Source organism: Tursiops truncatus, chromosome 15 (genome assembly GCF_011762595.2).
Source record: "Tursiops truncatus isolate mTurTru1 chromosome 15, mTurTru1.mat.Y, whole genome shotgun sequence".
Lineage (NCBI taxonomy): Eukaryota > Metazoa > Chordata > Mammalia > Artiodactyla > Delphinidae > Tursiops > Tursiops truncatus.
The window spans coordinates 60,171,177-60,234,583 of NC_047048.1; the positions used below are offsets into that span (position 1 = coordinate 60,171,177).

At 46.0% G+C, this 63,407-nt stretch overlaps 1 protein-coding gene across 1 annotated transcript; it reads left to right on the forward strand.

Annotated features, from left to right (window-relative positions):
* Positions 1 to 1,271: 1,271 nt before the first annotated feature.
* Positions 1,272 to 57,955, forward strand: TM9SF4 (transmembrane 9 superfamily member 4). Its single transcript, XM_033839053.2, has 18 exons — positions 1,272 to 1,428; positions 24,877 to 24,990; positions 29,639 to 29,738; positions 34,486 to 34,654; positions 34,754 to 34,883; positions 36,124 to 36,247; positions 37,710 to 37,828; positions 37,931 to 38,042; positions 39,370 to 39,440; positions 43,824 to 43,956; positions 45,381 to 45,462; positions 45,559 to 45,634; positions 48,463 to 48,546; positions 50,089 to 50,264; positions 50,760 to 50,823; positions 51,997 to 52,116; positions 52,928 to 53,017; positions 56,015 to 57,955. Exons 1-18 carry the CDS (start codon positions 1,414 to 1,416, stop codon positions 56,162 to 56,164), a joined length of 1,929 nt encoding a protein of 642 aa, XP_033694944.1. The 5' UTR covers positions 1,272 to 1,413; the 3' UTR covers positions 56,165 to 57,955.
* Positions 57,956 to 63,407: the final 5,452 nt, after the last annotated feature.

Below are 63,407 nucleotides of genomic sequence, written 5' to 3' on the forward strand. Positions count from 1 at the left end.
GCTTGTAGGTGGGCAACAGAGTTCAACTGCCCCCTGCCAAGAGGTAGGATTAGATAAGAGAGTCTTATGAATAGTTTTAGCATAATGCTAAATGCTGCAGCACACAACAAATGTTCAGTAAGTGATTATTATTATTAACCATTATTATTCTTTTGTCTTTTTAAAATTAATTAATTAATTAATTTTTGGCTGTGTTGGGTCTTTGCTGCTGAGCATGGGCTTTCTCTAGTTGCAGCGAGCAGGGGCTGCTCTTCGTTGCCGTGCGCAGGCTTCTCATGTTGCAGAGCACGGGCTCTAGGCGCGCGGGCTTCAGTAGTTGCCACACGCGGGCTCAGTAGTTGTGACACACGGGTTAAGCTGCTCCGCGGCATGTGGGATCTTCCCGGCCCAGTGCTCGAACCCGTGTTCCCTGCATTGGCAGGTGGATTCTTAACCACTGCGCCACCAGGGAAGTCCCACCATTATTATTTTTTTACAACTTTTCCTAACAGTTGCAGATAGCACTGGTACTGTATCCACCTTACAGTGATACATGGACCAAGAGAACTTTCAGGTCTCTCCCAATTTTAACTCCACAACTCTTTGGGTCTCCTTTTCCAGCTACTGGAAACTGAGGCTTAGGAACGATGAGTGACTTGCCTCGAGTCCCACACTTAGGTAAGTAGCACATGGTTAAGTCCACATTCAAAGATGTTTCCCTCCATTAAAGATGCTGCTTTTCCTTCATTCATTTAATTAGTGTATTGTGTTGGGCACCTAACATATGCCAGAAGGAGTATACATAAGAGTCTAATGACAATTATTTATTGAATAATAGTATGTAACATTATGTCATTGGATCCTCATCATAAACGTATGATGAAGGTATTATAATCATCCCCTCTGCATTTCACAGATAAGAATGAGGCAGAGCGAGGTTAAATAAAAGGCAGGATCCTACCCACATAGGAATTATATTTTATTGGAGAGGATATAGGATATTCAAGCAAGTAATTAAATATATAATTACAAATTATTCTGCTAATAGAGCCCTGGTACCCATCCCACTCACCCATATCAGGGGCCTCAGGTAACCCTGGCAACGGGTCTTCCTGCCAATAGTAAAAATGGAGTCCACAAAACAAGTGCGTTTACTCACACCTCTATTACCCACAATGCAGTGTCAAGAGTGGGAGGAGCAGGCTCTGCCAGGAGTTAACATGGCTCCCGTAGTTACACCATTCTCTCTTTTCACCTAATCAGCGACCTGACTCCCCAGACCAAGCTACCGATCAGCAGCTAAGTCTTCTTTGCCCCTCCACTCACCGCCACGAAAGGAGCAACTGAAGGCAGGCAGCACCTTGCGGAGTTTAACTCCGTAACCAGGGAAACACTACTTCCGCTGACGTCACTACGACGACACGTGGATCCAAGATGGCGGCTGCGATGGTGAGTGAAGGAGGCTCCGGGAGCCGGAGATGGAGCGGGGCCCTCCGGGAGATCCCAGGACTTTCCGGCGTCCCATGCCTGGCCCGAGCCACCTCAGGGACTCCTAGTGCAGGCCTGAGGGACATCCCTGACAGGACTTGACTCCCCCAAACTCCCCCTCTCCGGCCTTTGCCCCGCACTCAGTCTTGTCAAGGCCCGAAGTTTTGGGGGAGGCACTGGGTCGGAGGAAAGGTCTCAAACACCGCCTCCGTCGGTTCCTATTCTGGCTTTGGTCTCCGCATCCTGTGACTCCCATTTCCCAGTTTTCACTTTCCAGCCCTGATCTCTCTGAAGAGCCCCCAGTTATTCCCACCTTCGCTCCTCCCTCTCACGTCCAGACCCTGCTCTCTCCGCCTCCCCACTGTCTTGACCAGTCCGCGGATGCGTCCTCACCTCTGACCAACCTTCCAGCCCAAATACTGTGTCAGATCTTTTCCAGAGCCCTGTCTTCACCTGTACCCTCAGCTGTTTCCACCGCGCACTTGTCTTGACTGCCGATACCCGGAAGCATGCCTTTGGCCCCCCCCATCCTCCATCCCCAGATTCTTCCCTAATCATTTCTCCTGTCTTCTCTCAACTCCCTGCCTCTCTCATAGGGAGCTTTTATCCCACTGGTTTTCAAACTTAACTGTGCATAAGACTCGGGGTGTGTGCTTGGAGGTTGTTAAAAATGCAGTTTCCAAAGATTATAATTCCTTAGGGCTAGATGATGCCCAGGAATCTGCACTTTTATTAGCACTGTAGCGATTATGATCGAGATGGTCTGTAACTACGTTTCGAAAAACACTGTACCAGCCCCGCCTGCCCCCCTCCCCTTCCCGTGCCCCTACAGGATGAAGCCTGTGTGTGAATAAGGGTATGTGGATAAGCTGTGCCTGGAAAGTGGGTCAGAACTTGCTGGCTTCTGGTACAGAACGCTGGAAGTAGATCTATGAAGGACTGGCCCTTTCTTCTTCCAGAAGCTCGGCTCACATTCTGCTTGTCAAGAGACCAGAACCAAAACTAAGTCACTTAGTCCAGAGTGATTGTCTGGGTGTTCCTGTATGTTGCTTCCTCAGCAGATAATTGCATCCTGGGAGTGCACACAAAGGGCATTTGACTTTAGTAAAGAAGATTGTTGTTTAAATTCTTTGGTGTTGATTTTCTCCAAACAAGGGTAGGATATTGGCTGATAACAAATTTCCCTCCTTCCGTTAACCAACTGATAAATTATCCTTTTTGTTTAATAAAGGGATTCCTTGTTTAGAACCTCAGAGGTCAGGTAAAAGTCTTCACAGTCTTGCCTGATAAAAATCCCCAAAGTGGTATGTTGAAACGCATTTTTTTTCTGGGCCACATTCAGAACAAGAATGGCATAAGAACTTAACAGGAAAAGTCACACCCGCTTTCACAAAAGTTCAATAAAATGGCATTTATTGCATTGCACTGGGAAATTCCTGCCCTGTTCTGAGGTTTTTAAGAGGTAATAAGTTAACATATTTCTGGTACACATTTATTTGATCAACAAATATTTGAGGGCCTGCTCTGTGCCAAGACCTAGAGATGTTCTGGTGAATTAGAGGGTCAAGGTCCCTACCTTCGTGGAGCCTTTCTAGTCTGAGGAGACAGGCAGTGAGTAAGTAAACAAATACATGAACAAGGTAGTGTCAGGTAGTAGTAAGTGCTGTGAAGATGGCAAGGTGAAATGGTAGTGATTGGGGGTGACAGGGTGATGCACCTGCTTTGCATTAAGTGGTCAGAGAAGTCTTCTCAGAGAAAGTGACATGAGTTGAGACCTGATTGACAGGAAGGAACTAGCAATGCAAAGAGTGTTCCAGGTAAAGGAAATGGCAAGCGTAAAGGGCCAAGGTGGGAAAGAGTATGTTTGAGGAACATAGAAGGCTGGAGGGACTGAAACATGGTGAGGAGTCAGGGTGTGGTGCAGAGAATGATACAAGAGGAAATGGCAGAGAGGCAGGAAGAGCTGTGTTTCTAGAAGCATGCCTATAATTGTGGTGGGTTGTAGTCTACAGTTTACAGTCTGTGGACTGCATTTTGAAAGACTGTTCTGTTAGGTGCTTCGCCTTCCCATCCTCTCCAGAACGTTACATTAAGGGAGCCGGCTTGTTCTCAGCCTGCAGAGAAACAATGGAAAGGAGTTTGGATTTTATTCTAAGGACAGTGGAAAGCACAGTGATTTCGTGTTTGTTGTGTCACCTGGGAGTGTCGTCCTGTGCTTTCATGAATACTGTAACTGATTTCAAGAAACTGAGGATGTAATGTATACAGTGACCCACAGAGGCCATTTTAAAGAGTGCACGTGAGAAACTTCACGTTTGATGCAATGGTGAAAAGGCATGGAAGCAAGTTTATTACAGGGGGATATGTGTGACAGGCAGAGTGGGCAGATGGACTTGAGCTTGGTCTGTATTAAGCACTTTATTACACGCAAGTCAGAACAGTCCCCACACCCTCGTACACATAGGTTGTTGCACAGCTGTTGGGAATGGAAGTGTGTGGATCTGCTTTGGGGTATCTGGGTTTTGAGGCAAGTCATACAAGGAAAGAGGAAGTGAGCTAATAGATTCAGTGACCGTGGGAACATGCTGGGTTTTGGTTTATTCTTTTGTTTTGCAAGTTAGGGTTGTGGACGCAAGTTTCAAGTGGTATTTATGTGTTTCTCCCCCTTCCCCTCCTTAGTGATTTGTTCTTCTTCCCCAGGGGTTGGCTGCCACCTCCCAGGTCTGTGTTAGCACAATGGGGTTTCCTGAACTTCCTGCAGCATAGGAGTAGGTGGCTGGTGTAAACTGAAGCTCTCTAGTTTTCCTGCCTTCCTCCTGCCCTGGATTTAGACGACTCTATAAAGTTACAGGATACTGAGTTGATCTAGCTGGGTCTGAGGTGAGAAGCAGGCTCATGTCTCACTCCTTATGGAACTCTTGATCATATGGAATATGCTTTGGGGAATATTATTTTCATGGAACTTGGGAAATGTCCATTGAATGCATTTGTAGGCATCTCAGGAGTCTAGAAACCTCCATTTGGAGAATAAAACTCTGTGTATTTCTCTCACATAATCATTGTTTATACTGTTTGGGGTTTTATCTTTTTCCCTTTTTATTGGAATATAATTCATATACCATAAAATTCACCCTTTTAAAGTTTACAGTTCAGTGGTTTTTAGTATATTCACAAAGTTGTGTAACCTTCACTGTTATCTACTTCCAGAACATTTTCATCACCCTATAAAGAAACCCATTAGCAGCCACTTCCCACTCCCCCTTTCCCACCAGTCCCTGGCAACCACTAATATACTTTCTGTCTGTATAGATTTTTCTTTTCTGGACATTTCATATAAATGGAATCAAACAATATGTGGTGTTTTGTATCTGACTTTTTTTTTTTACATGGCATAATGTTTTCAAACGTCATCCATGTTGTAGCATGTATCAATATTTCATTCCTTTTTATGGTCAAATAATATTCCATCGTATGGATAGACCTCGTTTTGTTTATCCTTTCATCCGTTGATGGACTTTGGGATCGTTTCCACTTTTTGGCTGTTACGAATAACACTGGTATGAACATTTTGTGTACAAGTTTTTGCGTGAACATAGGTTCTCAGTTTTCTTGGGTATATACCTAGGAGTGGAACTGCTGGCTCAGTTCTCACTGTTTTGAGGTTACTTGGGTTTGATCCAGTCCAGAGGCAGGGGAATGGCCAGAATGACCTCAAGGTTCCTTTGAGCAGATGGAAGCAGTGCTAGCCAGTTCCCCCCCGCCCCCCGTCCCATCCCGCACTGGCCCCCCCAACCCAGTCAGAAGCACAGGAGCCGTTTTTAGTGGTGGAATCTGGATGATAGAGGCCTGGAACAAGAGGCAGGAGGCCTGGACTCTGCTACCAGTCCTGTGTGTGACAAGTTGCTGTCTCCCCTGGGCCTCACATGTGGATGGGCATCAGCCCATTGAGGAAAGAGCACTGGAGCAGGAGTCAGCAGCCGGAGCTTAGTCCCAGCACTGCCACTGATCCACCGTGTAGCCTGGGGCAGATTATTTTGGCTTTTTTGGTTTGTTTCAACACATGTCATATGTGAAATTAAGATTTAGACTTGAGGATTTCTAAAGTCTTGGTTGAAAATTTTGTGGTTTACAGTACTTGTATTTAAGGTGATTTTTGCTAATATGCCTATAAAATCAGATTGATTTTTATTTTTCATGACCATAATCCCTGTGGTCTTCCCAAGCGGCTGTCTGTTGGTTGTGTTGTCTGCTCTCTCGAGTTGCTCCACCTGGCACATGTTCTGCAGGAGTCACTGCGTCTTTGGAGCTGAGGCGCCGACACCAGGCCTTGGTACAAATGTGTTTCTCTGAGGAATCCCTTTAAAGGAGTGCCCTTAATCCCCTCAGGAAGTCCAGAGAAGGCAGAGATGGCATTAAGTTGCCTCTTGGTTTCTCTTTTACAACTTGGACAAAAGTTCCCCTTTGATCTCAGCATTAAAGAAGCAGGTCACAGAATGTTGGAGAAGGTTGAGTTTTGATCTCTGGGCACTGGCAGGAAGGTGGGAAGGACCCAGGATGAACAGGGCCATCTGGCCGTAGACGAATGGTAGGAGCCACCTACCACCCCAAACCTGCTTTGATCCCTGAACCATTTGCTGACACTGGTAGTTCCCAAGTGGGGCACGGCTGGGGACACCGCGACTTCTTGGTTCCGTCTCATTCCTCTTCATTGCTTCCTTCTCTGCCCCCTACCATGATTTCTCACCTATGCCCGAACATTAAACTGACAGACCTCCCAGGGTTGAAGTCTGAAGGTTTTGTATTCAGAGGCTATGCTAAATGCTACTAGCAGTTCTTAAAAAACAAAATCAAATCACAAATTGGAGCTGAATTCGTAAGCCAGTTTGGAAGGGAGTCTGGGTGTCCTGGCAAGTCACTTAACGTCTTTGGGCCTCAGTTTCTAATGAAGTAGATCAGATGCTATAAATAGACAGTTTATGGACCGCATCTTCATATGGATTTGATTGGGGTGGTGGGGGTGGAGGATGGAGATTGGCAGGCACAGGACTTTAAATGTTTTCTAATTAGTTGCCAATATTTAATAATTGGGAGATTTCACATTACAAAAACTCTAAAGTTTCATTTTTTCTTGAAAATTTGGGCCCAAGTCCCTCGTCAGGAGCATTCCCCATGCAGGACCCAGTTTGTCATTTTCTCTTCCACTCCCTCGTGTCCTGTTCCTTCCTTCACCATTTAGGTAACTTGCCTGGCCCCTCTAGGTGGTTGAACTTGCAACCCCTGAATGAGGTGGTTTCTATAACATTTTTCCTATTTTGACATTCTGATTCAAAAGCAATATGAAAAGGTGTGGTAATCCCCTATGTTACCTAACTTTGAAGGGGAGATTTCTGCTCACAAGATACATTTCAGTTGATAAACCATAGGCTGATCCATTATTCCGTCTAATCCTTACAAAAGCCCATTTTACAAATGAAGAAACTAAGGCTTGGTCTAAGGACCTGGGCTAGAATCTGACACTCTGATTGGTTTTATGACTTTGGTAAAACTATTTGCTTCTTTAAACCTGTTACTTTAAAAACATTTTTTTATTGTGGTAAAATAGACATAACATAAAATTCATCATTTTAGCTATTTTAAGTGTGCAGTGGCATTAAGTACCTTCACATTATTGTGCAACTGTCACCACCATACATCTTTAAAGCTTTTTCATCCGGGCTTCCCTGGTGGCGCAGTGGTTGAGAGTCCGCCTGCCGATGCAGGGGACACGGGTTCATGCCCCGGTCCGGGAAGATCCCACATGCTGCGGAGCGGCTAGGCCCGTGAGCCATGGCCGCTGAGCCTGCGCATCCGGGGCCTGTGCTCCGCAACGGGAGAGGCCACAACAGTGAGAGGCCCGTGTACCGCAAAAAAAAAAAACAAAAAAACAAAAAACTTTTTCATCCGAATCGGTTTCCTTATTTTTACCTTTTTTTTTTGGCTACGTTGGGTCTTCGTTACTGCGCGCGGGCTTTCTCTAGTTGCGGCGAGCGGGGGCTGCTCTTCGTTGCAGTGCGCAGGCTTCTCATTGCAGTGACTTCTCTTGTTGTGGAGCACGGCCTCTAGGTGCGTGGGCTTCAGTAGTTGTGGCACGTGGGCTCAGAAGTTGTGGCTCACAGGCTCTAGGGCACAGGCTCAGTAGTTGGGGCACACGGGCTTAGTTGCTTTGCGGCATGTGGGATCCTCCCGGACCAGGGTTCGAACCCACCTCCCCTGCATTGGCAGGCGGATTCTTAACCACTGAGCCACCAGGGAAGCCCGGTTTCCTTATTTTTAAAATGAGGATGATACTTTCCTCAAAGGATTGTTGTGATGATTAAATGAAATATGAGATGAACATGCCTAGCGCAAAGAGAGCTCTCTGTAACTTTCCTACTCCATGGTTTGAAGTCTTTAGGAGACGAACCATCTAAGCCTATTGCTTGGGCTAACTGAGAGTCCTTTTACAAATACCCAGGGGGAGAGGGAAGGTCAGTGCATTTTTTATGTTTTATTTCTGCACTTGCTAGCCTCAAGGTTTGGGTCTGGTTGTCTTTTGCTTGGTGAGGGTAGTTACTAGTTTCACCTGGACTTCCACAGCCTGCTGTGGGTTGTTCCCTACCCCCAAAGAACAGTTTTGAGTCTTTTTGTGTGTCTCTGCTCAATAGCTATTCTGTGTCTTTGGGCTCTGAAATAAAGGCTACATTTTCAGTCTCCTGTGGCTAATTTGGTTCTGGTTTGGTTTTTTTTGCTTGTGTGATTGTTTTGGTTCATTTGTTTGTTTGTTTTTCTTCCTGAGGTCTTTAGCTGTCCTTCATGTGTGGTTGAATTCTTAGGGAGCTTTAACTGATTAGGTAACTGATTTCAGTTAACTGTTTGCAAACTGTGCCCCAAAGCCTTTTTCTTTGTTCTTCGCAGCCCTGGGGAGCAGTTACTGAGCAATCTTAAAATGGTGACTGTATCTTTGAAGAGGAAAAAGAAGAATCTAGCTTACTCTTAAGGGAAGGTGCTGCTTTTGCAGCGGGAAAGGCATGGAATAGAAACCAGGAAGGCTGTTCAGATTGGCCAGACTCTATCTCTAGGTGATGCTGTTTATGGGAAAGACGACTGTAAGGCAGAGGGCTCCAGAAAACAAAAGGTTAACTTCTGCCCACAGAGAAATATGAGTGAATGAAATAATTTTCAGTTCTCAGGGGAAACTTCCTATTTTCTTTGGAAGAAGTTAATTGTTCATACCTTTCAAACTGGGTGGTGCAAATTTGGGCGGGGGGTGAGGGGTGATTTTTGGTCCTAGTAGTCCTTCATTGGGCTGTTGTTTCGGAGAAAATTTTCTGCGTGCCCAGCCCCCAAGAATAAAGTAGATAGGGAGGGCAAGACCTTGATTCTTAGGCCTCTCGAGCTTTATAACTTTTCAGGTCACCCATATCTTTGCCAGTGATAGGGTGTTAGATTACAGCACAAGGGCTTCTAGATTGCCATCACCTTGTTCCTTGACATGCTGCCTTTGCAGTCTTGTGACTTGGAAACCAAGTCAAGCAAAATAACGTTGAATGGACTGGTTCACCTCTCCTAGGACTCTGCTCCTTTCATGGCTCTGAACTTGCAGCAGATGTTTCCTAAATACTTAATTGGCTTTTCAAACTGAACCTCATGTGAGAGTTCCTGTGGTGATCAATTAAAAATTAAAGGAAGATATAAAGGAATTTCCCAAGAAGCAGGTACTTTGCTTCTCCCTAATTTCCTTACAGAAATGAAATATGGGTCAAACATCCTCTATGAGGCTATCAGGGCTACAGAGGTAATTAAGTCAGATAATCACAAAAGTTGGAATGGGATCCAGTACAGGGGTCTTTATCAAGGGCCCATGAACTTCTAGGTCCTTTGATCCTCTTGGAATCATACATCAGATTCTGCATTTCGGAGTGTTTTTTTCTGGGAGCAGCGTCTGTAGCTTTTTAAGATTCTTAGGGGGATTTGCAACACTTTCCCAAGATTAAGAATTACTGATCTGGTCTGGTTACCCACACACCTGGCTTCAGAATCTCCTCTGCATCATTCTTACCTTGTAGCTCCCATTATCTGCACATCTTTGGGGGAACTTGCCCATGTATTTTCAGAGGCAGCCTTCCCCTTCTTAAAGTGTCAATGTATTTATTTTGAATATAGGTGATCCATATACTTGGGAAAAAGTATGAAAGCTATAAATGAAAAGAAAGTCACTCAGCTACCCCACCATCCATTCATCAGGTGTAGTCTTTGATTTTTAAAAAAATGTTTCTCCAGAACATCTTTATGCACATAAAACGTCTATTTTTAAAAACCTTTTGTTATAAAAATTTTCCAACATACACAAAAGTAGAAGAAATAGTATAAAGAACCTCTGTAACCCATTACCCAACTTCAGCAATTGCTATTATATTGCCAAACTTGTTTTGTCTATACCTCCCCCTAGTTGATTTTTTTTTCTTCAGGTTTTTGAAGGTATCATTTAACACCATAAAATTACCCATTTTAAGTGTACAGTTCAATAATTTTTCATATAGACTTATACAACCATCTTCATAATGACACAAAGTTTTAGACATTTCTGTCACCCCAACAAATTCCCTTACAGTCAAGGGATTGACACTTGCAGCCAATAACACTGTTCCCACAGCCAGCCAACCACTGATCTGCTTTCTGTCTCTATAGATTTGCCTTTTCTGGGCATTTCATGTAAGTGAAATCATGTAGTACATAGACTTTCACATCTGGCTTCTACCTAGCATAATATTTTTGAGGTTCATCCATGTTGTAACATGAATTGGTAGTTTTTATTGCTGAATAGTATTCCATTGTACAGCTATACTACATTTTGTTTATCCATTCACCAATTGATGGGTGTTTGGGTTGTTTCCAATTTTGGACTGTTGTGATCAAAGCTGTTAGGAACGTTCATGTGCAAGTCATTGTATGGACATGTATTTCCTTTTCTTTTGGGTAAATGCCTAGGATTGGAATTACTGGATAGTATGGTAAGTTTATGTTTAACTCTTTAAAGATACTGCCAAACTTTATATATTCTGGATGCAAGTCCCCTATCAGATATGTGATTTACAAAGGTTTTTCTACTAGTCTGTGGCCTGTTTTTCATTTTCATTTCTTTTTTTTTGTTTGTTTTGCGGTACGCGGGCCTCTCACTGTTGTGGCCTCTCCTGTTGCGGAGCACAGGCTCCGGACACGCAGGCTCAGCGGCCATGGCTCACGGGCCCAGCCGCTCTGCGGCATGTGGGATCTTCCCGGACCAGGGCACGAACCCGTGTCCCCTGCATCGGCAGGTGGACTCTCAACCACTGCACCATCAGGGAAGCCTTTTTTTTTTTTTAATAAATTTATTTTTTATTTATTTATTTTTGGCTGCATTGGGTCTTTGTTGCTGCACGCAGGCTTTCTCTAGTTGTGGCGGGCAGGGGCTACTCTTCGTTGTGGTGCGCGGGTTTCTCATTGCGGTGGCTTCTCTTGTTGCAGAGCACAGGCTCTAGGCGCACAGGCTTCAGTAGTTGTGGCACGTGGGCTCAGTAGTTGTGGCTTGTGGGCTCTAGAGCGCAGGCTCAGTAGCTGTGACGCATGGGCTTAGTTGCTCCACGGCATGTGGGATCTTCCTGGACCAGGGCTCGAACCCGTGTCCCCTGCATTGGCAGGTGGTTTCTTAACCACTGCACCACCAGGGAAGTCCTCATTTTCTTAATGATATCTTTGAAGTATAAAAGTTTTAAATTTTGATGAAATTCAATTTATCAGTTTTTTAAAATATAGGTTGTGCTTTTGTATCTAAGACATCTTTGCCTAACCCAGGGGCACAGACTTTCTCCTAGAAGTTTTATCATTTTAGCTTTTATATTTAGGTCTATGATCTATTTTTAGTTAATTTTTATATGAGATGTGAGGTTCCTTTTGCACGTGGTTACCCAATTGTCCAAGTACCATTTGTTGAAAAGGCTATCCTTTCCCTATTGAATTGCTTTGGCAACTTTGTTGAGAGTCAATTTACTGTAAATGCAAAGATTTATCTCTAGACTTTTAATTTTGTTCCATTGGGGTTTTTTTTGTTTCGTTTTTTAAAATTATTTATTTAGGGCTTCCCTGGTAGTGCAGTGGTTGAGAGTCCGCCTGCCGATGCAGGGGACACGGGTTCGTGCCCTGGTTCGGGAAGATCCCACATGCCGCGGAGCGGCTGCACCTGTGAGCCATGGCCGCTGAGCCTGCGCGTCCCGAGCCTGTGCTCCGCAACGGGAGAGGCCACAACAGTGAGAGGCCCGCGTACCGCAAAACAAAAACAAAAACAAAACAAAACAAAAAAAATTACTTAATTAATTTATTTTATTTTTGGCTGTGTTGGGTATTCGTCGCTGCGCACAGGCTTTCTCTAGTTGCGGGGAGCAGGGGCTACTCTTTGTTGCGGTGCACGGGCTTCTCATTGCGGTAGCTTCTCGTTGTGGAGCACAGGCTCCAGGCGCGTGGGCTTCAGTAGTTGTGGCACTCAGGCTTAGTAGTTGTGGCTCGCGGGCTCTAGAGCACAGGCTCAGTAGTTGTGGCACACGGGCTTAGTGTATTACACGCCATGTGGGATCTTCCCAGACCAGGGCTCAAACCCATGTCCCCTGCATTGGCAGGCGGATTCTTAACCACTGCACCACCAAGGAAGTCCACGTTCCAGTGGGTTTTATGCTTATCCTTACCACACTGTCTTGATTACTGTAGCTTTATAATTGCTTAGAAATTGGTAGTGTAAATCCTCTAGTTTTGTTCTTTTTTGAAGTTGTTTTGGATATTCTAGGTCCTTTGTGCTTCCAGGTAAATTTCAGGGTCAACTTGTCAGTTTCAACAAAAAAGCCTACTGGGATTTTGATAGGGATTGCACTGAATCTATAGATTAGTCCGGGGAAAATTGCCATCCTAACAATATTGTCTTCCAATCCAGTGTGGAATGTCTCTCCAATTGTTTAGATCTTCTTTTGTTTTTCTTAGCAATGTTTTGTAATTTTCAGTGTACAAGTCCTTTTTGAAAACTTATTTCTAAATATTTTATTCTTTTTGAAGTACTGTGGATGGAGCTATTTTCTTTTCTTTTTTTTTCTTTTTTTGGTCACACTGTGCAGCAAGTGGGATCTTAGACTCCTAACCAGGGATCAAACCTGGTCCAGTAGTTAAGACTGCCAGGGAAGTCCCTGCAATATTTTCTTAATTTTATTTTTGGATTGTTTGTTGTTAGTGTGTAAAAATACAATTAATTTTTATATATTGATCTTGTAGTCTGTGACCTGGCTCAACTTGTTTATTAGTTCTAGTTGTTGTTTTGTGGATTTCTTAGGATTTTCTAGATACAAGATATGTGATCTGCAGATAAAAGCACTTTTACTTTTTCCTTTTAATCTGGATGACTTTAATTATTAGCTTTAGTGCACATTATTTGCATTTATAGAACCGTGTTGAATAGGAATGGGAAAAGTGGACATCCTTGCCTTGTTCCTCTTCTTAGGGGGAAGCATTCAGTCTTTCATCAAGTATGATGTTGGCCATGGGTTTTTCAAAGCTACCATTTATCTGATTGAGGAAGTTCTTTTTTATTCCTAGTTTGTTGAGAGTTTTTATCATGAATGTGTGTTGGATTTTGTCAAGTGCATTTTCTGCATCAGTTGTGATGATTGTATAGTTTTTGTCCTTTATTCTATTTATATGGTGTATTACATTATTTGATTTTCAGATATTAAGCCAACCTTGCATTCCTGGGCTAAACCCCACTTGGCCATGATGTGTAAACCTTTTTATATGTTGCTGGATTCAATTTGCTAATATTTTGTGAAGGATTTTTCTGTCTGTGTTCCTGAGGAATATTTGTAGTTTCCTTTTCTTGTGATGTCTTTGGCTTTGGTACATTCTTTTAACAAATTTATTTAGACAAATGATATTATGCTATACATACACTGCTGTGCATCTTTTTTTTTCAACTTAATATCTTATGTTGGCAGTATTTCAATAATAATTCTACCTTCCATTTAAGTATATATTGTGCTAAATTGCCCTCCCCAAATTTACCTATATCTAGTGTATTCAGATTTTCTTTAAACTTTGACTCTGAAAGGTGAAAAGATGTCATTATTTTCATTTACAGTTTTTAGATTATGAATGATGTTGAGCATCTTTTTGTGTCTGACCATTTGAACTTTTAAACTGCCCATTCTTTTTTTTTTTTTTAATACTTCTTATTTATTTATTTATTTTTGGCTGTGTTGGGTCTTCATTGCTGCGTGTGGGCTTTCTCTAGTTGTGACGAACGGGGGCTACTCTTCTCTGTGGTGTGTGGGCCTCTCACCGTGGTGGCCTCTCTTGTTTCGGAGCATGGGCTCTAGGCGCGCGGGCTTCAGTAGTTGTGGCTCACGAGCTCTAGAGCACAGGCTCAGTAGTTGTGGTGCACAGGCCTAGTTGCTCCGCGGCATGTGGGATCTTCCCAGACCAGGGCTCGAGCCCATGTCCGCTGCACTGGCAGGCGGATTCCTAACCATTGCGCCACCAGGGAAGCCCTTAACTGCCCATTCTTATCCTTATGGGTTATTTGTCCTTTATTGGTTTGTAAGAGCTCTTGGTGTATTGAAGAAATTAGCCCTTTGTCAGGTGTGTGGGAAATATTTTTATTCAAATTGTCTTTTTCTTTTTCTATGGTGATTTTTTTTTCATTTTCTTCCTTCTTCCTTTATATTCTTTTTCTTAATAGCTTCTGGATTTTGTTTTCTTCTTAGAAAACTTTCCATGTCAAGATTGTTTAAAAGTATAGCTATATTTTCTTCTGATACTGCTCTTATTTCAGTTTCTACGTTGAAGTCTTTTCTGTCTTCTCCAATACCAGTTTGGATAGCTCTGTATTTTAATATTTAGTAGAACTAGTATGCCTTCATTATTTTTCTTTTCAAAATAATCCTGAAGTAAAGGATAAGTGTGAAACTGACTAGAGTGATTTGTTTGTTGGCAGTAAAGCATTGAATTGGGGGAGGGGCAAGGAAGACAAAGTATTGGAGAGGAAAAGAATTAGAGAGGGAGGGTAAAGGGAGACAAAAAGCAATTAATCTGTGCCATCAGGTTCTTCTTTGGATACCTCTAATCATGAGGTATCCAAATTATCTCCCAGCTTGGCTCCCACAGTGGGGACAAACTTCTGATCACTCAGCTCTGCCAGGTTTGGTACAGCTGGACTTCCTTTACTCTGCAGATAATTTGCTGTGTGAACACGTCACTTCCCCTCTCTGGCCTCCTGGATTACTTGACTCTGAGGTTCTTCAAAAGGTGTCTTTTTTTTTTTTTTGGCTGCGTTGGGTCTTCATTGCTGTACGGGCTTTCTCTAGTTGTGGTGAGCGGGGGCAACTCTTCGTGGTGGTGCATGGACTTCTCATTGCGGTGGTTTCTCTTGTTGCGGAGCACGGGCTCTAGGCGCGCAGGCTTCAGTGATTGTGGCACGTGGGCTCAGTCGTTGTGGCTCGCGGGCTCTAGAGCGCAGGCTCAGTAGTTGTGGCGCACGGGCTTAGTTGCTCTGCGGCATGTGGGGTCCTCCCGGACCAGGGCTTGAACCCATGTCTCCTCTATTGGCAGGCAGATTCTTAACCACTGCGCCACCAGGGAAGTTCCAAAAGATGTCTTTATGGAACCCAACTCTGGGTGGAACTTTGCCTTGTTTTGTTCAACCTTTAGGTTGCTTGGGTTGATGGAATGTCCCATATTTTCAAGGGAATCATGAATTTCTTGAGTTTTATGGGAGGTAATGAGGCTTCTGGTTCACTCTCCTCACTAGGGTAGGGATATCCCCTTTCACCTCCTTCCTTGGTCACCTCCTTCTCTCTGATTTGCTCATGGTTATGGCCTTTTCCTTAGCTAGATAACTCTCTTGTTGGAAGTTTCCTTAGATTGAGCATATATCTCCCTCCTTGCAGTGCACTCATTGGTCCTGCCTTCCGATGCAACCCAGAGCAAAGCCACTCTGCCTTATCAAGCACACACTCTGTGTACTTTACTTAATCCTTACCAGCATCATCACTCAACCGCCCTGCCATGAGTTTAGTATTACTATTTTCTTATTACAAATAAGAAACCAGAGACTCAAAGAGTTTAAAAAACGTGCCCAAAGTCACACAGCTAGGAAGTGGTGGGTCAGGGCTTTGAATTCATATCTGTATGGCCCCCAAAGCCTGTGCTTTTTCCACTACACCAGTGGTTCTCAGAGTGTTATCCCAAGACAAGACCAGCAGTACCAGCATCTCCTGCGGACTTGTTAGAAGTGCAGATTCCCAGGCCCTGCTCCAGAGCTACTGAAAGAGACATTCTGGGGGTTAGACCCAGGAATCTGTTTTAATAATCCCTCCTGGTGATTTCCTTGCCTGTTCAAGTTTCAGAACCACTGCCTCCCATTCTGCTTCCCCACCTGGCTGCTGCCTCTGTTCACATCTGACCAAGAATTTATAGGTAATTTCTCTAGGGCTGGATATTACTATGTCTCTGGAGCAGAAATGTGCTGCACACACACACCTTTCCCCCGAACACATACACACGTGGACTTGGTAACCAGAGTCATTTTTAAAACTGCAGATATGATGTATCTCTTTCCTACTTAAAGTTCTTCAGTGTCTCCCCAATGCACTAAGGAGAAAGCCCAAACTCCTCAGTGTGACTTTTGTGTGATGTATCCCTTACCCGTTTTCCAGTCTCCTGTCTACACAGACCTATTCATGCTTGCTACTCACGTGAACTAGAAATGTTGTCATCACCTGGGAGCTTGTTAGAAATACAGAATCTCAGGCCCCACCCCAGACCTGCGGAATCAGACTCTGCATTTTAATAAGCCCTCCAGGTGATCTATATGCACAGTAAAGTTTGAGAAGCACCAGCCTACACCTCACCTGCCATAAACCCCTTATGGTTGCCCCAGGCCTTCGTGCCTGTGTTTTGCTCTTTCTGGAACACTTCTCTCTTCCCTCTCCTTTCCCTTCAGGCCCTGGGTAGGCTTGAGTTCTTAGATCTGCACCCCATCCCTCTAAGACTGGGCTTGTTGCTGGTCCTGTGTACTTCTTAGCCTCTTAACTGATAGGACAAGAGACTAGGCCCTCCATAGCATCTGCATCTGGGACCTAGTATTGCCATTGGCTGATGACTTGTCTCTGTCCGCCAGCTGGCTGAAAGCTCTTCGTGGGTGTGCATTCTGTGAGGCTGGCACAGTGCCTGACATATAGTAGGTGTTCAATGTAGTGAGCTGATTTCTGTACTGGTTAGAGCATGGGCCTTGGAGTCAGACTGCTTGGGTATAAATCCTGACCCAACTAGTGTTATACCGCCTCTCTGAGCCTCAATTTCCTCATCTCTGAAATGAGAATAGTAAGAGTCTCTATCTCATAGGATTGTTGTCAAGATTAATTGATTAACTGGGTTATTGCATGAAAAGAACCTAGAAGTGTGCCTGGCACATAATCGGTATCCAGTAAATGTTAGCTGCCATTGTTATCATCTTTTAATGCAACTCACCTGCCTGAAAAGAGCATACCTGTTCCTGCACATTCTGATCTTGGGCAAGTTATATAATCTCAGGGTCTCAGGTTAATTGGCAATCATCTGGGAAATGGTGATAGAAATCCCCAGGTAGTTAGTTATAGTTGCCAGAATCGTGCAAGTCAGTGTTTGTAAAGTGCTTAGCACAAAGCAGGGACTTGGTAAATGGAAGGAAGGGACTGTTTGTGCCACAGTGCCTTGTACCTACTTTTAGGTGCTCAGTGACTCTGTGGCTTCTTGTTACTTTTTAATGTTGTTTTCCGCTAGGGTGAGTATTTTCTTTGTTGTTATGTCTTTTTGTTTGTTTGTTTTTTGTGTCTACTTGCTCCATTGGTTTGAGACTTTGGAACAAAAGGGTATTGAAGTCTTTCAGGATTTGCTTTTCATTCCTCTGCAACCTGAGCTCTCATGGAGCCCTTGAGTTCCCCAGGGCAGTGTCTCTCTGCTAAGATTGGAGGATTCTGTTTCAAAAGAACTGGAGTAACTTCTTAGATTTAATTGGCTTGATAACCATAAGAGATTGTAATCCTCTGCCCTGGCTTCACATCACATATCAGATAAGGCAAAAAGTCTGGACTCTGGCTTCCTAGGAAGGGAAATTTAGAACACATATATATTTAAAAAAATTTTATTGACGTATAGTTGATTTACAATGTTGTGTTAATTTCTGCTGTACAGCAAAGTGATTCAGTTATACATATATATATATTCTTTTTCATATTCTTTTCCATTATGGTTTAACACAGGATATTGAATATAGTTTTCTGTGCTATACAATAGGACCTTGTTGTTTATTCATCATATGTATAATACTTTGCACCTGCTAATCCCAACCTCCCAATCCTTCCCTCCCCCACCCTGCCTCCCCCTTGGCAACCACAAGTCTGTTCTCTATATCTGTGAGGAGTCTGTTTCTGTTTTGTAGATATGTTCATTTGTGTTGTATTTTAGATTCCACATATAAGTGATATCATACAGTATATGTCTTTCTCTTTTTGACTTACTTCGCTTAGTATGATAATCTCTAGATCCATCCATGTTGCTGCAAATGGCATTATTTCATTCTTTTTTATGGCTGGGTAATATTCCATTTTGTGTATATGTGTGTGTGTGTGTGTGTGTGTGTGTGTGTATACACAGATACACACACACACACACACACTTGTATGTATTTGCCACATCTTCTTTATCCATTCATCAGTCGATGGACATTTAGGTTGTTTCCGTGTCTTGGCTGTTGTAAATAGTGCTGCTATGAACATAGGGGTGCATGGATCTTTTCAAATTATAGTTTTGTCTGGATATATGCGCAGGAGTGGGATTGATGGGTCATATGGCAACTCTATTTTTAGTTTCTTGAGGAACCTCCATACTGTTCTCCATAGTGGCTGCACCAGTCTTCATTCCCACCAGCAGCGTAGGAGGTAGAGCACATATATTTTTGATTAACAAGAAATAATGATGTTAACTGTGGGCTTTTCATTCGTGGCCTTTATTGCATTGAGGTAAGTTCCTTTTATACTTTTTTTTTGAGAATTTAAATCATGAATGGATTTTTTTTTTTTTTTTTTTTTGCCTGCATTGGGTCTTCGTTGTGCGCAGGCTTTCTCTAGTTGTGGCGAGCAGGGGATACTCTTCACTGCAGTGTGCGGGCTTCTCATAGCAGCTGCTTCTCTTGTTGTGGAGCACGGGCTCTAGGAGTGCAGGCTTCAGTAGTCGTGGAGCGTGGGCTCAGTAGTTGTGGCTCGTGGGCTATAGAACACAGGCTCAGGAGTTGTGGCACACGGGCTTAGTTGCTCCGTGGCATGTGGGATCTTCCTGGACCAGGGCTCAAACCCGTGTTCCCTGCATTGGCAGGTGGATTCTTAATCACTGCTCCACCAGGGAAGTCCATGAATGGATGTTGAACTTTGTTAAATGTTCTTTCTGTGTCTATTGAAAAGATTATGTGATTTTTTCTTTCGCTTTGTTAATGTAGTTTATCACATTGATTGATTTGCATTTGTTGAACCATCCTTGTATCCCAGGGATAAATCCCACTTGATCTTGGTGTATGCTCCTTTTAGCAAGATGTTAAATTCAATTTGCTGGTATTTTATTGGGGATTTTTGCATCTGTGTTCATCAGGGATATTAGCCTATAGTTTTCTTTTCTTGTGGTATCTTTGTCTGATTTTGGTATCAGGTGATGCTGGCCTCATAAAATGAGTTTGGAAGTGTCCCCTCTTGTATTTCTGGAAGAGTTTAAGGATTGGTATTAACTCTTCTTTGAATGTTTGTTAGAATTTACCTTTAAAGCCATCTAGTCCTAGACTTTTCTTTGTTGGGAGGTTTTTGATTACTGATTCAGTCTCCTTTTTATTCAATTTGTTGACCTATAATTGTTCACAATAGACCCTTATGATCCTTTTTGTTTCTTAGGCATCTGTTGTAATGTCTCCTCTTTTATTTCTCATTTTATTTATTTGAGTCTTTTTCTCCTTAGTGTTGCTAAGGGCTTGTCAGTATTTTCAAAAAACCAACACAGTTCTGGTTTTTTTTTTTCCTATTTTTTCACATTCTCTTTTCAATTTATTTCTGCTCTAATCTTATTATTTCCTTACTTCTCCTAACTTGGGCTTAGTTTGTTCTTTTTCTGGTCCCTTGAGATGTAAAGTTGGGTTGTTTGTTTGAGGGTTTGTTTTTTTTTTTAATGTAGGCATTTATCACTCTAAACTTCCTTCTTAGTACTGCTTTTGTTGCATTTCGTAAATTTTGGCATTTTTTTTTCTTTTGTTTAAGGTACCTTTAAAATTCTTGTTCAACTTCCTCTTTGATCTAAGAGGGTGTTGTTTAGTTTTCACCTATTTGCAGGTTTTCCCATTTTCTGCTGTCATTGAGTTCTAGTTTCATTCCTTTGTGGTCAGAAAATATACAGGGAATGATTTCACTCTTTTCAAATTTGTTAAGACTTGTTTTGTGACCTAACATGTGGTCTGTCCTGGGGAATGTTTCATGTGCACCTGAGTAGATGTGCATTCTTCTGCTGTTGGGTGGAAGGTTCTATATATGTCTATATATATAGGTCCATTTGGTCTGTAGTGTTGTTCAAGTCAGCTGTTTAACAGTTTTCTATCTGGATGTTCTATCCAGTATTGTAATTGGGATATTAAAGTCCCCTACTATTATTGCATTGCTGTCAATTTCTCCCTTCAGATCTGTCAATATTTGCTTTATATATTTAGGTGCTCTGATGTTGGGTGCATATATATTTATAATTATTTTATCTTCCTATTGAATTGACCCTTTTGTCATCATATAATGACCTTCTTTGTCTCTAGGCACAGCTTTTTTTTTTTTTTTGGCGGTACACAGGCCTCTCACTGTTGTGGCCTCTCCCCTTGCGGAGCACAGGCTCCGGACGCGCAGGCTCAGCAGCCATGGCTCACGGGCCCAGCCGCTCCGCGGCATGTGGGATCTTCCCGGACCAGGGCGTGAACCCGTGTCCCCTGCATCGGCAGGCAGACTCTCAACCACTGCGCCACCAGGGAAGCTCTCTAGGCACAGCTTTTGACTGAAAGTCTATTTTGTCTGATATAAGTATAGCTACTCCCGCTTTCTTCTGGTTATTGTTTACATGGAACATCTTTTTCTATCCTTTCAATTTCATTGTGTGTGTCTTTAGATGTGTCTCTCGCAGGTGGCATATCACTGGATTTTGTTTTTTTATCAATTCAGCCACTCTATGTCTTTTGATTGGGAATTTAATCCATTTACTCCCCAAGTTATTCTAATGTGCGTCAGGGTTGAGAACCAGTATCCTAGATGTACAGATAGGGTATAGAGGTAATAGATGTCTCAGGGATTCTCACAGTAGGTCCTTGGACAGCTGGAGAGGTGGGAGGTGTCAAGAACTCCTTAAATTTGAGGATTTGAAGCTGTCCTTGGACAGCTGGAAAGGTGGGAGGTGTCAAGAACTCCTTAAATTTGAGGATCAGTTATCAAGTGGATATAGCAAAGATTAAGAACCATAGTATTCAACCTGTATGCGAATGTATGATTTTACATTTTTATAGATCAGAGGTTAGTTGATGCTTATTGTTAGCCTGTTCGATAAGGATTTGTTGAGTACTCACATCACCAAAGCCAGACAAGTGATTAGTGCAGGTGGAGAGATGGCAGCTACTTAAACCATAATACAACATGAAAAGTGCTATAGTAGGGCCTTAAACAAGCACAGATTTAAATACTTGTCAGATAACTTAAGCAGCAGTCTTTGAACATGTATAGATGTGAAAGTTCATTTGGGTGTTGGGTAGTTTCAAATTTCTTGCCTCTAGTGTCATCATAGAGATATTTGCCAACTGCCTTGAAAAATAAAGAAGAAAGAGGATAATTCCTCCTGTGGGGGTCTGAGGGGTTCTTGAAGGAAGCAACATTTCAACTGGACCTCCAAGTGTAGGTAGGACTTGAATTAGGTAAGGGCAAGTGTCAGAAACAGCCTGAGCAAAGGCCTTGAAGGCAGCCTCACCTGGGCAAGTCTGCTTGCCAAGGGCAGAGACAAACTTGGGGTCTTCCTGAAGGCTTAGAAAGAAAAGGTGGGAGGTGCTGATGGAAAGGCATCTTGGGGCCAGCAGGTAGAGTTCATTCCATACCAAGCTAGAATTGCTCTAACCTAGGCGTTCAGAACAGTGATGTTTTCTTTTGCCTAATTTATTTTATTATTTTTCTTAAGTGGTATAAATATGTATAATCCCCAAAGAAAAACTGGAAAATACAGATATGCAAAAAAGGAAAACATCACCTCATTTTCTCAAACATAACTTTAAAAAAGAGGGGCATACCTTGCTGAGCAGGGTTCTATCCCCTGCTTTTTCTACATAAATCTAAAGCTTGAATACTCCTACTCAAGAAGTATATCATCATGTTTAATGACTACATAAAAGGATAAGTGGTTACACCATAATTTAACCCATTCCACTAATATTGGACATTTTACTATTGTAAGTTGTGAACTATTTCACTATTTTAAATAACCCTGTGGTGAACATCCTTTTATGTACATTTTGGCATATTTGTCATATTTTTCTTAACATGTCTAGAAGTAGAATTGCAGGGTCAAAGAGTATGCACTTCTGGGGGACTTTTTTGGGGGGAGGATTTTGATAGCGTCAAATTGCCCTCCAGAAATGTTTCAGTTTATAATCCCTCCAGCCATATGAAAATATCGAAACAGTGACATTTTAATATCTAAAACTAACAGTATCATCTTGGTATAGTCATTAATTCTAAACTGAACTTCTGAATTGCTTTTGGTTGCCAACTTATATTATTCAAAAATTCTAGCATATTGTGGAAATAATTCTTTGCCATTTTTCATCTGTTGATCCTTCCTGTAAGATAAATGGATTTGTGATTTGTTGATAGTATCTATGTGTGAGGATTGTCTGTTTTCTGTATCATTTTTCAAAAATTTAGAGTTGGGTTATTATTTTTAAATGACTTTTGGCTGACATTTGACGTCAGTAGTACAGGGTTTGTCTTCCTTGCATTTAGTTAACTGGAATTCAGGTTCAAAGAGGAATTTGAGGAAAACAAAGGACAGGATTTATTTCTCTCACACAAAGCACTCAATCTAAGGACTGCCCAGTGAGGCCTAGCGAAGAGAGAGGGCTAGAATCTTCTGATGACTGGTCAAGTGGAGGAAATCCTCCACTTGATGGAGAGGAAATCAGAAGCTGTAACCAGCCCACAGTCAGTAGGCTTTCTCTCACAGAAAGAAAGAATAAAACTCTGTTTGTTGTTGCTGTATCAAGGCAAACCCATGCTACTAAAGGCTTCTCTTTGTATGTGCATGGAACATCTCCAGAGGGATTTTCAAGGAACTGGTGCTAGCAGTTGTCTGTGGGGAGCTGAAGAGGGAGGAAGATTTATTTTTCATGGTTATACCCATTTGTACTGTTTGAGTTACTGGATTGGCCAAAAAGTTTGTTCGGGTTTTCCCATAATCTTTGCAAATATTTACTGTATATGTTTTGCTTTTTCAAAACTTTTTTAACCTAGTTATTTTTTTAAAAGCCTCTCACGCATGGTTATGTAATATGTTAACATTAGAGGAAAGTGGGTGAAGAGTATATGGGAACTCTCATAGTATATTCTGTAAATCTAAATTTATTTAAAAATAAAAAGTTTAAAAAAATGACAGAGGCGGGGAGCATACTGACTTCCTATACAGAATCCTACCCCATGAGACATTTTTCCACCTTTTTGTCTTGTCATTTCTTTCAAAGATCTTGCTTTCACCCCTAATTCTGCTGACTTTGTGATTACCAGATTCAATACAACTGTCTTAGCCATTTTTCACTGTTTTTGTTGGGGTCAGACTATTATTTCATATTTCATAATGCACATCAGCTGACAGATACTTATAAACATCACAGCAGATCAGAGGAAAGCACTCTATGAATATATTGCTTTTAAGAGTTTGACCAGGCTTTGTATCTAAACTAGTGCACAACCTCAGAACCTTAAACTTTGAAAGCCAGTTTTCCTCAACTTGTGCTCCTGGTAAAAACACAGATGAGTCTACATTTTTGGCAAGCCCCCTGAGTGATTCCGATTCCCTGTAACACTGAGTTCCAGAAAGAATCGTCTGAGAGAGAGAGAAAGAGAGAGAGAGAGAGAGTGTGTGTGTGTGTGTGTATGGTGGTGATGGTGACTTGAAGGATGCGGGGACAGGGTAATCAGGGGGCTGTGGCCAGTGTCCGATGGGAGTAAATGAGGGTCTGAAATGCCACAGCGGTAAAAGGGGTGGAGAGAGAAGGCAGATGCAGCCGCGCAATTGAGTTCGTGATCCAGGTGTGTGGACGACAAAGTTCCTTGTTCAAGACAGGCAGAGGGAAAGAAGCTCTTCTAGTACCTTGAGGGGGCGAAGCATATTAATGGAGGGACAGAGATGCTTTGATGGGGTACTTCTTGAGGTGGGTAATTGACCTTTCTTGCCTTTGATTCCCAGGTGCCAAGCACTGGGGACACAGTCCCTGCTCCCACACAGATTACATTCGAATGAAGGGGGACAGATAATACACGAGGAAACAGATACATATGCCCATGCCAATTAGCTGAGTCCATGAAGAGAAGTGGAGTAAGGGGTTGGAGAATGGGTGATAGGAGCCCTGAGGAGGCCATTTAGACGGGCTAGTCGGCGGAGGCTTCTCTGAGGAAGTGACATCTGAGAGAGACCTGAATGAAATAAGGGGGTGAGCCAGGCAGGCACCTGTGGGAAGGGCATTCTGACGGAGGGAGCAGTGAAGGTGATGGCCCTGAGGGGGTGGAGAAGGACTTGCTGTCAGGAGACACGAAGGCCGGCGTGAACGGACCTGAGGAAGCAGAGGATGGGAGGCGGCGGGGTCAGGACAATTTTGGAGGCGGTTTGTAGGAAAATGTATTGGTACCATAGGAGCTTCCTGACAAAGCAAGCCCGTTGCTATGTGGAGAAATGGGAATTAATGGGACACTGTGGAGCTTTGTTTCCTGCTGGCCCTACAGGACAGTGATACATGTGACATGATGAAAGGGACATTGCTCGAAGAGTGGGGAGCCGTGGCTCCTGTATTAGTCCGCCCTTTTGCCCTGCTGTCAGTTACTGCGCTCAGTTTGGGGCCCATTTCTGGAAGTGCAGGATCAGTGCCTCATAGCACCCTTGGGGGCATTTAGAGGGTAGCCTTTGGGGGGCCTCAGGCTTCTCAGAGTGGGGATGAGACTGCGTCAGTTAAAGCAGATGTGACGGTGCCCCAGAGGGCTGTTCACCTCTTTCCCCCATTCCGACTGCCACCTCTCTTCTTCCAAGCAGGATTGGTTGCCGTGGTCCCTGCTGCTTCTCTCTCTCACGTGTGATACCGGGGCCTTCTACGTTCCTGGGGTCGCACCAATCAACTTCCACCAGAACGACCCTGTAGAAATCAAGGTAAGTGCGTTCCTGGTCTGTGGGAGCCAACTGTTGCCCAGTTGCTGGGCAGCCTGGCCAGAGGACTGTTGCGAGCTGGTCACGTCCCTCCTGTGGTTGCAGAGAACCCAGACCAGTGCTGCTCAGCCTGGGAGGAAGAGGATTCACTGCGCATGGCTGGGGCAGAGGTGGTGTGTCCCTCTGGCCCCGCCGCCTCTCCTCTCTCTCCGCCTCTGGCTGTCTCTGCATCTCCCCCTGTATGAGTGCATTCTCTCTCTCTGTCCCTCTCTCTCTTTCTCTTTGGCTCTGTCTCTGTTTCTGGTTCTTCCTGTGTCTTTGTTTCTCTCTCACTTTCGCTCGCTTCTGTGCCCACCTCTTTCTGTGTCTCCATCTCTCTCAACCTGCCTCCTTCTCTGTGACATCTCTGCCTCTCTCCATCCTCCTCTATGTTACCGGCTTTCTCTGCGTAACTCATATCATCTATGTATACGCATGATTATTATGGCCTTTTTTTTCAATTTTAGCTTCTGCCAGGATTCTCCAGTTCAGTATTTCCAAACGGTGCACTGCATATCTGAGTGGTGGTATATGAGATGATTTTAAGTGGCTGACACGTATGTTTTATTTTAATAGCTGTTTTCTTTTAATTATACTAGAAAATATAGCCATTACTTCAACTCATGATTCCATGGCTGTCATTGTTGGGTTTCCATTTTTAATAGTGTTAAAATGTTTGCTTCTTTTTTTTTTTTCTTTTTTTTTTTGCGGTACACGGGCCTCTCACTCTTGTGGCCTCTCCCGTTGCGGAGCACACGCTCCGGACGTGCAGGCTCAGCGGCCATGGCTCACGGGCCCAGCCGCTCCGCGGCATGTGGGATCTTCCCGGACCGGGGCACGAACCCGCGTCCCCTGCATCGGTAGGCGGACTCTCAACCACTGCGCCACCAGGGAAGCCCAAAATGTTTGCTTCTTAAATAAAGGTATTTACCTAAAAATGAATCATATCCAAGAAAATAGCAGAATAAATGGTAAGTAGATAGAGCAAGTTGGTACATGAGCGATTCGGATTTGAAAGCATTGTCCTAAATCAGAGTCCAGAAGAACAGCCAGCTGGGCCACCTCACCTTGTCAGCCTAGATGCCCACCTGTGGGCCAGTCACCTGTGACAGGGTTATGGGAGAGTCCTTTAAAATGTGGTTGATCGGGGCAGTGGGCAGGCTGGCACCTTGGCTAATGTCTCGGACTCTTGGTGGCATTTTCAGAGCCCTAAACACGGCTGAGGGTTGGTGGTGGATCTTCTTGGATCTCATTTCCCAGGAAACAAACTCTAAGGTGGAGATTTGGTGCAAGAGATTTATTGACTAGGCGCCCAGTCCTGCAAGCAGGACTGGGCAGAGGGAGATATTAAGCTGTGATAAACAGAGTCCTATGGAAGGCTCCGGAACTGGAGTGGCCAGCTGCAGAGTTCTCCCACATTGAGGCGAGAGGACTGGCCACCGGACAAGGGGTGTGACCTTGTTCCAGAGCTCCCAGCTATAGGGACTCCTCTCTACCATCACCCAAATATAACCACTCTTAATACTTTGGGTTATTTTTCTTAGTCTTTTTTTTCTGTGCAGTGTTTACAGTGTAGGGTACTCGGCATTCTCACACTTCCGTAAGCCCCCAGCTTCTTGACTACCACATTGGTCCCCCATAGGCAAAATAACGTAGAGTTGAAGTTTTTAAGTAGTCCTTCAAATCCTTAGTGATTCTGTACAAAGGTCTAGCAAAACTTATAAAGCAATGAAAATAAATTCTGCTCCTAAAATGTACATTTGTTGTTGATGGGAACCACATCTTTACTGGTCTGTGCAAAAGCAAAGCAGTGAGATTGTGTGAAAATAAAGTTTTTATCCTGTCCTAAGCATCACAGTGTTCAAAAGGGGGAACAGAAGCCCAGAAAATCACAAAGGGCCATCCACCTGACATGCTGTCATGTACATGTGCCTTTGTTTGCCACCACATTTTGGGCATTTGCAAAATTATAAATTGCTACATGTCATGCTTATTTGGGGAATTAGATGCAAGCAACTTTTCATTATCCAGGGGGAGTTAACCAGTTTAGAGGTTAAAAATATAATACATTTGTGGAAAAACGAAAACTACCACGAATCAAGTTCTACAAGGGCTGGGATATTATCTTTCTCGGTTACTGCTGTGTCACCAGCTCCTAGTACATAGCCTGGCAGGGTGGATAAATACATATGATCAATGACTATTAGAAAGTGTCTCCATTTAGAACCATGTAGTAGTAACAAGCAAATGCACCATTCCATGTGTTGCATTACTGTGAGCATCCCTCTTCCTTAGAAGTCAGACTTGTAACTTTCGGGAACAATAATTAAAGTCACCTTTATTGAGGATTATTTACATGCCGGGCATTATGCATGGCTTAGCTCAAGATGCCCCCTAAGAGCCCTCTGAGGCAGATACTGTATGTTTTAGAGATTTACTGAACATTTTACAGTTACGGAAACTGAGGCCCGAGGAAGTGAACCTGCTTGTCCAAGGTCACATTGTGAGGGAGACATAGGGTTAGTTCAGAGCCCGGCTCTTAACCGCCGCGGTACCCTTCCTCCCAGTGCCTCTGCCAGAAGCCCCCACCAGAGCAAAGCTTGTGGCATGGGGAGGACAGGGTGGCTCTGGCTTCAGTCCTGCCAAGCTGGGCATGTGAGAACTACACCTTGGGTGGGAAGGGAGAGGGCGGGAGGGGACATAAAGGTGAGACTCAGTTTCTTTGTAATGTGGCTTCTTTTTTGATTGTCCAGAAGGAGAGAATGCTAAGAAACACAGAATAACAGGCTGTTATAACAGATAATAACTTTTTGGTCATTTCGCCTCAAGCAGTTCATGAAATGCTTAATAGAGGTCCCCCGTCCTTCAATTCAACATCTAAAAAGCTCTGAAACTTAGAGTTTTTCTAAACTCATTGTAGGCGAGACCTGACCTGAACTGTTTATTAACTTTATTTTTCCCACTTAGTATGAATATTTTTGCATTTCCTTGTCATTGAATGTGGGGTACTGCTCCAGACCCAGCTGGGGGGTGTTATAAAACCCATGGTTTTATAATATACCACATTGCTCTTTTAAAATTGGAAAAATTTTTAAATTAAATTAAATTAATTTATAAATTAATGTAATAATGTAATGTAATGTAATAATTATTAATGTAATAATGCCGAGTATACTAAAGATGAGTGGGTACCAGAGAGGATTACTGAAACAGTCATTAAATTAAATTAAATTTTAAATCTTTTAAAATTAAATTAAAAATCCTAATTCCAAAGCAAGAATTTTAAGTAAGGATTGTGGATCTGGATTCTAAAAACTATTTATACTTTCAGATGGTGTATGAGGAATGGTTAATAGTTTTTAAATAGCAAAGATAATTTTAGTTGCATTTAAGTTAAAATTTGGGACTTCCCTGGCCGTCCAGTGGTTAAGACTTCGCCTTCAAATGCAGGGGGTTGTGGGTTCAATCCCTGGTCGGGGAGCTAAGATCCCATATGCCTCGCAGCCAGAAAACCAAAACAAACCAGAAGCAATATTGTAACAATAGCAATAAGGACTTTAAAAATGGTCCACATCAAAAAAAACTTTAAAATAATTAATTGATTAATTAATTTTTTTTTTTTGCAACATTTTGACTGGTTCTATTTTATCCATGTTTTGGGGAGTTGTCTGTGGCTGTCACTGTTTCCAGAGCTGCGTTCTGTGTGCTTGCATCACTTCCTAAATGTTCTTCTTCATGGTCTTCTTAAACTTCATCTTTAATGGTTGCATAATATTTAATTGAACGAATATATTGTGGTTTATTGACCAATTTCCCATTACGGAGCTTTTAGCTGTTTTTCCATTTTTTTCTCTTTTTTCATTGTGCAAACATTTATCGAGCACCTACTATGTACCTAGATCTCTAGGCACGGTGGTTACATAGGTAAGCAAGACGCATATGGTCCTTGCCCTCATGGAGTTTAATCTTAAATTCTAGTAGGGGAGGCTGATTTCTCTGGAAAAAGAAAACAAAAACATAAAATAATTACATTTTATCAGACATGCTACAAAGATAACTAGAAGTGTTGAAATACAGAAGATGAGGGAATTCCTTTGATAAGATGATAAGGAAAGGACTCGAAGGTGAGGGGATTTAAGCTGAGACCAAATGTGAGAAGGAGTCAGAGAGTCGGGCAGAGAGGAGCAGGTTCAAAGCCTGAAGCAGGAGAGCGCTGGTCAGGCTCAAGGAACTAGAGGCAGAAGACCACTGTGGTTAGGAATGAGGAGTGAGCTCTTTGTTCCTGAAGTTTTTTCCCTTATTTGGAGTTATTTCCTTAGGAAAGATACCCAGAAGTGAAATTATAGGGTCAAAGGATGTCAGCATGTTAAGGACTCTGAGTATATATTGGATTTGGTTGTGATTTTAAACAAAATCTATAATGTAATCTAAAACTAGTGAACTGTGAAATAATTGTATTGTATAGTATACCAGAGCTGTGTCTGCTGCGGTTAGTTTGCTTAGTAGGTAATAATGCCGAGTATACTAAAGATGAGTGGGTACCAGGGAGGATTACTGAAACAGTCATCTTGATTTCTGGGTTGAAGAATAATGGCCTCCCTTCTTCCACTAGGCTGTGAAGCTCACCAGCTCTCGCACCCAGCTGCCTTATGAATACTACTCACTGCCCTTCTGCCAGCCCAGCAAAATAACCTACAAGGCAGAGAATCTGGGTAAGTTCTTCTCTCACACTGCTGTCACGCTATCCCAAAGAGGAACCCGGATCTCTTCATAATGTTAATAGCAGTTAACCCTTATATAGCACCTACCGTGTGCTGGACACCATTCTACATAGTTTATATACAGATTAGCTTATTTAATCCTCATAACATCCCGAAGGAGGTAGTTGTGGTGTTGATTCCCATTTTACAGGGTAAGTGATTTGCCTCTGGTTATACTGTTAATTAATGGCTAAACTGGGCTTGGAATCCATGTAGTCAGGCTTCAGAGCTGGAGCCCTTGGCTACTGCTCCGACTGGCTCTCCTTGATTTCTAGATAGCCCCTTCTGTTTCTTGTGGCTTCTGTAACCTGCTCTGCTTTTAATTAAAAGAATGAGTGATTATCTCTGGCCCTAATGGAATCAGGGACATCACCATAGTTCTTGCTAAGCTGTGCAGGCCTTGCCTCAAATAATGTGGGAAGCACCCAGTGCAGTGTCTGGCATATGTGTTCATAAATAGCAGCCATTTTATTTTAATTCAAATAATTCTTCATTTGGTGGAATTTCAGGCTGAAAGGAAAAGGCATTTGGTGGCCTCTACTGAGGACATGGTTATTAGTACTTACTCTGCCATCTCAGTGTTAAGTCCTGGAGATAAAAACTTAGAACTATGCCCTCCCTGACTTCAAGGAACTTAAGAGACTTTCCTGTTCTCTTATAGCTTAGGGAGGGGAAAGGAGAGAACTGGCTCTTGAGCAGTCCCCTGAAAGGGCTGCCTTCTCCATCAGGGCTACCCATGGCTCAGATGTTTCCAGAACCCCTAGCCAACAGGTGTACCTACTGCCAGGTATTGGATGTCCCAGACCAGCTGGGGCAGGCCTCGACCAAAAGCAGGCAGCACCGCCAGTCCCGAAGTCTCGCCTTGTACAGTTGGACGGAGGTCGGTCTCGGGGCCTGGGCTGCTCTTGCTGCCTGCCGCTTTCCCTTCTTTTCTCTCCACACCATGCCGTGCTCCGGCCACCTTGCCACTGCTGGGAAGCCTGACCTGCTGTGTCCTCCAGACCCCTCACAGCAGCTCCTCCCTCCCCCTGTGAGCTGGTGCGGATTCATCTACAGCCCAAGGCTGAGCACTTGGGCACACCTCAGTGTGATACTGCGTGACCTTAACCTCCGTGAAGCTGGGGAATGTTCCTGCCTCGTAGAAATGGAAATTTCCATGTACAGAAGTTATCCTGCCACACTGTATCTCATTCCAGCTTTGTGTAGTGCCTCCCTCTGTGGCCTAGGGGCTCTTTGAGCAGCGGGATCATGTCTTCCATGTGTCTCTCTCTGCCACTTCTGACCCAGTGTCTGACACATAGTTGTCATTCAGTAAAAGTTTTTGTCCTCCCTGAGTGGAGCAGAAACAGCCTTGATTGAATGCCTTTTGGGTCGCAAGCCTTGTACTCTACGTCCTCATCATCATCACTGTTAATACTTAAAGGGCTCTAACAGTGAGCCAGGCATTGTTCTAAGCACGTCTGTGCTTACCTTAGTTAATTCTCACAACAGCCCTCTGAGGTAGCTACTCTTACTATCCCCTTATCACAGATAACAGAAGCGAGGCACAGGAGGTGAAGTCACTTGCTACAGGTCACTCGCCGAGTTGGTGGCAGAGCCCAGGAACTCTGGCTTCAGGGTCCATAGCCTTAAGCAGTACACTCTGCGCACTGTCTTACTTGGTTCCGACTGTAACTCAGCAAAGCCAGGTATGATGGCCCCCATGCCATAGTAGAGGGCACAGCAGCTTCAGAGGTTTGAAAAACTTGCTTGTGGTCACATGGTCAATGGGTAGAGAAATTGAGATCTTAACCCAGGTTTTTTAACTCTAAAAACAGAATTCTTTCTGTTGTCCAGACTGCCTTTTCCAGAAAGGTTCATTTGGGCTGTCCAAGGGCTGTGCTCCCGATTATCATGTTGGTGGAGATTCATATCGTGGCGGGGGGGTGGGGGCATGTCTGCGGCAGCTGTACTGGAGTATGACATCAGACTCGTTTAGAGGGTCCACTCAGCGTGTTGCTCGTCTAGTGTGGCTGGCTGTGTGCTCCCAGCTTTAAAAATTAAAATGAATACTTCTGTATTAGAACTGAGCTGTTCCAGGCCAGTGTGTCCTCTTTCTTGGTTTAAATGTATCAATAATTTCTAAATATCAAGAAGTGATACCCACCTTACTTGATCTTCAGCCCTGTTCCTCTCTCTGTATGTTCTTCCTTTCCTCAAGTGAATTCCCTATTGACCTTCCTGAAAAGAAGTGAGTGGTAAGGCGTGGTGTAGAGGAAAGAGCCCAGGGGCTTAGCACTACCACAGTCACTGTCATAGGCTAGTCACTATCTGGGTCTGGTTCTCAGCATTGTCATATGTAAAATGGCAGAGGATGACCCAGATCATTTCAGCAGTGGACCATGCAGATATCTCATTGGTGTTCTTGGCCTCCCACTGGCCAGTCCCTCCCTGGGTTTTGCAGACTCACCTGCATAACTAGCCTTCTAAAAGAGGGGGAAAGCGGGGGAGAGGTGTAGAGACCTTCATCCAGGCGCCTTTTCACCCTCCCCCCCTCCTGAGCGGCCTCATCCACTCTTGTCAGAGTGCTACTTTGCACAGCTGAGTGGTTCTCCCCACTGTGGTAAAGCTAGTGGCCCTGCCACTTACCATCTGTATCCCAACAACTCACAGCTTCTATCTATAGCCCTGACCTTTCCTCTGACCCTCAGACTTGGATATCTGACTGCCTGCTTGACATAGCCACCTGACATATGCAAACTGAAAAAATGCCTTCAGTCTAAATTTGCTGTTTTTCCCATTTTCCCCCCAACTGGCACTTGGTTGTAGAAGCCCCATGGTCTCCCTGATATGCACCGCTCCTCACTCACCCTTTGTCAGCCAGCACCAGCCCCCCTAGATTTCACCTCCTCAGTAGCTCCTGAGTCTGTGTACTTGTTTCCGCCCTCACTATACCCTCTAATCCAGCCACCATCACCGCCCACTTGCATAGCTGACTGCCATCGCCCCCGGCCAGTTCCGTGCATCTTCGATATTTTCTTCACAAAACAGCCAGAGTGATCTGTAACCAGAATTGGATAATGTCTTCTGCCGCCCGTTAGAAACCCTTTATTGGTTTTTGTGGCTCTCTCGATAGAGATCAAACTTCCCGTTGGCCCACAGGCCCCCTGAAGTCCAGCTCTAGCCCGTCTCTCCAGCGTGCCTCAAGTCACCCTTGCCATGTGCACTGCAGCCGCACAGGCCTCTTACATTTACCGCGTCATCCCCCTGCCTTCCCCCCGCCCCCCAACCAGGCAGGGGGCCTTTGTGCGTGCTGTTCCCTTCTGTCTAGAATAGTCTTCCCCTATCTCTTTGCCTAGTTAAGGCTCTCTTCCTTTAGAGCTCACTTCAAGCATTACTTCCTCAGAGAAGCTGTCCTAGACCTACTCCCCCACACCTAGAGCAAGTTCCTCATATTGTACTATACCTTCTCGTTATCCTGATTAATCAGTCTGTCTTCCCACTAGACCATAAGCTCCGTATGTCTGTTCAACATTATTTCTTCAGAGCCCAGCACATAACCAATATCTAGTGGATGTTTGGGAAGGAATGAATGAATGAACGAATGAATGACTAGGCCAAGAGTCCCACATCAAGCGGGTCCACACTGGTAGGCAGCTGTTAGACCAGGCGTATGTGGGCATTAGTGCCGCCTGTGGGCTTTGGTAGGTCTCCTTCAGCTTGCCCCAGTTCCACCTCATCCCAGTAGAAGTGTTAGAATGGCTCAGAAGGAAAGCACCATTGGGTTTAGTTGACAGGCCCTGACTGCTCGGTGCCTGCTCTTGGAACGTCTGGCAGCAGGTTTCTCTGAGGCAGTAGGCATGCAAGGGGTGTGCCAGTTTGTTAAGTTAAAAAGATGTTTTGGCTGAAAATCTCAGGTGCTGGATTTTACCCTACCTCCCTTCCTCCCTGAACCAGGATCTGAAGATGCAGAAATAAAGAGGAAACATTATCTGCCCTTAAAGAGCTCATAATGAGGTATGAGGGCAGAAACTTAACCTATCAACATATTGTGCAAAGTCACATCACTGACATATGAAAAGGTGCAGAAGTGATGCTGGTAATAAAAATAGTATTTGTTGTCTTCCCACTCTATGCCTGGTACTTTATTTCTCACTGTAACCCTGTGAGATGCGTACTATTATCCCCATTTTACAGATGAGGAAATTGAGGCTCATTGAGCTTAAGGTACTTACCAAGACTGCTAAGCTAGTCAGTGGCAGAGCCAGGGTTCAGTAGCCCTCTCTTCACCACTGTACGATGCTGCCTCTGTGCAGAGGGCAATCCGAGGAGGGAGTCACAAACTCAGTCCTAAGGCGGTCAGGAAGGGCTTCCCGGAGAGTGGAATAGAAGCTGAGCTTGAAGGGTGAGGAAGAGTTTCCCAGGAACACGGGGCAGGGAATGGCACTCCAGGCAAAGGAAACGACATGTGGCCCAGAGGCACGGAATGACGTGGCATGTTTGATGTGCTCTGAAGAGTCTGGTGGTGCTAGAGCACAAAGGGAGAGGAGGGACAACAGGGGGGCGTCAGGTGGGCAAGCCTGGCCTGAACAGGCAGGGTAATGCATTGAGTGCCAGGCTGCACGACTGCTGAAGGCCCTGCAGGTGGGCCCTGTGTCTCTGCTGACCTCAGCAACCTCAGGGCTGAAGCTCTGAGCTCCATCTGTCTCTCTTATGGCAGGAGAGGTGCTGAGAGGGGACCGGATTGTCAACACCCCTTTCCAGGTTCTCATGAACAGTGAAAAGAAGTGTGAGGTTCTGTGCAGCCAGTCCAACAAGCCAGTGACCCTGACCGTGGAACAGAGCCGGCTCGTGGCCGAGCGGATCTCAGAGGACTACTATGTCCACCTGTGAGTTGTCCTCTGCTCCCTGCCAGCCTCGAGTTCCCATAGGGGAGGGCACTGAGGGAGAGGCGATCTGAGGGACTGAGCGGGGCCTTGGGTTTCCAGCATTGCAGACAACCTGCCCGTGGCCACCCGACTGGAACTCTACTCCAGCCGCGACGGCGATGACAAGAAGAAGGAGAAGGACGTGCAGTTTGAACACGGCTACCGGCTCGGCTTCACGGATGTCAACAAGGTAGAGTGTCTTGATGTGCTCAGAGGGCTGGGGGAGCCACTCCCCAAAGTCACGAGCACTTGGGGCCACAGAGGAGGGGGAAACATGTAGCTCTAGGCTTAGGAAAGGTGGGGATGGCCAAGACAAGTTCCCCCTGGTGCCCCTGGCCATGGCCTGTCAGATGTCTGAGTGCTGTGGGCCCGGCTCTGGCAGATGCTACACAGGAGGTGGAAGGCACAGTGCCTAAAAACTCAGATTCCACATAAATATATGATTATATGGATTATAAGATTAACCACCGCCCCCCCCCGCAAAAAAAAAAAAAGGAAGTCTGGAACTTCATCAGTATGTAAGAGAGAGAGCTCAGCAGTGGTCAAGAGCATGCAGGTTCCCTGGGTTTTGAATCCTGCCGTCACCACTTACTAGTTGGTGAGTGACCTTAAGCCTACCTCTCTCACCTCTCTAAGCCTTGGGTCCCTTATCTGTAAAATGTATGTTGCAGCCATGCCTGCCTTTGGGGCTGCCATGCAGAGTAAGTCAGATAATCTGTGTAAGCACTTTACAGCACAGCCACTGAGAAATATGCTAATGGCGTTGATCGTAACAGTGATTCTCTTATATTTGTCATTTTCTAAACTGAACACATATTACTTAGGGAATAAAGAACAAAAGCATTTCTTTTGAGGCACAGTCCCTGTCCTCCAGGGGCTTTTTTCATAACTGGGAAGAGAACTGACAGTGTAAGATCCTGGATCTTAAGTCCCAATCCTGACCGTGCCAGTGCTTTGACGGTCAGGGCCAGAAGAGTTCAGAGGGAGCTAATGTGCAGGCAGGTTGTCACGGAGGAGGTGGGCCTTGAAAAATAGGTAGGCTTGAGCTGAGTGAAGTTGGGACAGCATTCTAGTTAAGTGAATGCCGTGAACAGAGTTCAGGGTGGGGACTGTTCACGGGGCAGGGAGGGACCCAGGGAGACCAGGCGAACTAACATGTCTGGGAGGGTGACGGCAGCTGGGTATGTTAGGGTGACAGAAGGCCTTGAATACCAGCCTAAGGGGTCTGAACTTGTACCTAGTAAGCCCCAGAGAGCCCTGGAGGGTTCATGAGTAGCGGGTTGCTATAAGAGCAGTGTTTTTGGAATACTGGTACAGTTGGGTCTGCTAGATGAGGGAAGGGACCTAATACCTGGCTGGTCACCCTGTGTGATTTTTCTGGTGGTTTCTTGGCTCCTAGCTATTTTGTTCTCTTTGTTGCGCTGTTTTAGATCTACCTGCACAATCACCTCTCGTTCATCCTTTACTACCACCGGGAGGACCTGGAAGAGGACCAGGAGCACACATACCGCGTCGTCCGCTTCGAGGTGATTCCCCAGAGCATCAGGCTGGAGGGTGAGTGGGGAGGTGTGACCAGAGGGGCAGGGCTGGACGGGCCTGGGCTTCACACCCAGGGTCTTTGCACCCTTGATTCCTGAAATGGCTGATAGGCCCCAGTGTGGCATCTGGGCCCAGCCAAGGTAGAGTCACTACATTCCCATTAGAGAAGGTGGGGGGCAATGGGAGAGCTGACATGGTGTCTCCTGGCCTGGCACAGCACCTTACCAGCCACCCCGGGAGGTAATGTGCTGATTATGATAGGAACCAGAGGCTCAGAGAGGTCAGTGACTTGGCCAAGACCAAACAGCAGTTTGGGGCTTTGCTGGGCCATCACAAGAAGCAGCCAGCTCAAGAGCAAAGGGATGAAGCACAAGGGGCAGGGGTACCGACGGAGCTGCTGGGCAGCAGCTTTCAGTGTTTCCGCTCCTCTGTGTGAGTGATTGGCCCCGGGTCAACAGCTGTGCAGGAATTTGAGCGCCCAGGCGCAGCCCTGTGGGCCTGACGGGATCTGGTCGGCCTCACCTTGCCTGGCAGCGCTAGCTCGCCACAGGGCGACTTCCATTTCGCATGCCTGGCCTTTTGTCCACAGTGGTGGTGAGTTTCTGGAGCTTTTTTAAGCTGTGGAACCTCATAGTCAAACAAAGTCATACGCAGAAGTCTTATGTAAAACATAGACCCTGCCCTTCCGGGGCATCATACTGCCTCTCCTCCCATCTGTGTCATGGTTACAGCTTGACATTTACTGTGTGCGTGTTTGACAGCAGCTGCTCCCCCACTGGCCCTTCGAAGTTAGAGACCCTGTCTCCTTTTCTCACCACTTTCTCTCCAGCACAGTACCTGGCACATAGTAGGTGCTTATTTATTGTATGTTGGTTGAATGAATGGACAGACAGCAGGATGAACAAATGTGTAAATGAAGGAAGGAAGCATCGGAGTGATTGAATTACTAAAGTGCCAGGACTCTGGGGACTAAATGAGTGAGCGAACGTATGAGAGAGTGAGTCAGTGTTGTTTTTGCCTGTTGAATGGGACTGATTGAATGAGCAAATGAATGCTTGAATTGATTGAAGGAAGAATTCGTTTGACTAAATAGGGACTCAGACCCCTCCCCACATACACCTCTCTGCAGCCCCTAAGGCCCTTTGGAAAGTCAGGGCTGTGGGAAGCACAGTTTTTTGTTTCTTTTTTGTTTTTGTTTTTTCATCTTTATTAGATTGTAATTGCTTTAAAATGCTGTGTTCATTTCTGCTGTACAACAAAGTGAATCAGCTCTATATATACCTATATCCCCTCCCTCTTGGGGCTCCCTCCCACCCTCCCCACCCCACCCAAGGGAGCACAGTTTTAAAGCTCTAGTTGCCAGCTGTTCTCCCAGCCACTGCTCCGCAGCACGCTGCCTCTGAGGGCACCCGCAGAACAGACCCTGGGTAGTGGCACCAGCCCTTGCAGGAACAGACTGAGTCTCTGTCTCTCACAGACCTCAAAACAGACGAGAAGAGCTCATGCACCCTGCCTGAGGGTACCAACTCCTCGCCCCAAGAAATTGACCCCACCAAGGCGAATCAGCTGTACTTCACCTACTCTGTGCACTGGGAGGTGAGAAGGGGCTGGAGCCCACGGCAGGGGAGGAGGGCTCTGGTCCAAGCAGCAGTTATCAAGGTGGAGGCCTGACTCTCAAGTGCTTCCTCCCACCACCAGGAGAGTGACATCAAATGGGCCTCTCGCTGGGACACTTACCTGACCATGAGTGATGTACAGATCCACTGGTTTTCTATCATTAACTCCGTCGTGGTGGTCTTCTTCCTGTCAGGTGAGAGAGCTATGGGTTGGAGGGTGGAGAGGACAGGGGGTGAGGGATGAGGGGCTGAGGTGTCACATCACTCCCAGGAGACTTCTAGGGTGTTCTTGGAGCCAAGCATAGGTCAAAAACAGACATTAGGGGTCTGTGCAAGGCATCAGTACACAGAGGTAAACAAGATTCACCCTCTACTCCGGAGAGCTCCCTAGGGGAAGGCTGCGCCGCCTCTTCACGCACACCTTCACTGACTCATTCAACAGTGTTTCGGCATTGCTCATCCTGTTCGGGCCCCATGCCGCGTGCTGGATATGGTGTTGAGCAAGCCCAACCCAGTCTCTGCCCTCACGGTCTGTATTCTGGTGGCAGGAGAGAGACAGAAAAGCACAGAAGTAGTAGGGTTCCAGATAGTGCTAAGTGCTGTGAAGCGTATGCATGGCTGTCGAGGAGAGGGTGACGGCTGCTTTAGAGAAGACCTCTCTGAATGAGGAGCCACCATTCAGAGATCTAGGGAAAGACGGTTCCAGCAAGGGTCACGGCCCTGCAGTGAGACAGGCTTGGTGAGAAGCCAGATGGCAAGAGGGCATTGAGCAGGGTGAGGGTGGTTGTCAGAGGTAGAATGAAACTGATCGTTTCAGTATCAGGAGAAGTAAAGATAATGCTGTCTTTATTAAACATTTACCCAGGGGCCAGCTGCTGTGCTAATAAACACTTAAGTGCATCCCCATCCTCGCAGCCCCGTGAGCTAAGCCAAAAAGTGTTAAGTTAGCTCAAGGTCCTACAACCACTACGCTGTGCTGCCTAGATAGGTAAACAGGGTGCTGTGCAAGTACAAATGGGGGTGCCTCTGAGCTGTTTGGGGTGTTGAGAAGAGAAGATGTTTTGAAGTGTGAGTAGGAGTCAGGACAGAGTGGGGCATTCGGGTAAAGGGAACAGCCTGGGTTACAGGCACGCAGGTGAGAGAGAGATGGGGCTGTGACCTGGTAACTAAAAGCAACAAATAACCAGAGGCAAGTGAGAGGCGAGCCTGGGAGGAGGTGAGGCTGGAGAGGCTGGAAGGACCAAGCCCTGGAGGAGCTGGGATGCTGTTCTCCCTGGAATACAAGCGGTGTCCTGTGACTGCCTCCGCCCATCCCAGCAGCTCATTCTTCCCCTCTTGGGGGGTGACCCTCTGTTTCCCCTGCCCTGTAGCTGGGGTGGAGCTATGCCCAGGAGAGAACCTGAGGCGGCTGCATAGCCAGTTCCCACTAGAGGAAGCCACGTGTGCCCGGAGGGCAAGCAGCACAGAAGACTCAGATGGCCGTGCTGACACTCCTCTTCTTCCCGCCCCTGTTTGTTTCAGGCATCCTGAGTATGATTATCATTCGGACCCTCCGGAAGGACATCGCCAACTATAATAAGGAGGATGACATTGTACGAGGTCATGGCTGGGGAGGGATGGACTTGCAGAGGGAGGGCAGTCTAGCAGTGGGGCTCTGGGCCTACCAGACCAGGACGCGCACATGCACGCACGTGCCTGTGTGTGTGTGTGTGTGTGTGTGTGTGTGTGTGTGTGTGTGTGTTATCATTCATAGCGTAAACCAAATATTGAAAAGGAAAACAAAATGTTTAATGACCCAAAGCGATGGGGATAAGGCTTTCTAATTTCTAAGCGTAAAAACAATGGAAGAAATCACAGAAAGAAAACTGGATTAATTTTACCTTAATCCTGCATGTTAAGATATGTAAACAACAGAAAAGTGAAATGACAAAACAATATATGCAACAAATTTTTTAAAAGATGATAGTTAAAAGAACTGGTATAAAATCTCTAAAAAAAAAAACCACTAAAATCCCTAATGTGATAATGAACAAAAAATTTACAGACAAGGAACCATACATGGCCAGTAAACATGTGAAAAACTGTTTTTACCTCAGGGATAAGCCCCCAACGTGCAGTGTCCAACAGTCATGAGAAGACAGTTTTGGACCTTCAAATTAGCACAGATTCGTACACATAGTACTAATTGCCGGCAGGGTTAATGTGAGATAAGCACCTTTTCATGCCACCCGTGCAAGTGTAAACTAGGAGATTTCTGAAAAGTTATTAATTGGCAGCACATATCATGAACTGCCAAATAGTTAACTTGTTTGTTTGTTTTGTTTTTAACATGTGGCTGCACTTTTAACTGTGGGTGCGGCCTGTGGGATCTTAGTTCCTCAACCAAGTATCGAACCCGCACCCCCTGCAGTGGAAGCAGAGTCTTAACCACTGGACCACCGGGGAAGTCCTAGTTAACTTGTTTTGATACACTATCTTCTAGAATTTTCCTAAGGAAAGCATTAAAACCACAAAAATTTGGTCTAAAAAAAGAAAATTTGGTCTAGAAATATTTATTGCAGCCTTTCTTATCATTTAAATAAACTGGAAATTGCCTGATATTCCATAATAATGGATTGGTTATATTATGGTACAGCCATACAATGAAAAATTGTACAAACATTAAAATAGTAATTGTAGAGAGTGTTTATTGACATAAGGAAATGCTCATGATCATACATCAGCTTAAAATAACAAAGTATTGTTACACAGTAAATACAGTATTTTATTGTTAAAAATTATATATACATATGCACATGTACATACATAAAGGACTGAAGGAAATATGTCAAAACAGCGGTATTATTAAGTATATAAATCATTTTCTCTGTCTTTCTGATTTATTTTTTAATCTATGAATGTTTATGAGTTTTATATTTTTTGTTCAGTCTTTCTGGATTTTTAAAAAATTGTCTACAATACTCATTTACTACTTTTTGTTCATTTGAATATCATGCCATATATCAAAAAAATTTTTTTACTTATTACACAAGTAAGAGCACATACAGACATACCTCAGAGATATTGCGGGCTCAGTTCCAGACCATCACAATAAAGTGATTATCACAGTAAAGGGAGTCAAACAAATTTTTTGGTTTCCCAGTGCATATAAAACTTATGCTTATACTATACTGCAGTCTATTAAGTGTGCAGTAGCAGTATGTCTAAAAAAATACCTTAATTTAAAAATACTTTAGTGCTAAAAATGCTAACCATCATCTGAGCCTTCAGCAAGTCCTAATCTTTTTGCTGGTGGAGCGTCTCACCTCAGTGTCGATGCTGCTGACTGATCAGGGTGTTGGTTGCTGTAGGTTGGGGTGGCTGTGGCGATTTCTTAAAATAAGACAGCAGTGAAATTTGCCAAATCAATTGACTCTTCCTTTCATGGACAATTTCTCTGTAAACATGCAATGCTGTTTGATAGCATTTTACCCACAGCAGAATTTCTTTCAAAATTGGAGTCAGTCCTCTCAAACCCTGCCTCTGCTTTATCAACCAAGTTTACGTAATACTCTAAATCCTATGTTTTCATTTCAACTATCTTCACAAATCTTCACCAGGAGCAGATTCCATCTCAAGAAACCACTTTCTTTGCCTATCTGTAAGAAATAACTCCTTATCCGTTGAAGTTTTATCATGAGATGGCAGCAATTCAGTCCCATCTTTAGGCTCCACTTCTTTTTTTTTTTTTTTTTTTTTTTGCGTTACGCGGGCCTCTCACTGCTGCGGCCTCTCCCGCTGCAGAGCACAGGCTCCGGACGCGCAGGCCCAGCGGCCATGGCTTATGGGCCCAGCCTCTCCGCGGCACGTGGGATCCTCCTGGACCGGGGCACGAACCCGCGTCCCCTGCATCGGCAGGCGGACTCCCAGCCACTGCGCCACCAGGGAAGCCCTAGGCTCCACTTCTAATTCTAGTTCTCTTGCTGTTTCCACTGCATCTGCAATTACTTCTTCTTCTGAGGTCTTGAACCCCACAATTCCATCCATGAGGGTTGGAATCAGCTTCTTCAAAACTCCTATTAATGTTGATATTTTGACCTCTTCCTATGAATCACGAATGTTCTTAATGGCATCTAGAATGGTGAATCTTTTCCAGAAGGTTTTCAGTTTACTTTGCCCAGATGCATCGGAGGAATCACACTCTATGGCAGCTATAGCTTTATGAAATGTATTTCTTAAATAATAAGACTGCAAAGTCAAAATGACTCCTTGATCCATGGGCTGCAGGATGGATGTTGTGTTAGCAAGCATGAAAATAACAGTAATCTCATTGTACATCTCCAGCAGAACTCTTGGATGACCAGGCGCATTGTCAATGAGCTTTGATATTTTGAAAGGAATCTTTCTGAGCAGTAGGTCTCAACAGCGGATTTAAAGTATTCAGTAAATCATATTGTAAACAGATGTGCTATCATCCAGGCTTGTTGCCCCATTTCTAGAGCACAGGCAGAGTAGATTTAGCATAATTCTTTAGGGCCCCAGGATTTTCGGAGTGGTAAATGAGCATCGGCTTCAACTTAAAATCACCAGCTGCATTAGCCTCTAATGAGAGTCAGCCTGTCTTTGAAGCTTTGAAGCCAAGCATTGACTTCTGCTCTCTAGCTATGGAAGTCCTAGATGGCATCTTCTTCCAATCGAAGGCTGTTTCGTCTACATGGAATATCTGATGTTTAGCGTAGCCACCTTCTACATCAGCACTTGCTGCTTTACATTGCACTTTTATGTTATGGAGATGGGATTCTCTCCTTAAACCTTATGAACCAACCTCTCCTAGCTTCAGACTTTTCTTCTGCCGCTTCCTCACCTCTCTCAGCCTTCATAGAATTGAAGAGGGTTAGGCCTTCTCTGGATGAGGCTTTGGCTTAAGGGAATGTTGTGGCTGGTTTGATCTTCTATCCAGACCACTCAGACTTTCTCCATAACAGCAATAAAGCTGTTTTGCTTTCTTATCATTCCTGTATTCACTGGAGTAGCACTTCTAATTTCTTTCAAGAACTTTTCTTTTGCATTCACAACTTGGCTAGTTATTTGGTGAAAGAGTTCTAGTTTTCAGGAATCTCAGCCTTTGACACGTGTTCCTTGCTAAGCTTAATCATTTCTAGCTTTTGATTTAACGTGAGAGACAGGCAACTCTTCCTTTCACTTACACACTTAGAGGCATAGGGCTATTAATTGGCCTGATTTCAATATTGTTATGTCTCAGGGAATAGGGAGGCTGGAGGAGAGGGAGAGAGATGGGGGAACAACTGGTTGGTGGAGCAATCAGAACATGTTTACTGATGAAGTTTGCCATCTTATATGGGCACAGGTCACGGCACCCCAAAACAATTGCAGTAGTAAAGTCAAAGATCACTGATAACAGAACACTATAACAGATATAATGAAAAATTTTGAAATGTTGTGAGAATTACTAAAATGTGACTCAGAGACACAAAATGAGGAAATGCTATTGGAAAAATGGCGCCAATAGACTTGCTTGATGCAGGTTGCCACAGACCTTCAATTTGTAAAAAATACAGTATCTGCGAAGTGCTGTAAAATGAAGCACAATAAAATAAGGTGTGCCTATATTACTTTTATAATCAGTTAAAAAAATAATAACTTGCTTCTAAAGACACCACTCAAAAACTATCACAGTTAACATTTTAGTGTACTGGTTTACATTATTTTTCCATGCATTTGGTTTGTGGAATGTGGGGAGGAGATTTTCCTTTTGTATAGCTGTAAGCCCATGTTTGTGCCCTCCTTTTTCCGTGTGACAGTTCTCTGGGATATACGTTCTCATGTCACTTATACTCCTGTGTCAGAGTGGAGCTGGTTGACACCTGAGGGACCCTCAGCCCTGGTCAAGGATGTGGGTCCTTGGGGGTGGTCCCTGCAGGAGCTGCCTTCTCCAGAGCCCAAGAAGAGCCTCGCTTTCTGGCCCTTTGCTGCAGGAAGACACGATGGAGGAGTCCGGGTGGAAGCTAGTGCATGGCGACGTCTTCAGGCCCCCCCAGTACCCCATGATCCTCAGCTCCCTGCTGGGCTCGGGCATTCAGCTCTTCTGCATGATCCTCATTGTCATCTGTGAGTAAGCCCGGCAGGGGTGGAGGTGGGCTGGGGGTTTGGGGAGGGTGAGCTGTGCTCACCAGCGCAGCACAGGCCTGAGTCTGAGAAAAGGGTGGGCTTCCCTTCCTGGGGCAGGGGGGCATGTCAACATCTCTGGGCCAGACAGAGCCGTCCATCCCAGCAAGAGGGCTGGTCCTCTCAGCCACAGGCCCTGGTGATTTGCTCCTCCTCAGATCTTGCCAGCACCATCGATAGCCCCCGACATCCACACCACCAATGAAGCCATATATCAGCACTCTGAGGTTGGCCTCCTTTTGCAGCCAGGCATTAAGTGACTTACCCATTTCAGCACCAGGATTAGGACTGGAATCAGGTCTTTTTTCTCAGAAAACACCCCCAAAAATGAATATATAGTAGTTACAGGCAGTTCTGAAATCAATCTGCCTAAATTTTTTTTTTCAACCATTTTAACTTTTTTTTTTGCTGACATATAACACTGTATTAGTTTAAGGTATACAAAATAATGATTTGATATTATATGTATATATTGCAAAATGATTACCATAGTGAGTTTAGTTAATATCCATCACCTTGCATAGTTACAATTTTTTTTTCTTGTGATGAGAACTTTCAAAATCTAATCTCTTAGCAACTTATCTGCCTAAATTTCTGTCTCAGCCTCATGCTTCCAAGCTTTGTGACCTTGGACAAGTCATTTAACTTCTGTGAGCCTCTCATTTAACCTCGTGAGCCACAGTTTCCTCATCTAAGGAATGTGGGAACTAACCGCCTCAGAGAGCTGATGAGGTAGATTCAGTGAGCTGGCATTCGTAATGCTCTCAGCTCAGTGCCTGGTTGGTTGCAAGTGCTCTGTGGGCTGGCCATTACCATTAAGATGCATGGGGCTTCCCTGGTAGTACAGTGGTTAAGAATACGCCTGCCAATGCAGGGGACACGGGTTCAAGCCCTGGTCCGGGAAATTCCCACATGCCGCGGAGCAACTAAGCCCACACGCCACAGCTACTGAGCCTGCACTCTAGAGCCCTCGAGCCACAACTGCTGAAGCTCGCGCATCTAGAGCCCGTGCTGCGCAACAAGAGAAGCCACCGCAATGAGAAGCCCGAGCACTGCAATGAAGAGTAGCCCCCGCTCACCGCAACTAGAGAAAGCCCGCGCGCAGCAACGAAGACCCAACACAGCCAAAAATAAATTAAAATCAAATAAATTTTTTTAAAAAAGAAAAAGACGCAGCCAGCCATGGCCCAGCAACTGCTGCACCCCTCTGAACCCCAACTAAGACCCAGTCTTCTCCAGTAAAGTAGGGAGAGGGAGTAGGGAGCCTCATCTAGCCTCACCTGCCCTGGGGCCCTGTGAGCCAGCCCATGACGGGGCCTTGGGGCCTAGAGACCCTGACTTTCCCTCTCTTGCCCCTCCCTCCTCAGTTGTGGCCATGCTTGGGATGCTGTCACCCTCCAGCCGGGGAGCTCTCATGACCACGGCCTGCTTCCTCTTCATGTTCATGGGGTACGTGTGCATGAGTGGGGTCCCAGGGCTGGCGCCGGCTGCCTGCACTGCAGCTAACAGGTCCCCTTGGTGTGGATCCCTTCCATCTCCCCACAGGGTGTTTGGTGGATTTTCCGCCGGCCGTCTGTACCGCACTCTAAAAGGCCATCGGTGGAAGAAAGGAGCCTTCTGTGTAAGTGTCCCAACCCTCCTCCCCGTGTTCTTGCGAGGCCAAGAAGCTTCCTCCTGGGCTCCTCGAGAGCAGCATAAGCAGGCTCTGGTGGGGGTTTAGGGCCAGGTGCTGGGCAGCAGCCTGATGGGTGGGAGGAGCACACCCAAGGGCCAGGAGAGCTGGGCTCTCACCCCTGGGTGCTTACCTCTGAGGCCTTAGTAGCCGCATCCATGAAAAGAGGGAATTGAACTTAGATGATTTTTAGCCTACATTGTCCCATGGCTCAAGCACAAGAAGAAATAGGGGATTCAGAATAACAGGATTTAGACACCATCCCAGGTGTCAAAGTTTAAGGTCAAAACCTGATCAGCAGGGCAGCTGTGAGAACACCCTACCCAGCAGAGTAAGGAGAGAATTACCTGCCAGGGGCGGGAGAAGCCAGGCCCCACGTAACCGTCAGCCTGTTTTCCAGACTTTGGGGCCTCTGTGCCTCTTCAATAAGGTCAGCTTCTGGTGTTCACTGTCCTCCTGGTGGTGAGGAGAGTTCTTGGCAGCAGAAAAGACCACAGAAACCAGAGGATGCCTGGGAGTGGACCCTGCCTCCCAGGGAGCCCTGAGCCCCTTCTCCCAGAGCAAGTGAGCCCTTAGAGGACCAGGGAAACCCCTGGTGCCAAATTCAGAGAAGCCTCTAGACCCAGGCCTTCTGAAACCATTCTCACAGCTATCAAAAGAGCAGGGGAACTCAGGCTATCCCAGCTCTGGCAAATACCCCTGGCAGTTAATAAGCCCTCAGTATAGAAGAGCTGTGACAGTGGTTGTTCTAGAAAGATCAAAAAGAGTTTCCTAAATTCTTGACACATCAGGTGTTTTTCTCAGGCTACTGTGTGCTAAGACCCAGGGATCTTCAGAGCTGTAAAACCCAGCCCTCTCCTCACCTGGTGAGACTTCCCTGATGAGGTCTCCCACCAGATACCCTCCAAGTCTCCCTGTACTGGTGCCACGGCAAACCCTGTCTCTCTGCCCCAAACCTGCTCCCTGCATCCAGTGGCACCATCATCCACCCGGGCCCCCAAGGCAGTCACCTGGGTGGCTCCCCTTCTTCCTCCTACTCACTAGCGCCCCCGCCTCCTCTCATACATCAAGTGTGGATGGTTCTCCTGCCAGATAGTCCACGAATTCCTTCCCATCTCCATCCCCAGGACTCCTGCCCAGGTTCAGGCATCTTTCCCTCCTGCCTGGGCCCTTGGCCGTCCTAGGCCTCCTCAGTTTCCCTGCAAGATTCTGACCCTTCCCTGGTGTGGAGCTCCGCATCGCTCCACAGGCGGGCCTCTGCTGCAGCCGCAGCCGTGCAGGTGTACAACTGCTCTTCTCTCCTCCAGCCTCTGCGTGGGCAGCTAAGTCTTAGGTCCGGGGTCACTCTTCCTCCCCCACCGATTCTAACTTCAGGGTCCCCCTTGGCACCCCAGGGGGGCCTGGGCAGAGCCTTGTGCCTATGAGTGCCACTTATGTTGTTCTCCATTTATGGGTCTGAACATTTTTCCTGTTCTTCCTGGTATCTAGCACAGTGCTCAGTCCATACATTTCAGCCAGGAGGACAGACGAGGAGTTCTCTGCTACACAGCAGAGTAAAGTAGGAACACACAGGAAGGGGGGAAATGACATTTGAGCTGGGCCTCGGAGAGGAGGGTTTCAACTGGATGGAAGCAGCCAGCAAGGAGGCCTCAGGTTCTGGAATCTCCGGGATCCCAGTCCTGGCTCCGTTATTTCCTTGGTTGGTAACCTTGACCAGCCCTCTGAGCCTCGGTTTCCCCATCTCTCCAGTGGGGACTGGTTGCACCTAAGTCTCAGGTCGTTGTGTGGTTGGAAGGAGACTGTATACAGAAGGCCACTGGTTCAGCACTGGCACTCAGACGGCAGATCCCTGAGATGCTGATGACTCTACCTCATGAAGGCCCGGGGTCAGGGACGTGGAGAGCAGTGGCCAGTTAGTGGGTGTGGGAGGCTACAGGCTAAAGGTAAATAAAACTGGCCGTGAAGCTGAGCACCAGATTGCAGGGAGCCTCAGGCCTCACGGGCAGACCCTCTTGGGTGCTCCGGCAGCCGCAGTAGTAAAGGAGGCTTCACTGTAGGTCTAGGGCTTTGGTTCCCAGTGCCTGAGCCCCAGCCCCAGAAGTCTTGACTGGATAGAATACACCGCAGGGCGTCAGGAGCAGGGCCTCTGGAGTCAGACTGCCTGGGTTTGAATCTCTGCTCCACCCTTAACTGACTGTGTGAAGTTGGGGTGTGGGGTATTTAACGTTACTGGGCCTCTGTCCTCTTCTTGAAAAGGGGTAGTGACAGTGCTTCCCATCTAGGCCTGTAGTGAGGATTGGGTGAGATGATGGATTCATGTGGAGGCGAGCACCCACCGCCCCTAAGACTCAGTTAAAGCTTACCCACCACTCTGGACAGTTTGGGTTGAGGTCCAGACCTACGTGTTTAGTAAAACTTTTATTTGATCATTCCTATTCAACAAATGCTTATTGAACACTACTGTGCTCTGAGTGCTGGGAACACATCAGTGAGCAGGACCTGATCCTCCCAAGAGCTTATGTCTGTGGGGGTAACAACAGCACATGATTACGAACACGGATGAGGGCGAGGACGGTGCGGTTCAGGGATCCAAAAGGACAGAGAGCAGGAGGCTTGCCTAGTCTGGGGGTCAGGGAATGCTTTCTGGAAGGGTTTATCCTTGAGCTGAGTCCTACAGGACAGGGAGGGCTTGAGAACCTCTAGTCGGGGAGCCCTGATGGGGCAGGTGGGAGCTCTCCCTAGATACAGCTCCCTAGCCTGGTCTCTCTTGCTTCCAGACGGCGACATTGTACCCTGGCGTGGTTTTTGGCATCTGCTTCGTATTGAATTGCTTCATCTGGGGAAAGCACTCATCAGGGGCGGTAAGTGCCCTCCCCAGCAAGGGAGGGCCAGCTGTGCTCAGGCCCATTCCTGCAGGTCACTTCCTGCTGCTTCCTTCCCTTTTCTAAAGCCCCAGAGGGCTGGCCACGTTTTCTCCATCCCTATGCATCCATCTGTCTTGCCCTTCCTGTGGGCTCTTTCACACAGCTGACCAAAGCTCACTTCTCTAAAGGGAGATTTCCACAGTCCAGGGGCCAACTGGGGAATTTCCCTCGTCTCAACCAAGGGAAAGCTGCTTGGTATGACTTGATGAGGTCAGTCTCCCAAAACAACGCTCTCCTCCTAGTGTCCCTGCCCCGAGCTCAGCACCAGCCCCCCGTGAGGATTGTGGACTCAGCTGGGGGTGGGGAGATGGTCTTGATGGGTTAGCTGCGGGAGAGGTGGGGCAGGTGTTTGCCATCCCGGCCTCAGCGGAGAGAACGGCCTCCCCTCCACTGGCAGGTGCCCACAGAAGGTGCTTGGGTGAGGCTTGCAGTCCGGGCTGCCGGAGGACTGGGTCCTCCCCAGCGGTCCAGGGAGCTGCCCTCAGGAAAGACAGGGTCATGCTCTTCCTCTCACTTCCTCTTTTTTATACCTGTCTCCCTTCTCTCTCTCAACATTTTTCTCCCAGTTACCAGCTGCTCACTATAAACACTCATTGCAGAAATTTTAGAAAGGAAACGTGCCCCCTGCAATGGAAGCGTAGAGTCCTAACCACTGGACTGCCAGGGAATTCCCTGTTTTTGCAGTCTTTTAACCTCTTTTTAGATATATTTAAAATGGAATAATGTAATCGTAAAATTATAAACTAATAGCAAACATTTTTATAGTGCTTACTTTGGAATAAGTATTGTTCTGAACACTTTACAAAGATTAATTCATTTCTTCCATTTTGTGTGAGTTGTAAAAACCTCAGACTGTGCAGAGGGGAATTTAAAAAAAAATGAAAAATCAATTCCAAAGCCCCATACTCCATCTGAGGAAATGCTGTTAACTTTTTGGTGTAGGCCTCTCCAGGCATGTATGCATATAAGTATTGGGGTGTTTTTATTAAAATGGAGTTCTCTACATACAGTTTTATATCCTGCTTTTTTCACTTCATGGTATATTGTGGTGTTTTCATTGAGCGAAATTGGGAACGCACTATTTGTGCACTTCTGTATTTTCCCCTTCGTTTTCACTTAACAGACCACACGTAATTTCTCTTCATTCCGGCCCTTCCTCTCCCCTTCATGCTCTCAGCCCCTCCTTCCTTGTTCTTTCCCCACGTCCTCCCTGGTGACAAGCTCCTGTAGGATGCCGTGGTTCCTTCACTTCATGGCTCAACTGGCCCTCCATCTGCCCTCTGCTTTTCCCGGGGCTGGGGTCAGCCCCAGGACAGTCTGGCCAGGAGCCCTGTGGGGGGGCGTGTCTGCAGGAGCTTCCCCACCATGGTGGTCCTGCTGTGCCCTTCCTGCCCTGGGACCCAGAAGGTCCCCCCTCCCCCTGCACGACCCCAGCCTGGGCTTCAGGGTTTGTGGAGCCTCACGGTGCTGTGCCCACAGGTGCCCTTCCCCACCATGGTGGCCCTGCTATGCATGTGGTTCGGAATCTCCCTGCCCCTTGTCTACCTGGGTTACTACTTCGGCTTCCGCAAGCAGCCATATGACAACCCTGTGCGCACCAACCAGATTCCCCGGCAGATCCCTGAGCAGCGGTGGTACATGAACCGATTCGTGGGGTGAGTCTCCGGCAAGGGCCGGGCGGGGGCTTCTGGAGTAGGCAAGGCCAACGTTCCCCTGAGCCATCTCCTTGGAAAGACATGGACAGGGGTACCCTCCCCCTGTGGGGGCTATGACAGGTGCTCCTGCAGCCCCGGCTGGCTCTAGTAGACTTCCTGAAAGCTTAGCTTCACTCCAAGATAGAGAGGACCAAGTTGTAGCCAGACTCGGTGTTGGCCAGGGAAGGGGTGGAGTGGAAAGGTGCAGGGTGACAGGTAAAGACTACCTTGGACCTTGGGCAAGTCGCGCCACCTCTCTGTACTTCAGTTTTCCCATCTATAAAATAGGGAGAATGATGCCCACCTCTTGAGAGGCTATAATGGTACAAAAGCATGCCGAAAGATTTAGACCCACCAGACAGTGGAAGCATTCTCAGTCTTGCTGGCTCAGGAGGGAGCCCGAAGCTTCCAGCGGCCCAGACCTCCCAGCATTGTTAACCCTCCCGTTCTCTGCAGCATTCTCATGGCTGGGATCCTGCCCTTTGGCGCCATGTTCATCGAGCTTTTCTTCATCTTCAGTGTGAGTACTGCTACTTGCTCCCCACCCCTCACCTTCACCCGCACTAGCCTAGTCCCTACCCCTCCACTTAGGTGCTCTGCCTCTTACCACCTGTGACATTTCAGACAGACCTTTTAGCCTCTCAGAGCCCCCATTCTTTGCCCTAAAATAGGGTAACAGTCCTGCCTCTCGGGACAGCTTGGAAGGGTACGTGAGATGTGCCACATGTACGGGGTCTGGTGTGGGAAGGGCTCAGTAAACAGAAGCTGCTTTGGCTGCTTTAGCAGTATTGCAGTCAGTCACCACCATTATTAATATCATTGTTGCGTCTGCTTTGACTTCTGGGTCCCTACGTGTCTTTACCTAAGTTACTCAAAACTCCTAGGAAAGTGGGGGGATGATGCCTAATTCCCAGGATCATCATGAGGCTGGAACGTGATAACGTCTATAAAAGGCACAGCGCCTGGCATTCAGGAAATGCTTGTTAACTTGTAGCTGCTGTTGTAATGATGATTACTCCTCTCCCAGGCATGCCAAGATGAAAGTTGGCAGAACAGTTCTTCAGAGCCATCTAAGTCCAGCTGACCCAGCTCAGCGCCTAGCATGGAGGGAGGGTCTTGCAATAAGTCAGTGCTGGACAAGCATCCACTCCTCTGGAGTGGCCCAGCCTGTCCCTACTGAGACCCCCTCGCCCACCCAGCCCTGCCTAGGACGGGTTGGCTGCCTGGGCAGGGAGTCTACATCTGTTCTGTTTGTGTGACACTGGGCCAATCACCAGCCTCTCTGAACCGTGACGTCTTTCACTGTAAAATGCCATGCTTTCATAGGCTGACACGTGGTGGTGTACGTAAAGCACGTAACACTATGCCTGGCACGTGGTGAGCTGCCCCAGGTCGTGGCGGCTGCCGTGTAATTTTGATTGGGGTGGGATTCATTATTTTCCGCAAGCTGCTGAGTTCAGGCGGGGGCCACCCATCTCAGGATCAGCCATGCCCCAGCCCCTCCCTAGGAACCTTTTGCTCCAGGGAGGAGAGACCAGTCAGCCACAAGCCAGGCTCGCAGGCCCCAGTGGTGTCATGATGGTGTCTCCAATCCTGCCAGTCCTGACTAAGGGATGGAGTTCCCGAGCACAAGCAGGGAATGCCAGGGGAGTGGGGGCAGGCTACCTGAAGGCCGGCTGCGGTATATCCACAGGCAATCTGGGAGAATCAGTTCTATTACCTTTTCGGCTTCCTGTTCCTCGTCTTCATCATCCTGGTGGTGTCCTGTTCGCAAATCAGCATCGTCATGGTATACTTCCAGCTGTGTGCAGAGGTGAGGGGAATTGGGCCGGCAGTTTGGGGTGGGGGCAGCTGGGTCCAGTATTGAATTGGATCAGTGAGGCTGTCTGGGTTTCTCCTGTGGTCCTGCCTCTTCTGGCCATGAGGTCTTGGGCATGTACATCACTTCCCCTTGCAGAGCCTCCATTTGTTCAGCTGTAGACTAGAGTTAATGATCCCTACCTCACTGCATAGTCTTGCAGGGAAGTCACCACGACCTAACGACAGTAGGCTCGTCCGTACTGAGTCCACTCCAGTAGTGGTTTCTTCAACAGCTGATGCAGTTTGGGTGACCTGCCCTCCATGTGGGGACTAGCTCTTGATGGGCAAAACAAGGGCTCTGGGACAGACAGCCTGAGCTGAAACGCTGGCTCCTCTGTTAGTAGCTCTGGATCTCGGGCAGTCGTTTAACCTCCGTGTGCCTTCCGGGCCTAGCTCACAGGGCTGCTGCGAAGATTCAATGAGCTGATTCACATAGAGCACTTAGAACAATATGTGGCACGTGGTGAGCGTTTGCTCAAGAAATGCTAATGTTGTTAATAGTGTTCTTTTGTTGTTGCTGATTTTTTTAAATTGAGATATAATTTATAAACAGTAAAGTTCACCCTTTTTAATCTACAGTTCTGTAAGTTTTTAGAGATGCCTACAGTTGTGTAACCACCATCACAGTCACGGTATAAAAAGCTTCGCATCACCCCAAATATTACAGTTCTTACCCAGGGTCTTTAGTTCCTCAGGCAGCTCTGAAACTTGGGGAAGAGGTTCTGCCTGGAGACAGCTATGACCCTTCTCTGTTTCCTCCTCAGGATTACCGCTGGTGGTGGAGGAATTTCCTAGTCTCCGGGGGATCTGCATTCTATGTCCTGGTCTATGCCATCTTTTATTTTGTTAACAAGGTACCACCCTGCATGAGGGAGCCCCCTAGCCCTTTCAGGGCAGGATTGTGGCGGGGAGGGTGCTGGGGAAAAACCCTAAGTGTCTAAGTCTTACTTTTCTGCCAAGAATGAGGAGGACCAAAGTCATCCTAGAACTGTTACTGCTCTTAGAACATAATCTTTTTAGGAAAGAGAGTATGTTTGGGTGACAAAAGCCTTCAGGATAAATGACAATGAGAATGTTGTATGCAAAACCTGTGAGATACAATCAAAGCAGAACTTAAAGGGAGTATATCACCTTACAGTGCTTTTAAGAGGAAATAAGAGAGACTAATACAGTGTTCACCTCAAGATGACAGAAAAAAAAAAAAAAGAACAGTAACTTGAAAGAATGAAAGTAAATGAGAAGAGTTAATAAAGGTAAAAGCAGAAACTGCTGAAGTAGGCTTTAGCGCCCAGATTTAGGAACTCGGCTATACTCACAGAGCTCACCGTCCCCAAAGAGTGACGTAAGAGTAAGAATACAGATCCCCACAGCAGGCTTATTAGATTTGTGTGTAACACAAACCAGATGGGCCATTGAGAGGAGTCTGGGGTCACTCTGGCGGACCCCATGTTACCTCTGGAGCTTACGCTGAAGACAGTTTTACCCGCTGTACTTTGGGTATCCAGGACCCCAAACCGAGAAGTCCTCTGCTTATAACCAGGGTGTATTCCCACACTAGAGGCATAGGTCAGCTGGGTGAAGCTTGGAATTCCCTTTCCCAAAAACGTCAGGTTGGAAAGGACTGTCCAGATATTTGAGTGCGGTGCCGCACCCCCGCTTCCAGTTTGCGGACTGCCCTCTTCTCCAGCGATCCCAGCAAGTGATCATCTAGCTCAGGGGCCAGCAGGCCTGCTTCTGTAAACAAAGTTTTATTGGCACACAGCCACGCTTGTTCATTTACATATGGTCAAGGCTGTTTTTACACTACAATGGCAGAGTGGAGTAGTTTTGACAGAGGCCACGTGGCCTAAACTATTTATAATCTGGTCCTTTAAGAAAAAGCTCGCTGACCTCTGCCCTGGCACATCCAGCAACAGAAGTCACTCCCTCCTGATGCTCCCATTCTCTTTGGATAGCTCCTGTCATTATCAAGGCCTTCCTTAAGTCACACTGAAATCTGCCTCCCTGTAAATTCCATCTTCAGACCACAGTCTTGTTCCTGGAATCCTGCAGAACAAATCTAATTTCCCTTCTCTACAGCCCTTATTAATCAGAACTATTTTGAATGGAAAGTGACCAAAACCAGTCCCAACTGGCTTAAGCAAAAAAGAGAATGTTTTGGCTGATGTAAGTTTAATAAGAAGTTGGAGTTCTAGCTTCAGGCTTGGTTAGATCCAGCAGCTCAGATGGTATCAGGGCTCTGTGTTTATTCCTCAGCTCTGTGTGTGTTTTCTTGGCTTCAATCTGTAGGCAGGATCTTTCCACAAATAGAAGGATGACCAATAGCAGCCCTAGAGTCTCCTTTTCTCAGCTTTGCAGCTCTAGAACTAAAAGAACATCTTTCTTCTATCATTATGTTATAAACCCCAGGGAAGACACTCATTGGCCCAGGCTACATGCCATCCCTCACTGTTCTTCATGTCCAGTAGGATGGCATACGCTGATTGACTAGCTTAGGTTTTGTATTAGGACCGACAGCCCCAATAGGACCACAAAGTAGGGAGTGGGTACCCGAGACACCAGGAAGAAGGAAGACAGGAGCCAGTGTTGGGCAAGCAAAACCTGCTACCATAGCCGCCTACACAAGGGTCACATTTCAGCCTCCTGCCCTTCCTGCCTGTGGCCCAGCCTTTCTTCTCTGCTCTAAAAACCTCCTCCAGCCCCAGAGCCCTGTCTGTAAAATGGTGGCCTTGGCCTGTCTGAACTCTAAGGAACTTTCCAGCGCTGCCTTTTTGCCTCATCCCTTTCCTGGTTTTACCACTGGATTTACCACTGCCCTGTTTCCCCCCTCACCTTCACCCCATCTTCAGCCGTAAGAAAGCTCATAAAAGGAGACATAGGCAGTTGAGCTGGAAAACATGGCCTTCACCCCTAGTTTGAGGACATTTGACTTCAGGGAGACGGTCTCAAACAGTGACCCTTATTGTTTTCTTCTGGGCTCCTGGCATTTTGTGGCCATTTGTCTTCCCATGAGCCCTAGAACAGGCCCCACTCAGGCCCTGGTGGGCTGGGCAGGTCTTGATACCAAGGTCCTAGATTAGTTCCACTTGGCCCAGCAAACCCCACCACACCCCAGATTCCCTAGCATCCCTTCCCAGGCCTCAGAACTCTGCAAAGGAGTTCAAATGCTGCAAGATAAAAATCCCCATGAGAGAGTAACGAAAGTGACAGAGCGCACTCAGATGGACAGGACTGTAGGCTGAGACAGGCTCATGGTGGCTCTCTGTTCCTAAAGCCAGGAGCCCTGGACGCCTCTCTCCTGCCCCCACTTCCTGTGCTCCAGCATCCAGGAGTCTCACTGTACTGTTCTGGGGACTGTGGCGAGTGAGGAAGTGACAGCTATGGCCATTGCTGCCTTTGTCATTCTGGCACTGGCCCCTGAGGTCAGCCCCATCTCCCAGCGAGCTCCCAGGCCCTTCCCCAGGAAGACTCCCACTCCCTCCTACCCCCGCAGGAAATGTCCTGAGTCAATGGATTTGGGCCTTGGGCTCTTAGCCCTCTAGCCCCAGGTTCAAATCCCAGCTCCTTCTGTTTCCCGGCTGTGTAACTGTGCCCCATCTGTAAAGTGGGTTAATATCCTACCATGGTGGTGGTGAGCATCCAAGGCAGTGCACGGGCCCTGGTACTGCTGAAGGTCCACCGTGACTGTGAGACCCACCTGCCCCTCGCTGCCCACCTGGGGCAGGCCCCTTCCCCTTGCCAGTCTTCAGCTTCACCACGAGATCAGTGAGAAGGTAGGGGGACACCCAGTTGGCCACGGCAGGCTGGCACTAAGCGTGTCCCCTCTCTTCTCTCCCCTGCTCATGCCCCAGCTGGACATCGTCGAGTTCATTCCCTCGCTCCTCTACTTTGGCTACACGGCCCTCATGGTCCTGTCCTTCTGGCTTCTCACGGGCACCATCGGCTTCTATGCAGCCTACATGTTTGTCCGCAAGATCTACGCTGCTGTGAAGATAGACTGATGGGGGTGGACCGTGGCCTGGCCCACTCCATCCACGGACAGGAAGCCACCCCGCGTGGGGAACTGCAGGCACGTAAAATAAAATAACTCCTGCTCGTTTGGAATGTAACTCCTGGCACAGTGTTCCTGGATCCTGGGGCTGCATAGGGGGCGGGAGGGCCTATAGATAAATCTTGCATTTTTCTTCATCATCTTATTCCAGTTCTGTTGGGGATGAGTTTTTTGTGGGTTGTTTTTCTTCAGTGCTAAGATCCCTCCAGCAGGAACTCTCAGACCTGTTTATTCAGGTTTATTTTTGGTTTGGACTTTTTTCCTTAGTTTTTTTAACAAATGGATCCAGGATGGATAAACCCATCAAGACACTGGGTTCTGGTCACTGTCTCCACCTCAGTTCCTCAGGGCTGTTGGCCACCCCACGACTAACTGGAAGAGGAAACGCCGGGCCTGCCAGGCTCCAGCGAGATTTCGGAGCCTCTTGCTGCCCGTCCTCGCCATTGATGCCGCGACAAAGCACAGCTCAGCCCGGACACGCATCCTCAGTGCCAACCAGCCTCTTCCAGCCCCTTTTCCTCCCTCTTCTCTCCTCCCCAGCCTCCTCCCAGGGCTGCTCGAGGTGGGGCTTCCCGCCAGGCCTCCGGTCATCTTGTCACTGGGAGCCCAGGTCTTGGTTGCTACAAGGAAATCCCCTGGAAGTACTGGGCACCAATGCCCCAGGACAGCAGGAGTTGCCCCTGCTCAGAGCAGTGAGAGTTTTCTGGACCGGAGGAGAGACTTGCAATGAACTGTCTTCGTGCCAAGAAACCCTGGATCCAGGGCCAAGTGTTTCCAGAGCCAAACCAAGCATCCATGTGTGTGTGTCTGGGCTGAGGGTCCTCACCCCACAGGAGGCTCCTCAGCCCCTCCCTTGTGGGGGTCGCTGCTCTTTGCAGAGTGTGCTAGGGTGGGCCCTCTCCTCCATTTCCAGGGCGGGACAAGGCCTGGAGACCGCAGATCCCCTCCTTTAGGTGGCTGGGAAGAGGCAGTCTCCCTGACATCCCCCAGCCTTAGTGCCCATACACAGCTCTTTTAGCCAGACCCCTCCCCTCCACCTCCTGTCTGAGTTCTTGTCTCCTTTGAGGAACACCCAGAACACTGGTTGCGAGAAGGAAGATGGAAAGTAAGTTCTGTCATTCCTTCCCCGAGTCCCAGGAATAGGCAAGGAGCCTAAGAAAGAGGAGCTGACGTGCAGGCCTGGCTCCCCTGTCAGCGCCCACTTCTCCTAACCCACCCCCCGCCCCCGTGCGTGTCACAAGACGTCTGCTCTTAAGCTGCAAGAGACCAAACCCACCCTGGGGTTAGGGTTCAAGTAGCAGCCACTCACCCTGGCTGCAGCCCCTTGAGGAAGACAAAGCTCAGGATGCTGGCTGAGCTAGGAACACACCACCCTCCCCGCCGTCCTCCCCCCGCACTCTCCCAGCAGCCCTCACCAGCTCCACCAGTCAAACCGGTGATCTTCTCAACCTTGCCTCACAGCGACTCCGCAGTGCCAAGCGGCGTCCACCAAGAATCAGGTTGGAGGAAAGGGAACCCAAGCAGTAGAGTATGATAATGGAGTCTTCTTCATTCGAATTTTGGATTTTTTCCCTAAGAGATTCTCTTTTTGGGGGGAGTGGGGAAACGGACTCCTCATAAAGGGTTCAAACAGCATCGATTTTTCTGACTTTTTAAATCATCATCATCATTATTTTTAATTAAAAGACGCCTGTATGCCTTTTTTTGGTCCAATTGTAAATAAATATGTCATTGTCCTGTTGTCATGTCTCTTGAACCTCTTTAAGGGTCTGAGGTGAGACACATTCCCCAAATGTGCTGAGCTGAGTGGTTTCCCTCAAAGCTCGGTCTCGTGTCAAGGCTCTCTAGGGCCCAGGCCACTGCTCTTCCCCTGCCTGGTGCTTGTTCATAGCCTCTGCCATCTGCTTAGCCCCTTGATACTGAATCACTAAGCATGCCCCTCTGGTCCCACAAGTAGGAGGTGGTAATCATGTGTGAGCTTTGGTAGCAGTGAGACCTGGCTTTTAAATGATTTCCAGCTCCAGTATTTTGCTGCTAACTCACTTCACCTCTCTGTCATGTAAGACACCTTCAGCTGCAGGCAGTGGAAATGGGTCACACAGCCTAAAGCCCCAAGGAGGATTGACTAGCTCATAAGTCAGCAAGGAAAGGAGTGGTTTGGCTTCAGGTCTGGGTAGATCCAGGGGCACAAAGGATAGCCTTAAGATTCTCCCTGTCTCCACTGTGCTTTTCTCTGTATCGTTTGTCCCATTGTCAACAGTCTTCTTTCCTGTGGGGGAGGCAGGGAGAGCATGGCACAGGTCACTCTAGGCTTACATTAGCCAGTTTAGAAAGCCCAGAAGAAAAAGAAAGACATCTTATGTCAGTACACTCAATATTGATAAATCCCAGGAAAGGTCTCTGATGGGCCCGGCTTGGGTTACTGTTCATACATCTTGGACCAATCACTATATCCTGGGTGATAGAGTCCTATTACAGGCTGCATACCCCAAGTGTACTGGATACTGTGAATTTCAGCCCACCAGAGTCACGTGGAATGGGTGATGAGGAAAGAACAGTTAACCACAGTAGGGTATGCACAGCAAACAAAAACAACATTTGCCTGTTAGACCCACCCACTCCAGTGCCAAACCTCAGTGAGAAAGGTGCTGGTTGCCATTCATGGGATACTTCCTGTGTTCCAGACACTGTTACAAACACTTTCCATGTGTTAGGCCATTTAATCTTGAATATGATCCTCTGAAGCATGTTCCGTTATTTCATTTAAAAAATTAATTTCCGTTATTTAATTTGAAAGAGTCCAATGATCAATTCGTTCTTTCCTCCCTTTTACGGAGGAGGTAACAGGCACCAGTAGTTCAGGTAGCCTGCTGGGGGGGGTCCCATGGCAAGTGAGTGCTGGAGTAGTACTCAACTGAAGCAGCCAGACTCCAAGGCCTGGTCTTCCAAACACTACTATAGCTGCTTTTTTAAAAGAATGTGTATTTTTAAAAAAAAAAGTGTATTTATGTTTATATTTTTAATATAAATTATAATTGATAGAAACTACACCATTTGATATGTTCTGTTGTGTGTGTGTGTGTGTGTGTGTGTGTGTGTACAATTTATTTATTTTATGGCTGTGCCGTGTAGCATGTGGAATCTTGGTTCCCCAACCAGAGGTCAAACCCGCAACCCCTGCAGTGGAAGTGTGGAGTCTTAACCGCTGGACCACCAGGGAAGTCCCATGTTTTGACATATTTATATATCATGAAACCATCACCACAATCAAGATAGTGAACATATTCATCGACCCAAGTTTCTTCATGTCCTTTGTAATCCTGGCTTCCAGCCTCTCACCATTCCTGTTTTCTGTCACTACAGATTAGTTTACCTTTCCTAGGGCTTTATATAAATGAAATCATATGTATGCTTTTTTTGTCTTTTTTCATTCAGCGTAACTATTTTGAGATTAATCCACATTGTTATGTATATCAGTAGTTCATTCCTCTATATTTCAGGGTATATGAAATCCCATTGTATGGCTATACCATAATTTGTTTATCTACTTATCTATTGACAGACATTTGTGTCTCAAGTTTTTGTCTATCACAAAGAAAATTGCTGTGGGCTTCCCTGGTGGCGCAGTGGTTGAGAGTCCGCCTGCCGATGCAGGGGACACGGTTTCGTGACCCGGTCTGGGAAGATCCCACATGCCGCGGAGCGGCTAGGCCCGTGAGCCATGGCCACTGAGCCTGCGCGTCCGGAGCCTGTGCTCCACAACGGGAGAGGCCACAACAGTGAGAGGCCCGCGTAACGCAAAAAAAAAAAAAAAATTGCTGTGAATAAGTGAAGCAGTGAAATGGCTGGATCATATGATATTGGGAACGTTTAAGCTAAACTGCCAAGCTGTTTTCCCAGGTGGTTGTATGTATAATTTCACATTCCCATCAGCAGTATATAAGAGTTCCAGTTGCTCCACGTTCTGACACTTCCTGTGGTTAATCTTTTTAATTTCAGCCATTCTAACAGGTGCAAAATAATGTCTCACTGTGATTTCCATTTACATATCCCTAGTGACAACTTTTATTGAGCATCTTTTCATGGGCTTATCTGTCATCCATATATCTTCTTTGATGAAGTGTCTGTTCAAATCCTTTGCCCATTTTTTAATGAGTTGCTTGTTTTTTGAAATTAAGTTTTGAGAGTTCTTTATGGATTCTGCATACAAGTCCTTTGTCAGATATATGCTTTGCAAAGATTTTCTCCCAGTTTGTGGCTTGTGTTTTCCTTCTCTTAGTAGTGTCTTTTAAAGAGCAGAAATTTTTAATTTTGAAAGAGTCCAATTATCAATTCGTTCTTTCATGGATTGGGGTTAGGGTGTCATATCTAAGACATCTTTGCCTAACTCAAGGTTACAGTGATTTTTCTCCTATGTTTTCTTTAAGAAGTTTCATAGTTTTAGGTTTTGTGTTTAGATCTATGATCCTTTTTGAGGCAATTTTAGTATAGGTGAAACATATGGATCTAAGTTGTTTTTTGTTTTTTTTTTTTTTACCATTTCTTGAAAAGCTTATCTTTTCTCTTTGTGTCTTTGACAAAAATCAGTTGCCCACCTGTGTGTGGATTTATTTCTGGAATTTCCATTCTGTTCCATTGTTCTGTCCATTTTTATGCCAATGCCACACTTTTTATTACTGTAGCTTTATAATAATTCTTAGAATCAGGTGTTGTTAGCCCTCCAATTTTGTTCTTTTTCAGCATTTCGAGGCCCTTTGATTTCCATATGAATTTTTAAATCATCTTGTCAATTTCCACAAAAGCACCTGCTGTAATTTCTTTTTTAAAAAAATGATTTATTTATTTAGACTGCGCTGGGTCTTAGCTGCAGCTCACAGGATCTTTGTTTAGTTGCAGCATGCAGACTCTTAGCTGCAGCACACATGCAGGATCTAGTTCCCTGACCAGGGATCAAACCCGGACCCCCTGTATTGGGAGATTGGAGTCTTACCCACTGGACCACCAGGGAAGTCCACGCTTGCTGTAATTTCAATTGAGATTCTGTTAAATCTATAGATCAATTTGGGAAGAATTGACATCTTAATGTTGAGTCTTCTGACCTGTGAACAACTTATATCTCTCTGTTTAATTTCTCTCAACCATATTTTGCAGTCGTCAATGTATAGGTCTTTCACAGCTTTTTGTCAGATTTATTCCTAAGTACTTCATACTTTTGATGCCATTAAAAATGGTGTTTTTTAATTTCCAAGTTTTTCATTGCTAGCAATAGAAATATAATTGTTTTGTTTTTGTTTTTTTTTGGCTGCACTGGGTCTTTGTTGCTGCGCACGGGTTTCTCTAGTTGTGGCAAGCAGGGACTACTCTTTGTTGTGGTGCGCGGGCTTCTCATTATGGTGGCTTCTCTTGTGGAGCATGGGCTCTAGGCGCACGGGCTCAGTAGTTGTGCCTCGCGGGCTCTAGAGCGCAGGCTCAGTAGTTGTGTCGCACGGGCTTAGTTGCTCTGCAGCATGTGGGATCTTCCCGGACCAGGGCTCAAACCCGTGTCCCCTGCATTGTCAGGCGGATTCTTAACCACTGTGCCAGCAGGGAAGCCCCACAACTGAGTTTTATATATTGATCTTATATCCTAAAACCTTGCTAAATTCACATATTAGTTCTAGTAGCTGTTTTTTTGGGGGGGGTTGTTTGTTTTGTTTTTTTTGTCTTTTGTATATTCCTTCAGAATTCTACATAGATGATCATGTTGTCTTGCACCGGCCACAGCCTCAAATACAGTGGTGAATGGTGCGAGTGGACATCTCTCTTTAATTTGCTCTCTTCTGGTTTCTTAAGGTGGAAGCTGAGGTCATTTATTTGAGGTCTTTTTTTTTTTTCTAAAATAGGTGTTCATAAATTTCTTCCTAAATACTGCTTTAGCAAGATCCCAGAAATACTGATATGTTGTGTGTTCATTGTCATTCAGTCCAAGATACTTTCTAATTTCCATTTGATTACTTGTTTGATTCATGGTTATTTAGAAGTATGTTATTTAGTGTCCAAATATTGGGGGATTTTTTTCAAGGATATTTCTATTATTGATTTCTAATTTAATTCTATTGTGGACAGAGACAATAATGGGCAGAGACTTTATATGACTTGAATTCTTTTGAATTTATTGAGACTTGTTTTATGGCCCCAAATATGGTCTGTCTTGGTAAATATTCCATGTACACTTGAAAAGAATGAGTATTCAGCTGTTTTTGAGTGGAGTGTTATATAAATGTCAATTAGGTCAGGTTGGTTGATAGTGTTTTTCAAGTCTATGATGTGCTTGCCTATTTTCTGCCTGCTTGTTTTACCAGTGATTGAGAGAGGAGTATTGAAATCTCTAACTGTAATTGTAGATTTGTATATTTCTCCTTGCAGTTCTGTTTTTGCTATATGTATTTTGAAACTCTGTTAGGTTCATGTTGTTCTTTGGATGAATTTATCCCCAGAAATCTACTTTGGTATTAATACAGCCAATCCCACTTTCTTTTAACTAATGTTAGCACAGTATGTCTTTTTCCATTCTTTTACTTTTAGCCTATTTATATTTTTATATTTAAAGTGTGTTTCTTATAGGCAGCATATAGTTTGGTTTTGCTTTTTATCCAGCCTTACAATCTCTGCTTTTTAATTGGAGTGTTTAAATCGTTTACATTTAATATGATTCTTTCTTTCTTTCATCTTTTCTTTCTCTTTCTTTCTTGCTCACTTACTTGCTTGCTGCGTTGGGTCTTTTTTGCTGCACACAGGCTTTCTCTAGTTGTGGCAAACAGGGGCTACTCTTTGTTGAGGTGCACGGGCTTCTCATTGCGATGGCTTCTCTTGTTGTGGAACACAGGCTCTAGGTGTGTGGGCTTCAGGAGTTGTGGCACACGGGCTCAGTAGTTGTGGAGCAACTGTGTAGAGCACAGGCTCAGGGTTGTGACACATGGGCTTCGTTGCTCTGCGGCATGTGGATTCTTCCCAGACTAGGGCTCGAACCTGTGTCCCCTCCACTGGCAGGCAGATTCTTAACCACTGCACCACCAGGGAAGTCCCTAATACGATTCTTGATTTGGCTAAGTTGAAGTCCTTCATCTTGCCATTTGTTTTCTATTTTCCCCATTTGTTGTATCCTTTTTCCCTCTTTTTCTGCCTTCTTTTGGACAAATTAAGTATGCTTTGCA

What these genes read in the sequence shown, in the direction of transcription:
- TM9SF4 (XM_033839053.2), top strand. An exon ending in CATGATCCTCATTGTCATCT is followed by an intron (nt 43,957 to 45,380) that starts GTGAGTAAGCCC and finishes CTCCCTCCTCAG; the next exon opens with TTGTGGCCATGCTTGGGATG. An exon ending in TACATGAACCGATTCGTGGG is followed by an intron (nt 50,265 to 50,759) that starts GTGAGTCTCCGG and finishes CGTTCTCTGCAG; the next exon opens with CATTCTCATGGCTGGGATCC.